This window comes from Notolepis coatsorum (assembly GCF_963971535.1).
Source record: "Notolepis coatsorum genome assembly, chromosome: 10".
Classification (NCBI taxonomy): domain Eukaryota; kingdom Metazoa; phylum Chordata; class Actinopteri; order Aulopiformes; family Paralepididae; genus Notolepis; species Notolepis coatsorum.
Window position 1 is genome coordinate 27,801,671 of NC_140174.1, and position 72,089 is coordinate 27,873,759.

Consider the following 72,089-nt stretch of genomic DNA (forward strand, 5'->3'; position numbering starts at 1 on the left):
AAATACAACAAGGTCATAGACAGATATTTCACAGACACCAAGCAATGCTGTTGCATTTCATGGCAATCACACAGACCATCTTTCACAGTTTCACACCCAACTTTGAGGGGAGGGGTATTTGAGCACACCTGACGACATAGCTGTTGTTATGCAAAGACAGCTGTGGTCGGTACTTAGCGCGTGCCTCGCCAGGTGAATCACCTGGCTACCTGTCTTTGCATGACACATGACAATGGCTCACGTCTTCAGACCTGAGCTCAGAGATGGAACAAGCAGCCGTGTTTCCATGTGGTCCAAGTGCCGCGTCGCGTCACCGTTTATTATCATGTAACATTGTTTTTGGACGGTAAAAACGTGGGGGGGGACAATAACTGCAATCTGAAACCATGCGGGCGACATTTTCCGATGTCCCGCCCTTAGTTACGCCCCTGCACATGTATGTTGAACATCTGAGGTATTGATGAAGTAACAAAGGAAAAAAGCCAAAAGCACTTACTCCTCAGACATTCTTTGACAATTTTACAGCCCAAAATACAAAAAGGATCCAGGCGGAATAGGTAACAAAGGGTTGAAGAAATATTGTCTGAACTGTCAGATGCAAACTGGCTGTGTGACATAACCGAGCATCTCGCTCAATTGAATAAGAAGCTGTAGGGACGCAAACAAGTCCCACCCAAAACTTGACCAATATAGTTGTGAACTGAGACAACCCTTATTTTGTTATTTTTGAGTACAGTTACAGTTGTGTGTTCATGCAGACACATAATAGCAATTTCATTACGAATTGAAAATGGGGGACCCTGATGTAAACAAGTCGAAAGTCTTTCTCTGGTCTGCATCCCCTTAACAATTGTGTGTATTGAGCTGTACTGTACTGTACCCATTCTGCAATCTGTTCATTAAAGTTAATCAAACTATCTTCCATTAGTTGGATGTATGGCCTCTGCAAGGTTGTGTGCAGCCATTTGTTTTTGTAACATCTGCTACATCTGTCCCACGTGTTCTTTGCAGCTCACAGTTGTTAGTTCTGCCCCTCTTGACTGTGACAAAAAGGTTTTGAACAAACTTAATGTCATAGCACACCTTAATGCTCTAGCAGGAGCACTCATTCAAGGGTACTACGACTATGCTTGCACCTCATGGTACCAAAGCACCTCAAAGGCGCTAAAAACAAAATTACAAACATCTCAAAACAAACTGGTCAGACTACTGCTTGACCTTACTCCTAGAACCCACCTCACCCCTGCCCACTTTGACAACCTAGGATGGCTTAGAGTAGACGACAGAGTACAGCAACTTGCAATGGGCCTGGTCTACAAGATACACTACACGACCAAGGTACCCATGTACATGACAAAATACTTCCCAAAGGTCAGTGAATACCACGATCACAACACCAGAGGGAGCTCCACAAATCATGTTAAACCCAGATTCGGCTCAAACAAGGGACTAAACACGTTTCGCAATTATGCCACATCAATGTGGAACGCCCTACCCAAAGCTGTAAAGGAATGTGAATCACTACCCACTTTCAAAAACACTCTTAAAAAACACCTAAGGGATACTGCAACTCGAAACTGGCCCCTGTAAATGTCCGAACACAACCCCCTCCAATGTACAGTAAATTACCAAGTATGGTCTTGTCAATAATCCAATGTACAGTGTTGTTTGTACAGTTGTACAGTGTCCCCCACCCACCCCTCCAACCCAACCCCCCCCCCCACTCCTACCCAACCCCCACCCCCCCCCACCCACCCAACCACCTCCAATGTACAGTCCCCCCCCACCCCCACCTACCCAATCCAATGTACAGTTTCTACGCCTAATGTAAATACTCTTTTCTTTCTGGACTCTTTTTGTATCACAAACAGTACTGTAATTGCAAATCTGGTATGTCATAAATGTATAGATGTAGCAGTACTGTCTATCTGTATGTCATGTATGTCATATATGTTACGATGAATTGAAAATGGGGGACCCTGATGTAAACAAGACGAAAGTCTTTCTCTGGTCTGCATCCCCTTAACAATTGTATGTATTGAGCTGTACTGTAATGTACCCATTCTGCAATCTGTTAATAAAGTTTTCATTCATTCATTCATTCATTCATTCATTCATTCATTCATTCATTCATTCATTCATTCATTCATTCATTCATTCATTCATTCATTCATTCATTCATTCATTCATTCATAGCTTGTATTTGATGATATTCTTCTTTGTTATTTACTTGAATGGTTTGATCATTGATTGATGGAGTAATATGGGGTTCTGATAAACTAAAATGATTTGTTAAAATAAGCTAACATATATTTTTACATCTATGCAAATGCATATGCAATATGTATAACGACAGGTTATGTATATAACCTAGTTATATGAGTACTGGCTAAGCGTCCCGCTCTTAAGCCATACCGAGATATACCTCATCTCATGTACCTACTGTACACCATCAACAAAAAAACAAATACACCCACCACCTGCCAGGCCCCGCCCCTATAGAGGCGTACTATAAAGTACTAGGCGTGGTCACCACTCACTCTTCCTCGGAAAAAAACGTTTCCAGGATAAGATTCCCCAAGGGAACTCAGGGCCGCTTAAGAGCTGGACGCTTAGCCAGTACTCATATAACTAGGTTATATACATAACCTGTCGTTATATATTCGTACTTGGCATCGCGTCCCGCTCTTAAGCCATACCGAGATATGGGGTAGAGCGGACGCGAGGCCCGACAGATGCACCCCCTGAGGACCCGTAAGCCCACATCAAGGGGAAAGGAGAGTCCCGTCACCCCATCCTTCCTAATGAAGGGGGGGGCGCAGTCAACTCCACCCGAGTGCGAGCAAGAGGGAACTAGAACCCCTTGAACACACAGCACAGGCGGAACCACGTGTGACCCAACACACTGTGGCCCATACCCACACACCCCTGCTACCCTACCAAAAGACGGGAAGCAGGAGAGGCCACAGACCCCAGAACCGCCTGGGAGACAGAACCCCCGGTCATGTCCATGTCTATAAGAGTGAAGATATTTAATGTGTTTTCCTATACAAAATCCCCAGAATTATGAAAAAGCATTGTTTCCAAATCTAAGTGTTGTAGTATAACACTATAATATAATAGGATACCACTGATGATGTGTGCAGTGATTTTGGTGACACTATACACTGTATGACAGTGAAGTTATTGAATCTTTTTGTAGTGTCTCTTTTCGGTGTTGTACTTTTTAGACGGTCCCTGGCTGCGCACTTGCCTCAAGGCCGACTGCACATATAGATCAATATTATTATTATTAATTGTACAGCTCCGAGGCCGGCTCGCCTCGTTTAGGTGAAAATAAGGTTGTAGCTCATTGTCTACCTTACTACGATAGGAAAGAGGTGTCCTTTGTGTTTTAAAAACATTTCGCTTAAGAATTATCGACCGCGGAAATTCGAATCTGTGAATATCTTTCTAACTTTACCTAAGTCTCCCGATTCCGATACAATAAAGCGAGTCTTCATCACAAATCATATTATCAAAATAATCTGACGGGCAGATATTATTGCTGGCGGACCTATTTCGGCCTGCGAGTCGCCTATTGCCGACCACTGAACTATGATATCTGTTGGGTAACGTGCGTTTAGACAACACTATTTGGGACAGACCATATTAGGCTATTACTTCACATAAAAGATCATGTCTAAATGAAATGCACAAAACAAAAAATGTATGTATCATAACGTTACCCTGGTATAGATCTGTATGCATGTATTTATGTATTTTATTCATAACGTTATACATATTCGTTAACGTTAGATCGTGCATGGCTTTTACATTGAAAAATGTACTTGTCACATGGTTCCGTTCTCCATTCTTCACATCAAAAATGAAAAACGAACTATCAAAACGTACACGGACCATTATTTACTCCTTTTTTCATTTGATTCTGACACCAAAATACGAAAAACAGCTTCGTATTTCAGTTTTTCCCAGTTTTTTTTCGATTTTGATTTTAAAACAGAAATAGGAAAACACCTCGTATTTCAGTTTTTTTCCCTTTTTTCGTTATTCCGTTTGAAACGAAAAAAGAACTATCAAACCGTACACGGACCCTCCTACTTGTAATGTTTTCATAGGCCAGATAAACATATATAGGCCTACGTGAACAAATCAGCATCATCAATACAAGTATGTGGACCCTCAGAGACTCAGCAGCCGCCATCACCCCAGTCATCACACACATAATAAACCTCTCCGGGGGAGCTCCAGTAGCTCACCGCGTACCTCGAACGCTATTTCGGCGTCGGGGACAACCGTGCGCATCACGGATCTGGGGTAGCGAGTTCGACTCCCGGACAAGCCATACTTTCTCAGAGTGTCTTTCCCCCGATCTATACCCCCATTCAACCTGTTTCTGTCGGTCATGCTTGACCAGAAAAAAGCGATAAACGCTAAAAGAACCAGCTGACTGGTCAAAGTTTAAAAAATAAAATAAACCTCTCCATAAAACAGGGACACGTCCCCAAGGACTTAAAAATTGCGAGAGTAACACCCCTGCACAAAAAAGGCAGTAAATTAGACCCTGGCAACTACCGCCCTGTTTCTATCCTTACCTCCATCTCGAAAGTCATGGACAAAATTGTATACGAACAGGTCGAAAAATACCTAGAAGAAAAAAATCTAATCTATGAATTCCAATCATGGCTTCAGAACATCCCACTCTACTGACACATGCCTTCTCTATGTAGCAGGGTGGATTATCCCTGCTTCGTGGGAACTGTGGTGCACGGTCACTAGGTAGCGAGACACAGTAGAACTCTGGCTAGCTGCATCTCCGTCTTTGGGGTCAGGAGCGTCAACTGGAGGCTGGCAGTGGGAGTGGATGGGGCCCAAGATTTACAAACCTAGTCCGGTACTCTGGTCTTCCTCTCTCTTCCAGGGTAGTCAGCAGTACTCCCCAACACGCCCTCACTCTCCCCAATTGTCCCCTTAGCACCCCCCCACACCTAGGGATTGGATGATAAATAAATAACCGCAAGCAGTACCCTCCCTCATTAACACCAGAAACCTTACAGTGGGAAAGGGAAGGTTAAATAGGAAGGGGTTAATAATATATATGTTACCCGCATCAAAGGGTTAAGATTAGGCTCAATAAAAGACACACACACCGTGCTCCCATTCAGTCTGATTATTATTGCAGCATTGTTCTAGTTACACAATAGCTACGGTCTGGTGATTATTGCACCATGGTTATCGTCACACAATAGTTACAGTCTGATAATTATTGCACCATGGTCATCATTACACGATAGTTACAGTCTAGTAATTATGTAATTACGACCCTAGGCACCAAGTGCTCTCGTTGTATCCAGACTAAGTGCTGCCCACGTCTGGGCTAGACATAGTATCAATACCTTCCCTAAGGGTTTACATATACTGCTCTAGTACTCCGTAATATGGGGAAAGAAGGGAGGACATAGGGGAGGAATAGAAGGGTTCACTGAATGGGAAAATATTATTACAACAACACGGTATCACACTCAAAAGAAATAAACAGAAAGCAAAAGAGTGGGCCCACAAAATACCAGTAAAAGTCCTATCTTAATGCCGGCATGTATTGTTTGGGGTACCCCTATGGAACGGTAGTAGCAACGTTACTTTCGCCCGCAGGCTGCACCACACTGTATACTGTATAATAGCTCGGGAGCATCAATGCCCATTTGTACTCATCCAAAATGGCCGCCTCGCCGCGCCACTGTTGTCCGGAAAGCAAGATGGCGTCGAACGCTCTCGGTGAGGATGCTAGCAGGCGTAGCTGGGGCAGAGAGGCAGCGCCGGCTGAGAGCGTGTGCTGAGTGATGACGACCCCTGCTGGACGGGACAAACTCCCGTAGGCTGCAGGCAGCCGGGTGCAGATCTGGTCGCAGGTACCCGGGGCAGACTGATTGCCGGCAGCCGGAGCAGACTGATTGAAGGCAGCCGGAGCAGACCGGTTGTAGGCCCACGCGCGTCTCGGGGCTCGCACTCTATACCGCACACAGTAACTACTATAACTCGATTGTTAAGGACTTTGATATGTTGTTAGCCGCACGTTACTTATACCGCACACAGTAACTATTATAACCCGATTGTTAGTGCCTGGCTCTGCACTGTTTGCTCACACACTATCGCTGGTACTGCTAGGATATCGTGTCCACTAGCAAGTACTTCCTATCACCCGTCGCTATCCCACGGGGCCCTCCAACATAACTTCTGCAACAGGGCTCTCCCGAGCCCCCGTCCGTTGCGACTGTTCGTGTTCAAGTTCACTGCCGAAGAGAGTCTCCTTCCGTCTTCCGCCCACTTTATATCACGTCCCATCTCTCTCCGACACTCTCTGCCAGACACCGCCCCCTGCTGGTCCCGCCTACTAGTCACACAGGGAAGGATGTTGAATATGGTCCAGCGATACTGTGTATGGTCCATACTCCAGCCGATAGAAGGAAGAGAAACTCATATCATTGCTCGTGGGAATATCAATGATGTCTTTGTGTACAAAGGGGATATAAAACACAAGTCAGCAGTTCTGAATAATAGACAATATTTTCAGGCTGCTACATTTCCCCCCACTTTGAACTTGCTAAGTACTCTGCAAGTTAACAACAACACCAACCAACGCATGCATGAAAACGGTTCTGAGACCAACAGTTTCACACATCGATCGACACTCACACCTTATGCTAACAGTTGCACACACTCCTTCATGAGTTGGACACACTGTTCAACAAACACACTCTTGAGCACATAGTCCTGGCGATACCGAGCGGGTAGCCGACCTCTAGTGCTCCTCGGGTCCCGGATCGGTCCGACTCCCCCCTCTTGGATCCCGTGTCCGTCTTCTTGCCCTCCCGGGTAGCAACACGAGAGGAGGTAAGAGGGGTGGAGTCCCCAAGGGGGGGACCATCAGACTCGGAGGATCTCTGTGCAGGTTCGTGCATCCTCCGGGGGATCCGCGCGTGCTCCCGCCCGCCTCGGGCGGTCTCGTAGGTGCATGTTCCGGGGCCCAAGCCTTCGGGACCACGTCTCGAGCCGGGGCACACCGTATACACTGTTGCCTCCAGCCCTTCACCTCGGCCGCCATCTCTGGCCAGTAATAGCCCCGCCCCATTAACCCTAGTGTCCCGCGTTCGCCCAAATGTCCCCCCAGGACATGTTGAATCTCGTATACGTGCCGCCGCAGCACCCCCGGCACCACCAACTGTAGTCTCTCCTCCCCATCTCGAGGGTCACTAACTCGCCTGAATAGCACCTTATTCTTCAGACGGAACCGTTCCCACTGCCCGTAGAGCTTACGCATGAGTGGGCTCACCTCTTGCAGTTGCACCCCGGTGGGGTGGATCCCCTTCATCACCGCCTCCCGTACGGGCCCCACCTCCGGGTCTTCCACTTGGACTTGCCGTATCTCGTCCCAGCTATATCCGCAGTCTCCCTTCTGGACCGCTGTCTGCTTTGCGCCGATCACTGGGACCCCCGGCGGATCGGTCCACTTCTCGGGGCTCCGGCGAGCACGGACGGGGCCCGGCCGACCCTGCGCAGCCCAGAGCAAGCAAGCCCGAACTTCTTCCGCTGAGATCGTTACATAACCTTCGCTGTTGACTTCCGGCGGCTCCCGTGGGCTCACCTTTTCGGTTGGCCTTGCGACCAGGGCGGAGGCCTGTGACGGCCCGGCCCGCGCTTCGAGCCGCCGGCGGGCACGAACGCCTTCCGCTGGGATCGCTAGAACGTCCCTTGCTGTGTCCACTACCTCCGGTCCTGGTCTCCTTGGAATGGGCGCCCGGGCACCAGCGCGTCTGTCGGACCGGCCGCCTTGGTGGCGTATCATCCGGCACGTCACCACACTTCTCTCTCCGGCCCCTCGTCTGGCGGTCGCCAGGTCGGGCGACCCGCCGGCTGTTGTGTGGGTGGCGCCCTGTACTGGTGGGAGAGGAACCTCACCGCCTGGTGCTTCCTTCGGGCGCGGTTCTCCCATCGCGCGGGGGCACTCGCGGCCGATATGGCCGGGCTGTTGACAGGTGTAGCAGATCAGCCTCTCATCCTCACTCCGGCGGGGTAGTCTGCGCGGGGTAGAGGGCACGTCTTCCCTCCGTCGGCTTCCGGCGAAGCCTCTCTGGGGCGCATCTCGCTCCTGTTGAAGCGCCTGGAATAGCTGCTCCATGCGCGCGCCCAACTGCTCCTGGCCGGCGAAGAGCTGTCGGATGGACTCCTGAAGTGCGGCTAGTTCCGGAGGTGGCTCGCATCTCTCCACGGCGACTCTGGTTACGACGGCGTCGACTGCCCTTCGTGGTCCGGGTCGGTACCCTGATGGGCCCGGAGCTTCGGGGTGGGGAGTAGAGTCGGGGCGTGGCTCGCCGGCCGAGCGGGGGCAGTCCCTGCTGATGTGGCCTGGCTGATTGCAGGCATAGCAGATCAGCCTGCCGTCTTCGTCTCGGCGGGGCTCTCGCGTGGCGGCGGTCGCGTCGTCTCGGCGTCGCCGTCCGGTGGCGCCTCTCCGGGGCGCGTCACGTTCCTGTTGGAAGGTCTGGACTAGTTGCTCCTGGCGCGCACCTAGCCGCTCCATTCCTGCCTGGAGCTGCCTAATAGTCTCCTGCAGCGGCCCGCGCTTCGAGCCGCCGGCGGGCACGAACGCCTTCCGCTGGGATCGCTAGAACGTCCCTTGCTGTGTCCACTACCTCCGGTCCTGGTCTCCTTGGAATGGGCGCCCGGGCACCAGCGCGTCTGTCGGACCGGCCGCCTTGGTGGCGTATCATCCGGCACGTCACCACACTTCTCTCTCCGGCCCCTCGTCTGGCGGTCGCCAGGTCGGGCGACCCGCCGGCTGTTGTGTGGGTGGCGCCCTGTACTGGTGGGAGAGGAACCTCACCGCCTGGTGCTTCCTTCGGGCGCGGTTCTCCCATCGCGCGGGGGCACTCGCGGCCGATATGGCCGGGCTGTTGACAGGTGTAGCAGATCAGCCTCTCATCCTCACTCCGGCGGGGTAGTCTGCGCGGGGTAGAGGGCACGTCTTCCCTCCGTCGGCTTCCGGCGAAGCCTCTCTGGGGCGCATCTCGCTCCTGTTGAAGCGCCTGGAATAGCTGCTCCATGCGCGCGCCCAACTGCTCCTGGCCGGCGAAGAGCTGTCGGATGGACTCCTGAAGTGCGGCTAGTTCCGGAGGTGGCTCGCATCTCTCCACGGCGACTCTGGTTACGACGGCGTCGACTGCCCTTCGTGGTCCGGGTCGGTACCCTGATGGGCCCGGAGCTTCGGGGTGGGGAGTAGAGTCGGGGCGTGGCTCGCCGGCCGAGCGGGGGCAGTCCCTGCTGATGTGGCCTGGCTGATTGCAGGCATAGCAGATCAGCCTGCCGTCTTCGTCTCGGCGGGGCTCTCGCGTGGCGGCGGTCGCGTCGTCTCGGCGTCACCGTCCGGTGGCGCCTCTCCGGGGCGCGTCACGTTCCTGTTGGAAGGTCTGGACTAGTTGCTCCTGGCGCGCACCTAGCCGCTCCATTCCTGCCTGGAGCTGCCTAATAGTCTCCTGCAGCGTGTCAACGCTCCGCGGGGTCTCTCGTCCCTCCCCGGCCACGGCGCGGACCAAGCCCCGGGGGGGGACCCATGTCGGCGGGGAGGATCAGCTCGTCCTCCGTCCAATCGATCGCCGCCTGCAGTACCTGGGGCAACGGCCGCGTCCCGTCATCCCTCATGTACTTCCGCATTTCTCTCCTCAGGGCCTCGTCCCTGAGGCCCACCACAAACCGCTCCTGCAGCAGGGCGGTGGCGTCGGCGACCAGCGTAGGCGCCCGACGTCGTAGGCAACGGATCCTCTCCTGCAGGTCATAGGCGAACTGGCGCACGGTCTCGCCGGCGGCCTGTCTTCGGTCAAAGAACTCCCCCAGGCGAACGCTGACCGGGACCTTGTCCCCATAGGTTTCTTCGAGGAGCGAGAACAAGGCTTCAGTGTCGGGGACAGTTCCCTCCGTCCGGAAATGTACCGTCTGCTTCGCCTCACCTTTGAGGTGAAGCTGTACGACCTCCGCTTGTTCCTCCGCGGGCACTCGACTGGCACGGAGATGGGTCCTCATTGCCTGGATCCAGTCTTCCACAGGCAGTTCCCCCCTCTCGTTTTCACCTCCAAATTCGCTGCACTTCCGCTCTCGTTGGACGTACACCACCGGGAGGGGCGCTGGAGGGAGCTGTTGGAACATGGCCTGTGCCACGGCGAGCGACTCTTGGCGCCTAGCCCGTTCCAGTTGTTCGGCCTGGTGGTCCAGGACGCCCGCCTGGTCCTGGAGTTGACCCTTTAGGAACTCCACTTCGGCGGCCAAAGCCTGCACCGTCTCGGCTTTCCCTCCTTCCTCTTTGAGAGGGGCCGGCGGGTCATCTCGTCGCTCCGCCCGGGACGACCCGGCTTTGACCTCCGGCTTCGGGGTGTCGCCCTCCGACATCTTAGGTCTCTTGGTCGTCACTTACGAGGGAGTGGAGTAGGATGTAGATCCTGTTCGTGACGCCAAATGTAGCAGGGTGGATTATCCCTGCTTCGTGGGAACTGTGGTGCACGGTCACTAGGTAGCGAGACACAGTAGAACTCTGGCTAGCTGCACCTCCGTCTTTGGGGTCAGGAGCGTCAACTGGAGGCTGGCAGTGGGAGTGGATGGGGCCCAGGATTTACAAACCTAGTCCGGTACTCTGGTCTTCCTCTCTCTTCCAGGGTAGTCAGCAGTACTCCCCAACACGCCCTCACTCTCCCCAATTGTCCCCTTAGCACCCCCCCACACCTAGGGACTGGATGGTAAATAAATAACTTGGTTCCCCCCGCAAGCAGTACCCTCCCTCATTAACACCAGAAACCTTACAGTGGGAAAGGGAAGGTTAAATAGGAAGGGGTTAATAATATATATGTTACCCGCATCAAAGGGTTAAGATTAGGCTCAATAAAAGACACACACACCGTGCTCCCATTCAGTCTGATTATTATTGCAGCATTGTTCTAGTTACACAATAGCTATGGTCTGGTGATTATTGCACCATGGTTATCGTCACACAATAGTTACAGTCTGATAATTATTGCACCATGGTCATCATTACACGATAGTTACAGTCTAGTAATTATGTAATTACGCCCTAGGCACCAAGTGCTCTCGTTGTATCCAGACTAAGTGCTGCCCACATCTGGGCTAGACACAGTATCAATACCTTCCCTAAGGGTTTACATATACTGCTCTAGTACTCCATAATATGGGGAAAGAAGGAAGGACATAGGGGAGGAATAGAAGGGTTCACTGAATGGGAAAATATTATTACAACAACACGGTATCACACTCAAAAGAAATAAACAGAAAGCAAAAGAGTGGGCCCACAAAATACCAGTAAAAGTCCTATCTTAATGCCGGCATGTATTGTTTGGGGTACCCCTATGGAACGGTAGTAGCAACGTTACTTTCGCCCGCAGGCTGCACCACACTGTATACTGTATAATAGCTCGGGAGCATCAATGCCCATTTGTACTCATCCAAAATGGCCGCCTCGCCGCGCCACTGTTGTCCGGAAAGCAAGATGGCGTCGAACGCTCTCGGTGAGGATGCTAGCAGGCGTAGCTGGGGCAGAGAGGCAGCGCCGACTGAGAGCGTGTGCTGAGTGATGACGACCCCTGCTGGACGGGACAAACTCCCGTAGGCTGCAGGCAGCCGGGTGCAGATCTGGTCGCAGGTACCCGGGGCAGACTGATTGCCGGCAGCCGGAGCAGACTGATTGAAGGCAGCCGGAGCAGACCAGTTGTAGGCCCACGCGCGTCTCGGGGCTCGCACTCTATACCGCACACAGTAACTACTATAACTCGATTGTTAAGGACTTTGATATGTTGTTAGCCGCACGTTACTTATACCGCACACAGTAACTATTATAACCCGATTGTTAGTGCCTGGCTCTGCACTGTTTGCTCACACACTATCACTGGTACTGCTAGGATATCGTGTCCACTAGCAAGTACTTCCTATCACCCGTCGCTATCCCACGGGGCCCTCCGACATAACTTCTGCAACAGGGCTCTCCCGAGCCCCCGTCCGTTGCGACTGTTCGTGTTCAAGTTCACTGCCGAAGAGAGTCTCCTTCCGTCTTCCGCCCACTTTATATCACGTCCCATCTCTCTCCGACACTCTCTGCCAGACACCGCCCCCTGCTGGTCCCGCCTACTAGTCACACAGGGAAGGATGTTGAATATGGTCCAGCGATACTGTGTATACATGGTCCATACTCCAGCCGATAGAAGGAAGAGAAACTCATATCATTGCTCGTGGGAATATCAATGATGTCTTTGTGTACAAAGGGGATATAAAACACAAGTCAGCAGTTCTGAATAATAGACAATATTTTCAGGCTGCTACAGTACATCTATTTAAACGACCACATCAAACAAGAGGTGGACGCGGGCAAATACTGCGGCATGGTCATGCTGGACCTACAAAAGGCCTTCGACACTGTCAATCACACCATTCTGATTGACAAGCTAAAAGCAATTGGTTTTGATAGTCTATCAGTGAGCTGGATGCAATCCTACCTGGAGGGGAGAGAGCAGATGGTGGAGGTAAACGGTACCCTATCCCCCCCCCCCTCACAGTGAGCTGTGGTGTTCCACAAGGAAGCATACTAGGTCCGCTACTGTTCCTAATTTATGCAAATGACATGTCGTCAGCTTGTGACTGCAACTTGTTCCTGTTTGCGGACGACTCAGCCCTGCTGGTCTCTGACAAGAACAAGTTACAGGTTGAAAAAACCCTCAGCTCAGAACTAGGCCAAATCTGCATATGGCTCGCTGATAACAAACTATCATTACACATGGGCAAAACAGAGTCCATTCTCTTCGGTTCAAATAACAAACTCAGCAAGACCGACGGCTTCTCAGTTACAGTGGGTGACAATATTGTCACAAGGAAAGAAGATATTACCTACCTGGGTTCCATCCTAGATGCAAATCTTTCCTGTGACAAAATGGCATCCAATGTAATAAAAAAAGTCAACCAACGAACTCGATTCTTGTACCGGATCTCCTCACTGGTAAACAAGAATACCCTGAAGACTCTGGCAGGAGCACTCATTCAAGGGTACTACGACTATGCTTGCACCTCATGGTACCAAAGCACCTCAAAGGCGCTAAAAACAAAATTACAAACATCTCAAAACAAACTGGTCAGACTACTGCTTGACCTTACTCCTAGAACCCACCTCACCCCTGCCCACTTTGACAACCTATGATGGCTTAGAGTAGACGACAGAGTACAGCAACTTGCAATGGGCCTGGTCTACAAGATACACTACACGACCAAGGTACCCATGTACATGTCAAAATACTTCCCAAAGGTCAGTGAATACCACGATCACAACACCAGAGGGAGCTCCACAAATCATGTTAAACCCAGATTCGGCTCAAACAAGGGACAAAACACGTTTCGCAATTATGCCACATCAATGTGGAACGCCCTACCCAAAGCTGTAAAGGAATGTGAATCACTACCCACTTTCAAAAACACTCTCAAAAAACACCTACGGGAGACTGCAATTCGAAACTGGCCCCTGTTAATGTCCTAACACAACCCCCCCAATGTACAGTAAATGACCAAGTATGGTCTTGTCAATATTCCAATGTACAGTTTTGCTTGTACAGTTGTACAGTGTCCCCCACCCACCCATCCTACCCAACCTCCCCCCCACCCACCCACCCAACCAACCACCTCCAATGTACAGTCCCCCCCACCTACCCAACCTCCTCCAATGTACAGTTTCTACATCAAATCCCCCCCCCCTCACAGTAAACTGTGGTGTTCCACAAGGAAGCATACTAGGTCCGCTACTGTTCCTAAGTTATGCAAATGACATGTCGTCAGCTTGTGACTGCAACTTGTTCCTGTTTGCGGACGACTCAGCCCTGCTGGTCTCTGACAAGAACAAGTTACAGGTTGAAAAAACCCTCAGCTCAGAACTAGGCAAAATCTGCATATGGCTCGCTGATAACAAACTATCATTACACATGGGCAAAACAGAGTCCATTCTCTTCGGTTCAAATAACAAACTCAGCAAGACCGACGGCTTCTCAGTTACAGTGGGTGACAATATTGTCACAAGGAAAGAAGATATTACCTACCTGGGTTCCATCCTAGAGGCAAATCTTTCCTGTGACAAAATGGCATCCAATGTAATAAAAAAAGTCAACCAACGAACTCGATTCTTGTACCGGATCTCCTCACTGGTAAACAAGAATACCCTGAAGACTCTAGCAGGAGCACTCATTCAAGGGTACTACGACTATGCTTGCACCTCATGGTACCAAAGCACCTCAAAGGCGCTAAAAACAAAATTACAAACATCTCAAAACAAACTGGTCAGACTACTGCTTGACCTTACTCCTAGAACCCACCTCACCCCTGCCCACTTTGACAACCTAGGATGGCTTAGAGTAGACGACAGAGTACAGCAACTTGCAATGGGCCTGGTCTACAAGATACACTACACGACCAAGGTACCCATGTACATGACAAAATACTTCCCAAAGGTCAGTGAATACCACGATCACAACACCAGAGGGAGCTCCACAAATCATGTTAAACCCAGATTCGGCTCAAACAAGGGACTAAACACGTTTCGCAATTATGCCACATCAATGTGGAACGCCCTACCCAAAGCTGTAAAGGAATGTGAATCACTACCCACTTTCAAAAACACTCTCAAAAAACACCTAAGGGAGACTGCAACCCGAAACTGGCCCCTGTAAATGTCCGAACACAACCCCCTCCAATGTACAGTAAATTACCAAGTATGGTCTTGTCAATAATCCAATGTACAGTGTTGTTTGTACAGTTGTACAGTGTCCCCCACCCCCCCCTCCTACCCAACCCCCCCCCCCCCACTCCTAACGAACCCCCCCCCCCCCACTCCTAACCAACCCCCCCCCCCCCCCCCCCACCCAACCACCTCCAATGTACAGTCCCCCCCCACCCCCACCTACCCAATCCAATGTACAGTTTCCACGCCTAATGTATATACTCTTTTCTTTCTGGACTCTTTTTGTATCACAAACAGTACTGTAATTGCAAATCTGGTATGTCATAAATGTATAGATGGAGCAGTACTGTCTATCTGTATGTCATGTATGTCATATATGTTACGATGAATTGAAAATGGGGGACCCTGATGTAAACAAGACGAAAGTCTTTCTCTGGTCTGCATCCCCTTAACAATTGTATGTATTGAGCTGTACTGTACTGTACCCATTCTGCAATCTGTTAATAAAGTTTTCATTCATTCATCATTCATTCAAATGTATATACTCTCTTTTCTGGACTCTTTTCGTATCACAAACAGTACTGTATTTGCAAATCTGGTATGTCATAAATGTATAGATGTAGCAGTACTGTCTATATGTATGTCATGTGTGTCATATATATGTTATGATGAATTGAAAATGGGGGACCCTGATGTAAACAAGACGAAAGTCTTTCTCTGGTCTGCATCCCCTTAACAATTGTATGTATTGAGCTGTACTGTACTGTACCCATTCTGCAATCTGTTCATAAAGTTTTCAATCAATCAATCAAAACCACTAGTGGCGATCCTCTTGTGTGCGTCGATACGTCATGAGGTGGAGAAGTGCGCGATCTCGTTTCCATACACTATCTTTGCTGCAGCAGACTGTACAGCTTGTCCTGGTGTGTGTATACTCTCCTCCTGTGTTTTGCAGTACAGTAGTAGCTTACTAGTTCGAGGAAGACACCGCACCCTTGTTTGATTAGTCCTCGGTGCACCACAAAGCAGCTTGTTGTCATACTGCTGCTGTACTGTGCTTGACACGACACACGATTGATTGATTGAATCAAGAGCCGTGTGGTTCCTGGATAGTTGTCGGGCATTCAATGCACAGTGAGATCTAAATGAGTCCCAATGCAGTGGTCAAAAGGAGGGCATGTCACATTTGACCTGCTCAGCAACTGCTAGCTCGTTAGCTTTAACCTGGCCGTGTTATATAATACGAGTACGGGCCAGATCATAACACCAAATGACAAAAGTCAGCGATGAAACATGAACTATTTGGGGCTGTGTGAAATGACAACATACGGTAACATTCCTTTCAGAGGCTCGGAAAACAACACAAGTCGAGCGCCGCAGCGGCTGTTTATCCGACCTGTCAATGCGGACTTTGACCGTCGTATTTTTTTTTAAAGAGGATTATTCTTCCAAGAGTCAACGATGTCGTTCTTCCCCCGAGCTATGCGCCTGCTGCTGGGGAAGGGGAGGACGTCGCTCTGTGGCCGCCGGGCTCAGTGGGTTTCCGCATTAAACATGTCGTCTTCCCCTTCGGGTCAGAGACTGCGGGTTCTGGTGGACATGGACGGGGTCCTGGCGGACTTCGAGGGGGGGTTCCTGAAGAAGTACCGGGCCAGGTATCCCGACGAGCCCTACATCCCACTGGACGACAGGAGGGGCTTCTGGGTGTCATCCCAGTACGGGGGACTGAGGAGCGACTTGTGTGTAAGTGGAAATAATACACAATAATAATAACGAGTTGGCTATTAATACTAGCCAGTAGCCACTCAAATTGACAACAGGAAATCTAAGGAAGACAATCTTGTTTCTTGTTTCCTTTACATTCCTTTACATTCCAATGTACAGTTTCTATGTCAAATGTATACTCTCTTTTCTGGACTATTTTTGTACCACAAACTACTGTATTTGCAAATCTGGTATGTCATAGTACGTCATGTATGTCATATATGTCCTGATGCATTGAAAATGGGGGACCCTGATGTAAACAAGACGAAAGTCTTTCTCTGGTCTGCATCCCCTTAACAATTGTGTGTATTGAGCTGTACTGTATTGTACCCATTCTGCAATCTGTTAATAAAGTTTTCAATCAATCAATCCATTTGGCTCACCATAATCCCAAGATTCTATTTATGTGTGACTGACAAGACACACCCAGTAACTTCCTGACCATACAACTTGCAGTGAGCCAACTCTGTCACATGTCTTCTGCGGTCATACAGTCTGACAGAAGGTCTTTCATTAGACTAAATAAAGTCACGTCAGTTATTTCCAGTGAAAGATGATACTTTTGATAACATTATGTGTGACAAGTGATAATTAGGTGCAGATTGTTGAGATTTTATTTCTTCTCCTTAACGCAGAGCAGTTAACGGCAGACTTTGAACAGGTGGTTCACGTAATGCAAAGCATGCACTGTAGCCTGCGTGGTCGACAATTGACATGCTATAAACTACCACCTACACGACACCGTGACCCCACCTCCCCCCTCTTACTCTCTCTCTCACACACACACACACACACACACACACACACTTACAGACTCGCACGCATGTACATTGTGTGCCGTTGACGATAAGCGGGTGTGTTTGTTTGTTATAGGAGAAGGCCATCAGCATCTGGGAGTCCAAGGACTTCTTCATAGACCTGGAGCCCCTGCCCGGAGGAGTGGAGGCCATCAAGGAGATGTCCAAGATGGACAAGTAAGGCTTGAGGACGGCGTCCTCACACTCAGTACAGTAGAGGAGTCCTAATCACACAAGATCAGTCATATAGTACAAGTTCCACTCACTACGAGGCCTCGTACACAGAGTTTTACTAGTTTTAGGGTAGCGGTTTTGGAAACTTCAGAATGGCTCATTATGAGAATGTTCACACTGTTGTGGTCACCAAGGCTGGCATGAACATAACAAAAGTCCTAAACTACTAACCTTCATACTGTCTTTTACTATTATGCACTTTGCTACTAAGGAACCTTGCCTATATTACTACCTACTATGCTGATATGTCTATACTCACTGTATCTGTGGGGTATTAAAAAGTCTTATATAGTATTCAATTCATAATTCTCAATTTATCACCTTAAAAAGGTGTTAAAAAGTCTTAAATTTAATTTGCACAAGTATAAAACATTTTGGGGGGCAGCCCGGCTTTTGGGATATTAAATATATGAAATGTTTTTGTATTCAAGTCGCTGTTTCTTTGCGGGGCTACCAGGAGCTTGGTGCGTCTGGCAAGAGCTTGTATGAAATGTGCAGGAATTTCTAAGTGCAGCCGCCAGTTCAGTGTTGCTATGTTTTTTCTTTTGCTAGTGTGGTCGTGAAATTTGTATAACATTTTGCTCTAAGTGGTATTGAAAAGGTCTTAAAAAGTCTTACATTTAACTTGTTGAAACTTGCAGATACCCTGTTCACACACAATTGGTCATCTAGATCCACTCACAATGAGGCCTCATACACAGATTTGTACTAGTTTTAGTGAAGAGGTTTTCGAAACTTCAGAATGACTCATTATGAGATTGTTTACACTGTTGCCATCGGCAACGCAGCCACACCAATGTGGTCACCAAGGATGGCATGAACTAACATAGTAAGAGTCATATTGTGCACGATGGGTCTCACGATAAACTACTAACCTTCGTATTGTCTTTTACTATTATGCACTTTGCTACTAAGTAATCTACCTTGCCTATATTACTACCTACTATGCTAATATGTCTATACTACTATGCACTCAAGACTGTAGCACTCAAGTTCGACACTGTTTGACAAGCAATCTTACTTACCCTTAGCTGCCAGAGTTGTACCCTTCCTGCTGACTTGTTGTACAGAACTTGTAAGACGCTTTGGATAAAAGCATCAGCTAAATGACTAAATGCAAATGTATTATATAAGATTAGTTAGGCCTATATAGTGAGATGTGAGATTAAGTATGACCTTGCCGTGGTCATATTATTATAACAGTCATATAGTAAAAGATTGGTCATTAGACCATTAGACACATAATGGTAGAGATAGGGATAGGTCTCCCATCTAGTTTTATTTTTAGTTATATCTTGTACCTATAAATGATCAGTGATTCTGTGCTTTGCTCACAACAAGGAAAGGTATGCATAGGTGGCCTTAAGGTTCAGGGGGGGGGGGGGCTTCAATAGAGTAACTTATAATCGACCAGCGACAGTGTGCCTGATACCAATGGCTGTATTCATATAACATAATAAACTGGTCGATCCATGGTACAATTATTATTATTATTACAAACGTTCAAGCAAAGGACAGCCAATGAGCAGGAGGAGTGTCAGGCATTTGACCTTGTGTTTAAGTAAACAGTGTGGAAAGGACAGGCTTGTGGAACGACTTACAGAGCATGTGCAGTGACCTCTCCTTCTCTACAGCGTGTCAACATTTTGTAACAGCGCCATTGCAGGGCATACATGTAAACACCTATATCTTGGCTGTTTGCGTTGATTGCAGAGAGAGACTGCGAGAGAGTCATAAAGGTTGCTAGAGGCTTTGGGTTGGTGGTGGTGGTGGTGGTGTATGTATGTGTGTGTGTGTGGGAGGGGGTCATTGTCAACATTCTAATCCTCTACCGTTCTCTCCCCAGTACAGATGTCTTCATTTGCACCAGCCCCATCAAACATTACCAACACTGTCCTTATGAGAAGGTAAGCTCACCTCTGACCCAGCAACATGCTCTGTTCTTGTCACATTCATAAAACATTACTAACACTGTCCTTATGAGAAAGTCAGCTCACCTCTGACCCAGCAACATATTATATTCTCGTCACATTAATAAAACATTACTAACACTGTCTGTAACTGAGGGGTACAATTCCCTGACTGTATTGTTAGATATGATACTTACTACCACTACCTCTTGTACTTTAGACTCTGGCCACCCAGTACTAGGTATAAATAATTATGATAAACACTCCCACCTGATGAAACGGATCCAACACAAATGTACCAAGTCGAAAGTCTGCGTTTAATAATAATACATAGCAAAAGGTATGTACAACGATCACTTAATTACATTTATGATTTGAAATAGTATGCACTTTTATGGCAAATGAGTATTCGTAGGTAGATCAATATCGAATGTCCAATCTCTGATTGCGCAGGAAGCAAATATACAACCTGGAATATTTAGGGAACAATAGCAATGATACTTGAATGATTATATAGCTGGATACACTAGGGGAAGGTTCCGACTGCTTGTAGGACAGCTGGAGGGGGGGGGGTAGAGTCTGGCTGTATCCCGTCTGGCCGAGGGTATCCTGGGAGAGCCCACAGTCGTGCGACCCGGTGCCCAGCGATCCTCGATCCACAGATGAAAGCAGTTGGACTCTCTGTGGCCGGCGTCCTCCGGTCCACGATGGAGAGACGTGAGGCGACCTCGTCGTGTAGAGCGTCTTCTCACCTGTCGTCCTCTCCGGGGGGGGTATTTCCAACACACCGCAGTGTTGGCCTTTATCCATAGAATAATCAAAGTACTCAAAGCATAATCCAAGCCGGGGAAGGCTAGCCGTCGTCGGTAGAATAATCCAATATACAGGTCCACTCGCTCTTTGGCCTGGAGCTCCTCGGGTGCAGCTTCACGTGGGGTCAACCACCCTGGATAAGCGTCCAGCTGATGCCCGAAACGATGGGGGTGCTGATTACTATAGAACTCTTACCGCACGAGGCACTACATATGAATAGACTATTATTAGCTTAATAGAATACGTCCAACTCGACGATATAGTGCCAAATATGACTATTCAAATATTAATATACACGATGTCTCAATGCCGATACTGGGCCGAATTGGCCTTACTGCCCACACGTGGTTCGCGGGGAGGCTTTTGCGTCTGTCACTCTGTTGGAGGGTAAGGAACTGGACTAAAAGAAAGCTCTACTTTAATAGCGCAGTATATATACGCACTATGAACAAATAGTACCATTAGTGGTGCGGTAGACATATTCCTACGCGGAACTAGGACTTGTCCATACATGTTGAGCGGTACGATTGAACCTGGTCTGAGGGGTATGGCGACCTGGCACCAAGGTCTCGTCCAATGGTAGAATGGAGACTATTATGGGATGTTCAGTAGACTAGAAGGGATATTCAATGCATATTGTACAAGGAATATACAAGGGATATCAGGGGATATACAAATACAATTAAATATATATATATATAAATAAATATATATATTCGGTTTAATCTGATCCTTCAGAACAGCCGCCCCCTAATTGGTCCCAACCCAATTAGATAAGCAGAGACAGATTAACCGCACTGTCTACCACTCAAGGGTTCGCTGTAAGGGTCAGTCAACTCACAAAGTCATAGGGTCATGGTCATCATCGATTGTGTCTGGGAGTCGGGGCAGTTCTATGAGCCTCGCCACAGGACGGGTGTAAATGTGCCCCTGGACGAGTACTTCAGCTGCTCGGACCTTGCCATCGGCACCGGTGATCACTTTGCTTACGCGGCCAGCCGGCCACATAGCTCTGGGTAGTGACTGGTCAATAATCATGACGACTGTTCCTTCCGTCAAATTGTCTCTCTCTTTTACCCACTTCTGGCGGGTCTGTAGAGACGGTAGGTAGTGCAGTAGGAAACTGCTCCAAAACTTGTCGGCTAATACTTGGCTGTACCTCCACATTCGTCGGCCGTTCGCTTCTTCAGGCCGGTACATTGTCTGGGGTAACGCGGGATCTAGCCGCCCCATCAGGAGGGTGTTGGGGGTGACTGGGTCGACATCTGCTGCATCACTGGAGACGTAACCGAGGGGCTTTGAGTTCAATACTCCCTCAATCTCCGTGAGGACTGTCATTAGGACTTCTTCCGCCACAGTCTGGGCCCCAAGTACTGCGTACAGGGCTGTCTTTATAGAACGTACTTCTCGTTCCCAAGTTCCACCGAAGTGGGGTGCGTTTGGGGGGTTGAATTGGAAGTCAATCTGGGCTGGAGCGAGGTGGGTCTTAAGTTCTGGGCCCATAGCTTGGAAGCTCTCCCTCAGCTCTCTTTCTCCGCCTTTGAAGTTTGTCCCGTGATCGGACAATAATGTAGACGGTTTTCCTTTCCGTGATGTGAATCTTCGGAAGGCCATAAGGAATGAGTCTGCGCTCATGGTCGGAAGGAGCTCGATATGTATCGCTCTGGTGGTCATGCATTTGAATACAATACCCCACCGCTTCTCGGTGCCTCTTCCTTTCTTTATGTGCAGCGGGCCAAAACAGTCCATGCCTGTTGAGTGGAATGGCTTGTCGCCGAGTCGGAGGCGACATGGAGGTAGGTCAGCCATCCGTGGTATGCTGGGCTGCGCGCGCCACTTTCGGCAGTCTAGACAGGTTCGCTGGAAGCGTCGCACCGCCTCTCTTCCTTGAAGTATCCAGTAACGACGTCTGATTTCCGCGAAGACTCTCTCTGCTCCTGCGTGGTGTACATCCTCGTCGTATTTCTTTATAATCAGCTCTGTGACCTTGTGTCGGCTGTTCAATACGATCGGGTACTTAATGTCATCCGGTAAATTGGGGGCTCTCCGCAGGCGACCACCCACTCTGATGAGGGTATGTGTGTCACTCTCGGGGGCCAGATGAATCAATCTGCTGTCTGATGGGACGGGCTTTCCTCCCTGTAGACAGTCTAGTTCATCGGGGAACGAGTCTCTCTGGGCTCGTTGCAGTAGAAGCAGTTCTGCTTCCTCGTAGTCAGCTGCTGACATATCAGCGGGGGACTTAATCTCTGGGTGGTGCCGCAGGAATGTCCGTTGCTGCGCACTCTCTATGGTAATGCAATCGTCTATGTGGGGGTCTGCGGAGACAACAGTGCTCAATCCACAGAACATGGGTTTCTTATTCTCAGCCTCCTGGTCACTTGCTTCCCTCGGGGTGGGCGTGGGCCAATCTCCTTCCGGGAGCTTGAGGAATGCTGGTCCGTCACTGTAGATGTTATGACGGGTTAAGTCATCTAGGGACATTCCCCGGGTGATGACGTCAGCTGGGTTGTGTTTTGTATCAACATAGCGCCAGTTTGCTTCTCCGGTTAACTCTCCGGTTAACTCTTGAATCTCAGTGACTCTGACTCCCACGAAGACTTTGTATTTGCATGAATCCGATTTGACAGGCGAGTACTGTCGTGGAATCTGACCACAGGATTGTTCTATGCACCGGAATGGTGAGCTCACGTTGGATGAGCGTGGCTAGATGCGCTCCTGCGAGGGCTGCGCAGAGCTCTAGACGTGGGATAGACTGTTGCTTGCGTGGGGCTATTCTCGAGCGGGCGAGGATGAATGCTGTGTAGATCTCTCCCCCCTCTTCTTGGGCCCGCAAGTAGGCTACTGATCCGTAGGCGACCTCGGAGGCGTCACTGAAGACGTGTAGATCCATTTTACATGTCTCTGGCCTCACCGTGGGTGGGAAGTAGCTTCGGCGTATATTAACGCCTGGGAGTGAGTGGAGTTCCATCTCCCACTCTCTCCAGGTGGATGTAAGGTGTGTGCGGGAATGGGGTCGTCCCAGCCCTGGTCCTTGTCCCACAATGCTCGTACAATCATCTTTGCCCTGGTGGTGTACGGTAGTATACATCCTAACGGGTCATATTGTCGGGCGAGTGTTCTGTACACACTCCGTCTGGTGGTCGGTATTGCCGTCGACCTTCCCTGCTCCGTGGTCAGGGGTTTGTGTCTATAGTGGAGCGAATCTGTTTTGAAGCGCCACACTAGTCCTAGTGTCATCTCTTGGGCTTCTCCTGGGATTGTGGCCATCCAGGTCTCGCTGCTCGCTGCCTTGTCCTCGGAGGAGAGGCTGCGCAGTACGTGCGGATCGCTGCTGGCCCACTGCCTGAGATCAAAGCCGCCTTTGATCAGAGAGGCGCGGAGTTTATGTAGGAGAGCCTCGGCTTCTTTCTGGGTCGAAACGCTTTGTAGACAGTTATCTACGTAGAAGCTGTTCTTCACACTGTGTCGGACCTCTTCGTCCGCTGCTGGGTCCTCTGCGACATGTCTCTGTAGTGCAAATGTAGCACAGCATGGGCTGCATGTAGTTCCGAAAGGGAGGACTTCCCATTGGTAGATGGCTGGGTGCTCATCTCCTGGCCTCTCTCTCCATAGGAACCGCAACAGGGGCTTGTCCTCCTCTACTAATCTCACCTGCAGGAACATCACTTTGATATCCCCGCTGATAGCCACCTTGTCCTGGCGGAAGCGGAGTAGTACGCCTAGTAGGGAGGGGCCGAGTGTAGGACCGGGCAATAGCTCTTTATTCAGATTTTGGGATCCGATCTGGTAGCTGCAGTTAAACACGATGCGGTCTTTGCCGTTGTGATGAACCTTGTGGTGGGGCACGTACCACGATTCAGTCGTCTGGTCGGCCTCTTTAATGTCAATCTTTGTGACGTGTCCCGCTGTGATGAGCTTCTCAATCTCAGCGCGGTATACACTTTCTTGGGCGGGGTCCTTGGCTAAGCGCCGCTCTGTGTTTAGTAGGTACCGCTCTGTGGCGTCTTTCTTTGCGTGAAAGGTAGGCATCCCTTCCCGCCGCAGGAGTGGCGTGGCGTATCTCAACACGCCGCTGACTGGGACTCTCTTTGTTCCCGTCTCGAGGAGGTTAATGGCGTAGATGTCGTCTTTAGAGCGAATGTCTTTCTTTTCGTTCTTAAAGGGCATTTGTTCTAAGGTCCATAGCCTCTCTACATGCTGCAGGAGTGCGGTGTCTCCCTCTGTGACTCGGGAGTGGAGACAGCTAGTGGCTGTGGTTCGGTTGAGAGATTTGGCGAGTGGGCCTTGGAGAGTCCATCCTAGGCGGGACAGCCTCTGGGTCCGGTATGAACCCGGTCTATCGGGACAATGAGGTCTGCATGGTCGGAGCCTATCAACAGTGTCGGGGTAGCACCGTCTATGAGTGGGATCGGTAGCTTGCGTAGATGTACATATTTCTCCATCAGCTTGGCTACGGGGTATGTGTACCGCGAGAGTCCTATTTCTTGGCTGGTGAAAGCGTCTGTAATCCTGTACCGTCGCTCGGGCTGGCCGCTTGCTGCGATAGAGAATGAGACATTCTCGCCCTTTATCGTTTTCAAATCTCTTCTTATTGTCCGAATTGTCATTTGGTTTTCGCTCCCCCGCAGCCCTAGCTGGGCCGCAGCGGACGCGAGCAGAAGGGTCTTCTCTGACCCGTCATCAAGGACGGCGTAAGTGTCCATGACTTTATTCTGGTAGCTCAATGTCACACGGACTACCTTTAAGAGCACTCTGGCTCCGCTGCTGCTGGCGGGGTCGATGTACATGACGCTTGCTTTGCTGCTTGATGGTGCGGGTGGAGGCCGCCGTCTGTTACTGTCGTGGAGTATGTCCAGATGGGCTCCATCGCACCGACTGCACTTTTTCTTTAAGCGGCATTCGGCTGCCATGTGTGATCGCGCACAGCGAAAACAGCGTCTGTTGGACTTTATCCATTGACTCGCTTCCTCCGCATTCATCTTGGGGAATGAGTCACATTGTGACAGCCAGTGTTCTTTCTCACAGTAGGGGCACACTATCTTCCACTTCTCCTTTCTTGAGGGGGTACTGTGGCTCCTACTGCTTGGCACTGACTCCGATTGGTGCATGACAGTCACCGATCTTCTTCCATCATTTAGTCTCCTGGTTCCTTCTCTGGAGCCAGGGGTGCTCCGTCCGAATGTATCTAGCCGTAAGCTGCTGACTTCTCTCGCCAGGAAGTCGGCTAGATCGAGGAGGTTCAGTTCGGGGCCATTAGGGTCTCGGTGGTCTCTCTGCCGCCTAAAGCGCTCCTGTCGGGCGGGCGGTAGCTTCTCCAAGATCCTCTCTACATTTGAGTTGGCGTATAGTTCATGCCTACCCTTTTCCCTCTGCGCTCCCAGCATCCCTACCAGGGACTGCACTCTGATGGACAGGTCGTCCAGTGCTCGATTGTCTGTTGCTGGGGGTAGGCGGTCGATGTGCCTGATCTCCTGGATCACGTAATCCCATATACGTCCATATCTCTGGTCCAACGCTACCAGCGCTGCGGTGTATGGGGTCGTGGAAGTGGCGTAGGCGAGCGCTATGTTGTGCGCGCGGGGTACCTTTAAATGCTTCAGTAGTATCGCGTATTTATGGCGTTCATCAATGACATCCACCAACATTGTCTCCAGACACATGTGGAGCTCCGTATACTGGGCCCGGTTCTCCTGGGTGAAGTCTGGTACCATAGGTGTGCCAATGTATGACGCGGATTGTTGATACATCGGCGAGCGTTGGGGGAGAGGCCTCCTAGGCGAGTCTCCTCCTGCTCCTTGGCGTGGGCTGGTACCGGCTGTGTACCATGGCCCGCTGGTCCAGGTGCTGTTCCTCGGTGCGGGTCGTGCGTCGTGCTCACCCGTGAATAGCGTCGGGGGTCTGTAGCGCAGCTCCGCGGGGGTATAGCCTGGGCTGTACTGGACCTCCTGGTCCGGTAGAGTACTGTGCTGTCGTCGGGCGTGGTTCTCCTCCTCTTCCTCTTCGTCTTCCGTTAGGTCATCCAGGGCTTGTAGTCTCTGATTTAGCCTCTCCGCAGTGTATGCTGCTCCTTCCCGGTGGCTGGGTCTCGCTTGGACCGGTTGGGGAAGGGGGTCTGCGGGGGGTATAAACATCGTCTGTTGGTCAAGTTCAGGGTCGCTTACTCGGCTAGGGGATGCCGCCCTGGAGTGATGTCTAGACGAGTTCCTGGAGCCTCTGGTGGAGGGAGGGGGTGTTGTCCTTCTGATCAGCTGTTCTATTAGTTGCGCTTGTGCTCTGTCGCGCTCGGCTTCGCGCTTGGTGAGATCCGATTCTCTCTGGGCACCGGTGGCGGCGCGCTGGGCGTCGGCCCGGTCTCTTGCCATATTCTCTTCCATCTGAATGCGTCTTATTTCCAGGCGTATGTGCTCTTCTTCGCTCCGTTGCTGTATCTGCAATCGATCGCGTTCACCCTGGAGTCTATCGCGTTCAGTAGAGGCTTTCAGGCTGACGAGGAATGCCTGCTGTAGTGTCCTCTCTGCCTCGCTGGGAGAAGACGGTTGTATAGGGGAGCCGTCCCTTGGGGTACTCCGTGCGGAGTCTTGGAGCTCTATCTCCACGGTGCTCTCCTCATCTTCTTCCGTGCCGAGTTCTCTCTCGGTAGTGTTGTCTTCCTCCCGGGACTCGTCGGGGACTACTTCTTCGGTATTGGCGGGGTGTAAAGTCATGTCTGGTTCCCCCTGGTCCCCACCGTGAGCTGGGTCAGTTACGTTAGAACCCATAGGGGCCTCTATGGTCGGGGTAGCCTGGTCGTTAGGGTTAGACATAATTTTACTTTCTAGTTTTACCGCGTTTACTGTTGGTAGAAGACTAGGTTGTTGACTGACAGCGTAAGCCTCTAGGTACTGAGGGAGCTGTCGTTTGCGCCGCGGGCGTTGTTGGTTAGGAGGATCGTTTCGTGGAGTGTTCATCATAGGCCATTTTAATATTAATAACACTATATTAATATTACACTGATTACCCTCCGGCTCGAAGGACCAATTGTAACTGAGGGGTACAATTCCCTGACTGTATTGTTAGATATGATACTTACTACCACTACCTCTTGTACTTTAGACTCTGGCCACCCAGTACTAGGTATAAATAATTATGATAAACACTCCCACCTGATGAAACGGATCCAACACAAATGTACCAAGTCGAAAGTCTGCGTTTAATAATAATACATAGCAAAAGGTATGTACAACGATCACTTAATTACATTTATGATTTGAAATAGTATGCACTTTTATGGCAAATGAGTATTCGTAGGTAGATCAATATCGAATGTCCAATCTCTGATTGCGCAGGAAGCAAATATACAACCTGGAATATTTAGGGAACAATAGCAATGATACTTGAATGATTATATAGCTGGATACACTAGGGGAAGGTTCCGACTGCTTGTAGGACAGCTGGAGGGGGGGGGGGTAGAGTCTGGCTGTATCCCGTCTGGCCGAGGGTATCCTGGGAGAGCCCACAGTCGTGCGACCCGGTGCCCAGCGATCCTCGATCCACAGATGAAAGCAGTTGGACTCTCTGTGGCCGGCGTCCTCCGGTCCACGATGGAGAGACGTGAGGCGACCTCGTCGTGTAGAGCGTCTTCTCACCTGTCGTCCTCTCCGGGGGGGGTATTTCCAACACACCGCAGTGTTGGCCTTTATCCATAGAATAATCAAAGTACTCAAAGCATAATCCAAGCCGGGGAAGGCTAGCCGTCGTCGGTAGAATAATCCAATATACAGGTCCACTCGCTCTTTGGCCTGGAGCTCCTCGGGTGCAGCTTCACGTGGGGTCAACCACCCTGGATAAGCGTCCAGCTGATGCCCGAAACGATGGGGGTGCTGATTACTATAGAACTCTTACCGCACGAGGCACTACATATGAATAGACTATTATTAGCTTAATAGAATACGTCCAACTCGACGATATAGTGCCAAATATGACTATTCAAATATTAATATACACGATGTCTCAATGCCGATACTGGGCCGAATTGGCCTTACTGCCCACACGTGGTTCGCGTGGAGGCTTTTGCGTCTGTCACTCTGTTGGAGGGTAAGGAACTGGACTAAAAGAAAGCTCTACTTTAATAGCGCAGTATATATACGCACTATGAACAAATAGTACCATTAGTGGTGCGGTAGACATATTCCTACGCGGAACTAGGACTTGTCCATACATGTTGAGCGGTACGATTGAACCTGGTCTGAGGGGTATGGCGACCTGGCACCAAGGTCTCGTCCAATGGTAGAATGGAGACTATTATGGGATGTTCAGTAGACTAGAAGGGATATTCAATGCATATTGTACAAGGAATATACAAGGGATATCATGGGATATACAAATACAATTAAATATATATATATATAAATAAATATATATATTCGGTTTAATCTGATCCTTCAGAACACTGTCCTTATGAGAAGGTCAGCTCACCTCTGACAGATGTTCTGTTCTATTCACATTCAAAACATAATACAATATGCACAATCATTCCAGACTGTTAACGGTCTTTGATTCTGCCAGTGACTGAAAAGGAACGGGCTGAAGCATAATGCTTATATGCCAGCACAATATTCTTATCAAATTAAGCCTCCAAAATAAAAATTACTCACACTTGTAACCCTCAAAAATAGCTATACACCATTTATCTGAAAACCAGAAGCGATTATTATTATTCTTAAATGTATATCAGCATTTTTTCGTCATGTTCTCCTTTTAATCCCTTTCTTCACTTATTGAAAGTAAACTTACAAATATCTCAAATCATATTTGCTCTCCTTTATTGAAAAAAACCCCACTGCACACAGTCTGACAGTAACTGTGTTTTAACTATGTAGAAGATACAAACAAATACAAATACAAAATGGGGGACCCTGATGGAAACAAGACAAACGTCTTTCTCAGGTCTGCATCCCCTTAACAATTGTATGTATTGAGCCGTACTGTATTGTACCCATTCTGCAATCTGTTAAATAAAGTTTTCATTAATTCATTAATTCAACATACATGACAAAATGGCGCCACACTGTGGGCTCCGTCAAGATTGTGCTAAAACTCTCAGGGGCTCATACAGAAACAAGCATTTCATTGTAAACTATTCTGTATTTTATTGTGACAAATAATATTTGAAACTTGAAACTTGATAGAAGCCTTTGTTTAGGAAGTGGCTACTGTGGTTCCTCATTCTGAATCATCTGCTCTCTCTCTCTCTCTCTCTCTCTCTCTCTCTCTCTCTCTCTCTCTCTCTCTCTCTCTGTTTGTTTGTTTGTTTGCATTTGTGTTTGTACCAGTACGCATGGGTAGAAAAGTATTTAGGACATGACTTTCTAGAGCAGATAATTCTGACCAGAGACAAGACAGTGGTGACTGGAGATGTCCTCATCGACGACAAACCAGACATCCTCGGTGAGTTATGTGTGTGTGTCAATTGGCTTTCAATTCGGTTAATTCAGGAAGTGGATTTTTCTCAAAAACTGGAAAGTTACATGTATAAGATAAGATATTACTTGATTGATCCCCTTGGGGAGATTTGGGCGTCATAGCAGCATGGGAGGGGAGGTAACAGGTATGGGCAGGGTAATAGTAGAAATACATAAATATAGGCAATAACATTTTATCTGAATATGAATGCATGACTAAATATGTACAAAAAATAACATACACAAATTAATTCACATAAAGCCTCAGGTAGACGATTCCACAACTTCACCCCACAGACAGATAGCACATGCTTTTCACAGTGGTGTGTACAGTCAAGTTTCAAGTTCAAGTATCTTTAATAGTTGTCATACAGAAGTACAGAATACTTTCATACAAAATGCTTCTTACTGTTACGCTCCAGAGACTGTGCTAGACAAGATAGTATCAAATAACATAGTATAGCATGTAATTTTAGAAGAAGAAAATGAGGTCACAGTGTTCGGTATAGACATATGTACAATGTTCTGAGTTACCATATAATATACAATACTATGCAGTGTACTAATGTCGGCTGTTTTAAGTTAAATCTCCCCCTTCTCTATCTATGAAACAATGTTGGATGTTGCAGTAGATTATGTCTTGCTTTATACACAATTTGTGCAGTTTTGAATGAACAAAATCTCTAAATTTCAATGTCTGTAACTTTAGAAATAGTCCATTGGTGTGTTCATAATATCCTACATTATTCACTATTCTGGTTGCTCTTTTTTGCATGGTGCCTATTGCCTGTAGGGTGCTCTTGTAGGTATTACCCCACACCTCCACACAGTAATTGAGATATGGCATAATGAGCGTGCAGTACAGTGTATATAGTGATTCATGGTTCAGACTTCAGAACGTGCCTCATTTTACCCAGTATTCCAACACTCCTTGCTAACTTGGACCTGACATGATTGACATGGGGTTTCCAGCTGAAATTGTGGTTGATTAAAACTCCTAAAAATGTGTTCTCATATACTCTTTCCAAGCCAACGCTATACATTTTTTTATTCCACCGGAGTATTCAAATGTGGGTTCCGAAAGGCGGCTGGGTGGAGCAGCGGACATTGCGCTCGTCACCAATGCAAGAGACACCGGGTTCAAATCCGGCTGTCGGCGTTGCCTTCGGCTTGGGCCGGCCGCCATACTGGCTCAATTGGCAGAGTCAGCGGGTGGAAGTCGATGGGTGGTAATCTGGACGTTGTGGACAGCGACTCCTACAGGTCGGTTGGGGGACGCCTGCACAGCAGAGACTGGAAATAGCGGGGGTAGTGTGAGCCTCCCACACGTTACACTTCGCCAATGAGAGTCCGCGCTGGCAGGTGAAAAGATGTGACAGGCTGCCTCCTCGTGTACCGGAGGGGACACGTGATGCAAGGTTTCTATCCTCCCTATGACCGACCTGTGGGGGGCATATGCGAGCAACGTTCAAGACAGGGGAGGGGAGAATTGGAAACAGCGAAATTGGGATGGGAGAAAAATAAGGAGAAAAAGTGGATAAAAAAAATATGTAGGTTCCGTTTCCCAAAAACCATGAATTTCTTTATTCTTTTATATTCAAAGATAATTTATTAACATCAAACCACAACTTCAGCTTGCCCAGTTCTGCTGAGACAACCTCCAAAAGATTCTGAGGGTTCTCCCCTGCACAGAAGACATTTGTATTGTCAGCGAATATAACGCATTTTAATATATTAGAAACATTACATATATCATTAATGTATAGTAAAAACGATTTTGGTCCTAAAATGTACCCTTGCAGGAGTTGCGGCACACCATATATGTCTGAAAGTGAAGACCTATATTCCCCTATCTGCACAAATTGTTGTCTATGTTCTATATAACCTTTTAACCAGAGTAGCCCTACCCCTCTAATCCCAAACCTTTCCAGTTTCTTTTAACAGAATCTCATGATCAATTGTATCGAATGATCTTCAGATCTATAAATATGCCTAATGCAAACATCTTATTATCAATTGTACTAGTTAGTTCTTCTACAAGATCCATTAGCGCCATTGAAGTTGATCGATTTGTTCTAAAACTTTTTGGATACAAAAAAAGAATTGACTATCTGTGAGCAACTCATATTTTTCAAAGAAACGTCCAAACGTACAACAAAGAGTTCTTGAAAACTGGGAAAGCAGGGAAACTGGCCTGTAGTTAGTAAAGAGATTTTTTTCACCAGCTTTGAATATCGGAATCACTTTAGCGGTTTTCATTCTACTGGGAAAGGAGCTTGAATGATAGATTATAGATGTGTGCTATTGGGTCAGCGATGCATTCAATTACTTGTTTAATTAAAGTCATATAAATCCCATTCCAACCCATATACAAATATGAGAAAAATAAACAGTGTGAACAAAGGTGCAGATGAGGGTCTGTATGCCCCATCAGTTATACATTTACATTTTGTTATTTTATATGTTACAATAAATATAGCCAATAAATAATAAATATGACGTATATCATGCCAGTTAGGGTACAGACCCTCACCTGCACCTTGTATATACTGTTTATAATATATTCAGATCAAATTTCATTGCATTTTAGTGCTGTCAATAGATAAAAAAAATCAACTAATTAATCTCACAATTTTCTGTAATTAACCCTTTGATCGCCGGGGTTAAATTCATAATTTACCATCCCTCGCCAGCCCTATTTAACATGGAGAAGTTCCCCTTCTTTGCAGGGCTATTGATTGATTGATTGATTGAAAAGTTTATTAACAGATTGCAGAATGGGTACAGTACAGTACAGATCAATACATACAATTGTTAAGGGGATGCAGACCAGAGAAAGACTTTCGTCTTGTTTACATCAGGGTCCCCCATTTTCAATTCATCATAACATATGACATACATAACATGACATACAGATAGATCTATACATTTATGACATACAGATACATCTATACATTTATGACATATCAGATTTGCAAATACAGTACTGTTTGTGATACAAAAAGTGTCCAGAAAAAGAGTGTATATACATTTGACGTAGAAACTGTACATTGGAGGAGGTTGGGTGGGTGGGGTGGGGTTGGTGGGTGGGGGCTGTACATTGGAGGGGGGGGGGGGGTTGGGGTGGGGGACACTGTACACTGTACATTGGAATACTGACAAAGCCATACTTGGTAATTTACTGTACAACTGGGTTAAGACATTTGTAGGGGCCAGTTTCGAATTGCAGTCTCCCGTAGGTGTTCTTTGAGAGTGTTTTTGAAAGTGGGTAGTGATTCACATTCCTTTACAGCTTTGGGTAGGGCGTTCCACATTGATGTGGCATAATTGCGAAACGTGTTTAGTCCCTTGTTTGAGCCGAATCTGGGTTTAACATGATTTGTGGAGCTCCCTCTGGTGTTGTGATCGTGGTATTCACTGACCTTTGGGAAGTATTTGGACATGTACATGGGCATGGCCGCCTAGTTATAGTTGAAAGTGGGGGTGCAATTATAATTTTTTTTTTTATTATAATTTTTTTATAATTTTTTATTATTATTTTTTTTGACAGGCAAGGGGTGGTTTGGAGGGCGTCTGGCACGACCCCCTCCACGGCAGATATGTTTTTCATTTAATGAACCTGTACGTGCAATTTCCTGCAATATAGAGCCTTCAATCTTGACTAATAAAGCTGCTCTTTTCACTATAAAACTCAGTTTATATTGCAGTATGATAGCCAATTACTATAATAATAATCTCCTTTCAAATAGGCCAAGTTTTTAATAAGAAAGAGAGAAAAAATACCAACAAGGAACAATAACAGGGTCTGCTGTAAATATAGCCTATTTTGTGTCTTAATTTGTTATGTTATCCTACACTTTAAGCTGTCTGATATTTCCATTACCTGTAACTCTTGGGTCTCTTTCTCTCCTTCTCTGCCTCCTCCCTGAGTCTGCACACCATATCATTCTACATTAAGGAGAGCAATACACTTATGAATACACTGAACCGGTTTGAATACACAATCTTTATGCTACTCTGTAAAGAAAGGGAGAGAGGGGGGGATATATAATCCAAGTATTTGTGTCTTAATTTGTTATGTTATCCTACACTTTAAGCTGACTGTCTGATATTTCCATTACCTGTAACTCTTGGGTCTCTTTCTCTCCTTCCTGAGTCTGTACAGTCACCATATCATTCTACATTAAGGAGAGCAATACACTTATGAATACACTGAACATCATTATGAAACATTTCTATTGCACCCTTACTTACAATTCATTATGAATTGAAAATGGGGAACCCTGATGTAAACAAGACGAAAGTCTTTCTCTGGTCTGCATCCCCTTAACAATTGTGTGTATTGAGCCGTACTGTACTGTACCCATTCTGCAATCTGTTATTGATTGATTAAAAATGTTATTAACATATTGCAGAATGGGTACAATATAGTACGGCTCAATACACACAATTGTTAAGGGAATGCAGACCAGAGAAAGACTTTTGTTTTGTTTACATCAGGGTCCCCCATTTACAATTCATAATGAATTGTAAGTAAGGGTGCAATTAACACCGTGCAATCCATTATTTGTGGAGCCCGCCCTTTAAGTCTTTGAGCTATTAGGCTACTAGGGTTCTTACTTTGCGTTTTGGTGTACTGAAAAATGCTCCGATGTCTGTATTCTTCCTTTTTTCTGCCATGTTACCTGGTTGGCTGGACACACACACACACACATTTTCATTTCAGGTATTGTACCTTAAGATAATTGAACATCTTGATTTACCGTAAATCCTCAAATATAGGACGGGTCTTCTATTTACCTCAGCTGCAAAGAGCACCAGGCCTTTATTAGAGAGGCTTATATAAGAGGCAGGCCTTCATTTAAAAAAATGACACTCATGGACATAATCCCTTCATTTTCAGACTTTTATTGCATTATTATTATTATTATTATTATTATTATTATTATTATTATTATTATTATTATTATTATTATTATTATTATTATTATTATTATTATTATTATTATTATATTAAAAAAAAAAAAAAAAAAAGTAAATCTTTTTTTTGGGGGAGCCCTCGTCACTAAAGGCCCACGGGCCGCAGCCGTCGTTAATCCGGCCCTGCTCGTCTGCCATAGCGAACGTTAAAATTTGCAAACGAAGTCAACGTTATCCAGCTGACGACACCACATATCTAGATATATGACAATGTTAGCTAGCGGCTAGCACTAAAGCTAACGCCAACCAGAGGGAAACTTTGTTATTATTATTGGTATGACCAGATGGCATTTCGGACCGTGAAACAATTTTATTGTATTGCGTGGTAGAAGTTATACCACTCAATAGTAAAGATGATGTCTAACATAATAGTTTGTTCGAACAACTGAACTTACTTAGTGGAAGATCCTGCTGTTGTGACAAAGTGTTCACGCTGCCTGCCTGCGTACCAGTTTACACCTGGAGGCTGCCTGCAGCGCTGTGAGACTGGAGTGCGCCGGCCGGGCTCCGCTTTGTCTGCTCAGTTCTGCTGGGGGCTGGATCAAACCATATCGGGCAGGGGGGTGTCGCAATCTTTGGAAACTTAAAAACTTGCTATTAAGTGTCATTGCGTATTATTAATTTGATTGAAATTACGTAGTTATGGTTAGATAAGATTTATATATTGGGGGGGGGGGATATATCATATGATCAAAAAGTGAGGGAGCAAAGGGACAAGTTTGCTCCCCCAAGTTCAATACTGGTGGAGCACCCGCTTTGCCTGCTCCATTACGTAGGCGCCTATGTACATGGGTACCTTGGTCGCGTAGTGTATCTTGTAGACCAGGCCCATTGCAAGTTGCTGTACTCTGTCGTCTACTCTAAGCCATCCTAGGTTGTCAAAGTGGGCCGGGGTGAGGTGGGTTCTAGGAGTCAGGTCAAGCAGTAGTCTGACTAGCTTGTTTTGAGATGTTTGTAATTTGTTTTTTAGTGCCTTTGAGGTGCTTTGGTACCATGAGGTGCAAGCATAGTCGTAGTACCCTTGAAAGAGTGCTCCTGCCAGAGTCTTCAGGGTATTCTTATTTACCAGAGAGGAGATCCGGTACAAGAATCGAGTTCGTTGGTTGACTTTTTTTATTACATTGGATGCCATTTTGTCACAGGAAAGATTAGCCTCTAGGATGGAACCTAGGTAGGTAATTTCATCTTTCCTTGTGATAATATTGTCCCCCACTGTAACCGATATGTATAACTTTTTAAATTCTATTGCTAAATTGACATTACCATGGCCCATTCAAAGTCCTATATCTATTGTTCAGGGTGTAGCAACGTTATACTTTTTCATTCACATATTCATACTAAAATACGGTCTAAAGTATAAGTATTTCTCCAGAACGTGATTTATAGCTCCAAATGCATTATATTGATGATGAAATACAGTTTGATAGCAATCGCTCACCTACGCGGCCGTCCCGGGTTCGCTTCCCGGTGACATTTGTCGCATGTCTTCCCTGCCTCTTCTCCCGTTCATCCTCTCCTCATCTGTCGGTCATGTCTGACCATGAAAAGCAATAAATGCTAAAAAAGAAATCTTTAAAAAAAAACGTTGTCGGGGGAGCTCCAGTAGCTCACCGCGTATCTCGGCGCTATTTCGGCGTCGGGGACAACCGTGCGCGTCACAGATCTGGGGTACACAAGTTCGACTCCCGGACTCGCCGTATTTTCTCAGAGTGTCTTCCCCTGATCTATATCCCATTCAACCTGTTTCTGTCGGTCATGCTTGACCAGAAAAAGCGATAAACGCTAAAAAGAACCAGCTGTCTGGTCAAAGTTTAAAAAAAAATTAAAAAAAACGTTGTCATTTCTCGCCTGTACACGCTACTATTTTGAAATCACATCTATATTATCGGTATTATGTTTCATCATGAATGCATGAAAGGGGGGGGGGTAGTTTTTTATGCTTTGATCGTCACCAACGGAATACGTTACACAGTACATTACACACATACGCTCTCGCAATGAAGGAATTATTGGATCAACGCAAGATTGATACCATATAGCCCTTACCTTGACTAGGATGTACCCCAAAAAGAATATTCCAATTATCTGATCGCCATTCCAAGTATTGATGTCAATCGTGTCGCCATCATAATCCACCAAAGAATGAATGAAGAATGAATCGGGATTGTTTGATTCATATCAATCCATGCGTTATAACCGCTCGTTATGCCCAACTAGGAAAAGTCCGCCCGGACCTAATATAATCGACGCACACCCAAATACACAGTCTCAAAGGATGTGCAATACCGGCCGCAACCTACAGTACCAGGCGGCAGTATTGGACTTTTGCGATCTCAGACCCATTCCCAATGATAACACCAGGCTCCCTGGATGGATAATAAATGGAAATATCGAATAAAGAAATAACGACCAAAACCCCGACTATACTCGGGTCTGGCGCTGAACGTTCGGCGAGTTAACCCGACTATCATCGGGTCTGGCACGGAAAGTGTTAATCAAGGTCACACAATGTATCTGTGAAGTGAACACAACAGGTTACCAGGTATCACCCTAATGTTTGTGTTACGTCTCCACCTCTGCAGGCGTGGAGCCCGATCCTACGTGGGAGCACATCCTGTTCACAGCCTGCCACAACAAGCACCACCCCCCCGGGCCTCCCCACAGGCGCCTGGTCTCCTGGGCCGATGACTGGAGGGCCATCCTGGACAGCAGGAGGAAGTGACGGAATATATTATTTACGTCTCTCCCACCAGGCGGTGCCTTCACTTCCTGGTGTTGCGGTGTCATCGTCGCCGTGACAACCCGGTAGTGAGCGAAGCGCGGAGCGAACGGCATGTTTTTAATTTTTTTTAACGGGTTTGATGGCGAGGATTAGTAAGTCATAGTTGTTATCACATTTCTCCAATCCTGTTGGGAGAGGACAATTCTTCAGTTTGACCACAAGGGGTCACTCATAGACTGTACTATAAACTAGTGAGGAAAGCATGAGAACAAAATGAATTCATGGTTCATAACGAACACTGAACTTCCCGGTATGGGGTGAGTTAAAAAAAAACATTGTTGATCGGTCGTATTAAGGTTTCTTTGGTCGCTGGTCACTTCTTTGCGTTTGTGTTTGAATAGGGAAATCTGTCTCCTTTTAAAACTTAACCTAATAGCCATTTAAGTAGGTTCCTTGGCCCGGGTCCTCAGGAAACAGTTTACAACACTGTAGGTGTAGGGCATGAGAGACTCAGCAGAGAATCTCATTTAGTTTCAATAACACTGCACTCCAACACACACACACAGACACCTAACATAGCACATAGTCTTACCACTAACAGTACTTAATGAATATGCCCTGCAGAAGCTAACCGCAGTAACTACAATTGTTTTCAAAATTGAGTTATAAGTGAAATTGAACTTCTCTATCTGTTTTATCTTGTGACAACGCTTCAGAGTTCAATCGTGCTCTGTTTTAGAGAAGAAGGGTATAAAGAATTGCAGTAACTACAAAATCACTGGGCAGACAAAGAACAAAGAACTTTAAAGCAATTTTTCTCAGCTTCACCGTTTCCGTAGTTACTGCGGTTATAGTGCTGCAGGACAGTATAGACTAGAGAAGCGATGACCGAAACCTTTATACATCAGTGTGACCGCCGTACACTCCTGTTCCGCCTGCTACTGTTTGAGAATCACTGTCTCGTAATGGTTCAGTATCGATTACCACCTTTGTGCCATATGTAGGTATTAAAATAAGGATAGGGAAAAAATATATATATATACGTACGCATTTTAAGTTTTTAAAGAGTTAATATGGCTATATCTAAGTTTTTTATTTTTGTCGTGTACTCTCCGTCGTCTCCTGGACTCCTATGCATCCTAACTCACTCACTGAGTAAATAAATAATGCCATTTAAAGCCTAGCGGTTGCACACGCACACGCAATGCCAAAACCTGCATTTCAAAACGAGTACCGACTGAAATGGCGATGAATTTATCATCGCCGATAAATTGCAGATTAATACTTTTATTTTTAATGGATAAAAAGAAATGTAGTCCAATCTAACAATAGTTTTCTTAAAGATGACTTTATTTTGGGTTGATTTAGAGATATATTCAGATGCATAACTAAGGATACAAATGATCCTAAGGTATATTTAGATTGAGCTAAGATAAGTGAAAGAGAGGCTATATTTTATTAATGATGTGAGAAGAATCTGTTTAGTTCATTAAGTATTTAAATTTATTTGCATAAGCTTGTGGCATAAACAAGCATTTATCTCCCACTGTAAACAAATCTGCATTTGTCTTAAAGGTCCCCTCCACTCAAAATTGTTTTCTCTATGGTTAACTCCCCTTGGGAGCATGACTTTGACTATACAGATTATTATTTGTGCAGAGCTTGTCACCAGATCACCATTTTCAGATTCTCCCCCCTGGAAATCTGAGTTGCATGTGTGATGTCACTAATAGATGGACCTTAGCTAACTTGACACATTTATCTCCAGCATACACAGAAATATGAGTAGGTGTTGACACTGTCTTGAAAGAATATAAACTGACTTGGAATTACAGGTAAATATTAGGGATGGGCACAAGTAATCTTGTCTTCCCAGATCAAGTACGCGCAGGAATTACTTGAGTAGTGCTCCAGTCATTGTTTAGGGAAATCTATTCTCAGAAGGCATCTTAAAGAGCATTGCAGCAGCAATAACGAGTTGTTACGTAGAGTCACACACAAACACTCACACGCTACCGATTGTTATGACTCGCTCCGTGGACATAACAATGCATATTGGCAGTCCAAAAGAGTCAGGTGAGGAAAGCATGAGAACAGGAACAGCTCAAGGAACAGCGTACGTATCAATAGTCTATGAACGCAAAGCGGGCGACATGTTGTTGGCAATTTGGAAATACCCAAACACGAACCGCTGTCTTTTAGATGACGCTAAGCAAGCTGTGCAAAAAATCGTTCACAGTAATGCTAGCAAAAACCACTCGAGTTCAGTTGAAACGGTGAGTAATGGATTACTCACACCCATCCCTAGTAAATATCATTGAGTGCTTGCTGCTGATTTGCATATTCATAGATTTTTGCATCCTTAACGGAGGTAAAGGTGTAGAGATGCTGCTAAGCCATTTTCAGTCGTTTATTGAACAATGTGGTGGGAAATAAATCATATTCATACAAATTGTCATTCAATACAGAACAGTGTTTAAAATTCATTCAGGGGATCTTTATTGTCACATGTTGTGCGAGACTTTGGCTGTAGAACGCCTTTTCCGCATGTTATGCCACAAACAACAAAAGCTGTGGACAGATGTTTTCACTGAGCACCTCAAAACACCTCACCTCAACCCTCTCTACGGTCTACCTTCGCAAGCGAGCCTTGCCTCCAAAAAGCGACTTTCGGTCTTGCCAAGATCTAAAACTCGGCATTCTAAAAGAACAACCTCGATGCCGCTAGCAGGCAGTGACATTTTGGTCCAGTCCGACGAAAACAGTCCCTGTGTGACTGATAACGTACTATCTGGGAAGGACACGACAGAGGCTTCACCGCCGTCACGGAGGACGTACAGTATTTGGACTTGAGAGATGTGTGTCAGACAGACCCGTGCCTAGTTTTATCTACAAAGACAAAACGGGTTGGTGCTAAATCTCTTCTGTCCACGGTGTCCCTTATCCGTCACTGTGGTACACGTAGCCTCTGACCGCGCTGCATGCGATGTCGTGTCTCATCACGCTTAAAATACTTTCAATAGTACCGTGGACTGTGTACTTTTCAAATACACTCATTTCCTTCCTCGAGGCGCTTCCTAGTAGTACCGTCAAGGGGTTAACGACTGAACGGCCCCTCCTGAGGGACGCAAAGGAAAGGAGGCGAAGAATATATTGGGCCGCATGTCCCGAGTGTTTTGTTCTATATGATCGCGCTCCTAATGGCCATGTTTTTTTGGAGTGGAGTCACACGACCACAACAGTCCAGTCCACCACTACATGACGAGCAGGACATGTGTCAGACATTGTGTCAATGAATGTTTCTTTGGTGCTTGGGGGCGGGGGGGCATATTTGTCAAAAAAACATCCGTCTTCTTGGGAGATCATTAACCATGTGAACCCCACACACACAGGAATGGCACATTAAATAAAGAATGCCACACTTTGAAAATGTTTATTTTTTATAACCGACATTTGTTGATTGATATGGAATTTTCTTATTTATTATTTATTTCTTTATTGTATTCCAGAACTAAACAATTGTATTCATTATCATAATGGTATATATACAGTTACAGTTGACAGACTGTAGGGGGCACTCTTACACTGTGGTTCAAGCATACGGCATTTGAGTTATTCCTCCTCTTGCTCAGGTACAATGAAACACCTCAATAGTATTCTCATGGTACCCTATTCCACTGAAATTAACGTGAAAAGGGAGTTGTTTCAAAGGTGATAGGTCAAAAACCTTTGGCTTCTCAGCCTCTGTGATGCCGGAGGGAACGTGTCCTTGCTCACAGATAAGAAACACCCATAGACACGACATCACTATCATGAATGTGACAACAATAAGCCTGGAACAACTCATCGCTCATCATCCCCGAGTGAAGCTCACATTGTTCAGCCACCGCTCCTCCACAGTCCACACTGTAGAAGTTAAGTTGAGCCTTTATTAATCCCCTTGGATTCGTCCGTCCTTTGCATTTGACCGATCCTAACTGTTTAGGAGGAGTGAGGCGGCCACACAGTGCGGCGCCCGGGGACCAACTCCAGTTGTAATGCCAGTACCTTGGTCAAGGGACCAACTCCAGTTGTAATGCCAGTACCTTGGTCAAGGGACCAACTCCAGTTGTAATGCCAGTACCTTGGTCAAGGGACCAACTCCAGTTGTAATGCCAGTACCTTGGTCAAGGGACCAACTCCAGTTGTAATGCCAGTACCTTGGTCAAGGGACCAACTCCGGTTGTAATGCCAGTACCTTGGTCAGTACCTTGATTTACAAATTATACGAACAGCTCTTTTCATATTGGTACAAACGAAGGGAACCAAGTCGTATCTAGGGACATCTATGGACCCAGTGTCAGAAATATTGTGTCTGTTACTATGCTTGAGTAAATTGTAATGGAGAATATCAATTATTATAAAAGTGAATAACACCATGCTAACATTGACCAGATGTGAATAATTGCCACTGAGCTCATTCAGCACATTCTTGAGATCTAGTGTACAAAACATGCAAATGAATAAAGGGCATATGATTTACAGGGGTTTTTGTAGATACAGTACTGAATTGTGCCACCTGTTTTTGACTATTTGAAATATGATTATAGAATATCAGGCCTATAAATCACCTTATTATGGCCAAGTCATACATGGATTGGGCCAAATCTGGATTTAGTACCACCAGGTGCCTGTAACAGGGCAGCAAAGACAGCGAATGAAATCTACTGTAAGTACAGTTACTTTTTTATAATTATAATTTTATAATGTAAATAGCTCCACCATTTTTCTAGACGTTCACAGACGGGTAAAAAAACAAACTACGTTATATTTTATGGCAATAACGTTCAGGAAATAATGTCAGAATTCTTCGCTAATAATATTTTTAAACAGCTTTGACAGTGGCTGGTGTGAGCTGGGTAGTGTAGTTTTATGAAATTTCGATGTCCATCGAAAGCCCTGGGTCTCCTCTCCCTTAGGACTACAACTGGCATGATGCGTTATTTCCTTGCGTCTAATTCATCCGGTTTCCGCAGGGATGCGCCGATATATTTATGAACTCATATTTCGCTAATAACACTTAAAATTAGGGATGCTTGATATTGGCTTTTTTACCGATACCGATATTGTCCAACTCTTAATTTCCGATACCGATATCAACCGATACCGATATATGCAGGGTTTCCCCCCCCAAAAAATGGAATCATTTCAGGTAATTAACATTACATATCTTTTGTTGTGGAATTAACACAACATTATGCATACTTTTGACAATAAATAAAATCAGAATTTGTTCTTACTTGCTTGCCTGGGTAAATAAAGGTTATAGAAATGTAAAAAAAAATATATATATTTTTTTGAAAACCGATACCGATATTTTCCGATATCACATTTTAATGCCGATAGCGGTAGGCCGATAATATCGGACATCATTGGTAAACAAACATAGTGCTGAAAATATACACATTGACTGCTGTTTTGATAGGGATAGGGTCTTTACTCTTGGCTACATTTGAAAAAGAAACGCAACATTAATTAACAACATTAATGATGTGATATTATCTAAGTTTGAATCTGATCCAAATCTTATCCCATCATTATCCTAGTGATTATTCCACGGATAAACCAAAGATTTGTAACCAAGTAAGCCTGCATAAAAAAAAAAAGAGCCCCGTGATTCCCATCACTACAAAAAAGGGGTTTGGTTGCTACGCGGCTGTTTGTGTAGACAAACACTTGACACAGTGCTGTCCAAGTGGCTTGTGATGCAGAAGAATCAGTTGTGTAATTTATCAGTTGTGACAACACTTAGCTCTGTGGGAGCCTCATCATGATGTGTGTGTGTATTTGTCTGAGAATCAACCGGTCCTGAGGTTACAGTCACTTCACTGACGGGGCTAGTCTCTCATTTCCCGGACCTTTCCTCACACACCGTGATTTAGTGCTGCACTAGTGCAGAAGAAATGTCTGGCATCAAAGGAGTTCCACAGTTGCACACCCCGTTTGGTTCTGGAATGGTTTTCCATATGGCCTTAGGCTTCGGTCGAAAACCACGATTAGCTACAGACAGTAATTCCACCGTGCAATTCCGAGTTGCAGAGGTTTCTTTCGCGCTTGTCGAAACTAGGAAACTGGCGATATAAAAAGAGGTTTAACCTCCCTACAACCAATCGTCTCAATGTCAATTTCATGTAAAATCCATACAACTGTTTTACGCCTTCAGATAACTGGGCTTCTGTGTCGCACAGTAGAATCGTTGTAGCTAATCTTAATGATCACATAATTAAGCCCTAGATGAGATTATTCTGGAATGAACCGACGGTACTCTATCCCCCCCCCTCACAGTGAGCTGTGGTGTTCCACAAGGAAGCATACTATAGGACCGCTACTGTTCCTAATTTATGCAAATGACATGTCGTCAGCTTGTGACTGCAACTTGTTCTTGTTCGCGGACGACTCAGCCCTGCTGGTCTCTGACAAGAACAAGTTACAGATTGAAAAAACCCTCAGCTCAGAACTCGGCAGAATCTGCACCTGGCTCGTTGATAACAAACTATCATTACACCTGGGTAAAACAGAGTCCATTCTCTTCGGATCAAATAACAAACTCAGCAAGACCGACGGCTTCTCAGTTACAGTGGGTGACAATATTGTCACAAAGAAAGATGAAATTACATACTGGGTTCCATCCTAGAGGCAAATCTTTCCTGTGACAAAATGGCATCCAAGGTAATAAAAAAAGTCAACCAACAAACTAGATTCTTGTACCGGATCTCCTCTCTGATAAACAAGAAGACTCTGCCAGGAGCACTCATTCAAGGGTACTACGACTATGCTTGCACCTCATGGTACCAAAGCACCTCAAAGGCGCTAAAAACAAGATTATAAAAATCACAAAACAAACTGGTCAGACTACTACTTGACCTTACTCCTAGAACCCACCTCACCCCTGCCCACTTTGACTACCTAGGATGGCTTAGAGTAGACGACAGAGTACAGCAACTTGCAATGGGCCTAGTCTACAAGATACACTATACGACTAAGGTACCCATGTACATGTCAAAATACTTCCCAAAGGTCAGTGAATACCACGACCACAACATCAGAGGAAGCTCAACAAATCATGTTAAACCCAGATTCGGCTCAAACAAGGGACTAAACACGTTTCGCAATTATGCCACATCAATGTGGAACGCCCTACCCAAAGTTGTAAAGGAATGTGAATCCCTACCCACATTCAAAACCGCTCTAAAAGAGCACCTACGGGAGGCTGCAATTCGAAACTGGCCACGTAAATGTCCAAACCCCCCCACCCCCTCCTAATAGACAGTCTCCTCCCCTCCGTATGTATATATTCTCTCCCCACCGTATGTATATTTCTCTCCCACCCACCCACCCCCCACAGTCTCCTCCCCATCATATGTATATACTCTCTGTCAGGATCTATGGGTAACAGTACTGTATATTTGCATATCATATATGTCACAAATGTAACAGTACTATATACCTGTATGTCATGTATGTCCCTATGCCATAAATGTCATGATGTCATGTATGTTGTGTATGTCATAAATGTCACTATGAATTGAAAATGGGGGACCCTGATGTAAACAAGATGTAGCAGGGTGGATTATCCCTGCTTCGTGGGAACTGTGGTGTGCGGTCACTAGGTAGCGAGACACAGTAGCACTCTGGCCAGCTGCACCTCCGTCTTTGGGGTCCGGAGCGTCAACTGGAGGCTGGCAGTGGGGATGTATGAGGCCCAGGGTTTACAAACCTGGTCCGGTACTCTGGTCTTCCTCCCTCTCTCTGGAGCAGTCAGCAGTACTCCCCAACACACCCTCACCCTTCACAATTGTCTCTTTTGCCCTCCCACACCTAATGACCAGATGGTAAAGAAATAACTTGGTTCCCCCCGCAAGCAGTACCCTCCCTTAGTGACACCAGAAACCTTACAATAGAAATGGAAGGTAGAATAGGAAGGGGTTAATGTTAAATATATTACCCGCATCAAAGGGTTAAGATTAGGATTAGGAATAATAAAAGACACGCACACAGTGCTCCCGTTCTGGATGAATGTATTGTAACTCAGCCTAGTTACAACAATACTACGTCTGGTGATTACTGCACCATGGGTATCCACACAATAATTACACTAGCATGAATCAATTATCGTATTACACCCAGGCACCAAGTGCTCTCAGGTACCCAGACTAAATGCTGCCCACGTCTGGGCGGAACACAGTATTTACCTTCTCTAAGGAATTACACTCATACTGTTCCTGGTTGATAATATGGGGAAGGAAGGGGGAGCATAGGGAAAGAGAATAAAAGGGATTCACTGAACGGGAAATATTATGAAATACACGCCTTATCACGCTCAAAGAAAAGGAATGAAATAAAAGAGTGAGCCCACAAAATACATGTAAAGTCCTATCTTAATGCCGGCATATATTGTTCGGGGTACCCCTATGAACTGGTAGTAGCAACGTTACTTTCGCCCGCGGGCTGCACCACACTGTGAATTGTATAAGGAATCGGGAGCATCAATGCTCATTTGTACTCATCCGAAATGGCCGCCTCGCCACTCCACTGTTGTCCGGGAGGCAAGATGGCGTCGAACGCTCTCGCGAGGATGTCAGCAGGTGGAGCTAGGCAGAGAGGCAGCGCCGGCTGAGAGCATGTACTGAGTGATGACGACCCCTGCTGGATGGGCGGAACTCCCGTCGGCCGCAGGCAGCCTGGTGCAGATCTGAGTGAAGTCCTCCGGGGCAGGCTGAACGCAGGCAGCCGGTCGCAGGTCTGGTCGAAGTCAGCCGGAGCAGACTGGTTGTTGGCCCACGTTCGTCCTGGTGCGCACACTCTATACCGCACACTGTAACTACTATAACTCGGTAGTTAAAGACTTGGATAATTGTTTAACCGCACGTTACCTATACCACACACTGTAACTACTATAACTCGATTGCTAGTGCCTGGCTCTGCACTCATTGTTCATATAATACCGCTGGTACTGCTAGGATATCGTGTCCACTAGCCAGTACTCGTTATCACCCGTTGTCCTCTTACGGGGCCCCCTGGCATAACGTCAGCAACAGGGCTATCCAGAGCCCCGTTAGCTGCGACTACTCGTTGTCAAGTTCACTGCCGAAGAGAGCGACTTCCGCTGGACTCCTCCCTTTATCATCTCCCAACTCTCTCCGCCACTCTCTGCCTGCTACCGCCCCCTGCTGGTCCCGCCTGCCAGTCACAAGGGGAGATGCATTGTAGAATATGATTCAGTACTGTCATTTATAATCCATGTTCCAGTGCTCTTCGGATTGGGACGCTTGTGTCATTGTTCGTGTGAATATCAAGGACACTAGTTAGAATGTCTTTGTGTACAAGAGGGATATAAAACACAGTCAGCAGTTCTGAATAATATACCATATTTTCCAGACTGCTACAAAGACAAACGTCTTTCTCTGGTTTGCATCCCCTTAACAATTTTATGTATTGAGCCGTACTGTATTGCACCCATTCTGCAATCTGTTAAATAAAGTTTTCATTCATTCATTCATTCACGTTCATACATTCAGTGTTTTCGGTAGTTCTTAACCAATCACAATCCTCCAGGGGCGGAGGACAGTGCCCATTGCAAAACAGCAGTGAAGAGGAGAATCTCGACTCAGAGAGTCGACCAGTAGGAGATTTATACCCTCTTCCAATGTACTGTTGGCATGGAGACTGTTTATCTTTTGACACCGACCCATCCTTTGAGCCTGCTCGGCTGTTTGCTCAAACGATCTGCCTAAGCAGTGTGAAATTCCCTGAGGAGACGTCTTGTAGTATGATCTTGTTTTGTGTTTTGGCTTGTTTGCGTTGCTGGGATGAGTATGACGTCTCAACAGGCTAGAAGCCAGGGAAGATGAAGCGAAACTGGACAGTATATATATGTTTTTATTTATTATTTATGTTCTTCAGTGTGGGAAGGCTGAGGGGGAGACACAGGAGAGAGGGTTCTGGTCAGATTCTATCCTAAGCCCTAAAGGGAGGGACATGTGGTTCCAGAAGCCTTGACCACTACACCTTCTCTGGACAGTTGAGTCGCGTAGGGCAGTGACACCCAGGCACTGTGTTCAGAATGAGATTTCAAACCTTTATTTATTCTTGAAAAGACACCCTCATTTTCAATGTCGTCGAGACTTTACAGACATTTCAATGCATACATTTTTACAATATAATATTAATAACTATCTATATAGCACTTTTCACACATGGACCGCAGTCCAGAGTGCCCCACGGCAATTAGTATAAAATGAACATAGGCATAAAATCAGCACACAATTGACAGAATAAAAAACAATGCATAAATTGCACACAAGAATAGGTATAAAAGACAATAAAAGTAGTGCAACGTAAATGCTGATAGTGTAGTGTGTGTGTGTGTGTGGTTGGGTAATCCTCAGGTAATGTTCTCTTTCTCTATGATTCTCTCTGAGAATACACCATCTATTTTTCATGTCTAGCCACGTAAGCAAACAAGGACCCTGGTGTTTATGGGCACAAAGGAGCATTGATATTCCCCTGTGTGGGTGTGTGTGGTTGGGTAATCCTCAGGTAATCATTCATAATGTTCTCTTTTTACTTGTTTGAGAATACGCCATCTCTTTCTTCATGTCCACGTAAGCAAACAATGACCCTGGTGTTTTTGGGCACAAAGGAGATATTGATTTTCCTGTTTGTTTGTGTGTGTGTGTCTCTGTCTGTGTCTCTGTCTCTGTCTCTGTCTCTGCGCATGACGCGAGTGTGTGTGTGCCCAGATATCATGTTTGTCAGTGATCAGGAAGAGGTGCTTATCCTTGACACAGATTGTCCATTGAACCTGCAAATGGAACAGACCATCTTGGACAAACTGTATCAGTCCTTGGCAGCACAAGTCGGAGGCCTTGGCTGTAACCGTACGACTCACGAGAGATATAACACACGTCTCACAGCAGTCTTTTTTTTTTATCCACTTTTTCTCCCATTTTCTATATTTTTCTACCATCCCAATTTCGTATCATCCAATTCAACCCTCCCCTGTCACGAACGCTGTTTCTTGCCTCCCACAAGCCGGCTGCAATGTGGACTAAGTCATACATAGCACAAGTCCCCTCCGGTACTTGAGGTAACAGCAGTCGCATCTTTTCACCTGCGCAGCTCGATCTCTCAGTGGCGAGGAGTAACGCGTGGTAGGCTCACGCTGCCCCCGACACTTCCTGATTCTATGCGCAGGCGCACCAACCGACCTGTAGGAGTCGCTGTCCACAACGCCCGATCCCCACCCATCAGTTTCCCACCCCCTAATACGGCCAATGTGTATTAGTACGGACGGCCAGCTAAACTGAAAGCAATGTGGAGCGCTGGGCTCGAACAGGCAAGCCCAGCGTCTCCGTCATTCGTGGCGAGCGCCTTGCCCACTACGCCATGTAGCCGCCCGTCTCACAGCAGTCTTAAAGCATACCGCTGCTGTCGGGACAAAACCTCATAACTCCAAAAACCCAACTTTTCAGCAGATGAAAAAAACTAACACAGATTTGAGGGTGAATAGAGTTAAGAGATTTAGACAGATGATCGGTTTAATGCTTTCCCATTGTTTAAACTTTGTAAAACCCACACACACATATGGAGGATGATCTACGGAGTTGATTTATATAATAAAAAAAAAATTCAAAAAATGGAGTTATGAGGTTTTGTCCCGACAGCAGCGATACAGTATATGGTATGTAGATACATTGAGCTTTCTTACGACACGTTTCATGATATTTGAAACAATGTTCGCGCCACAGGTCTGACCTGTCTGATTTATTTGTTTATTTGTTTGTTTATTTGTCAGGGACAATGCAAAAGAAAACATAGTAGCGAGTTACAATAACAAGAGATGCGTTGCATGTAGGATTTCTATCCAAGCCTAATTTGCAACCCCTGTCCCTGGTTGCGTGTATGCTTTCCGCAACGCAGTTCGGTTTCCGGGTTCCTCTGATTGGCCGCGACCCCCACGTGACCCGCGCTAGCACGCCCCCTCATCCACCGCTGCCGCTACAGCTCGCCTGTGTGTTGACCCTTCCTGAGACTTACGCTTTGCTGCTGTTTAATAATATTGTCAATGTATGCCTTTCAAATGTTAAATGTTAAATGATAAATGATTAAATGATACACACTGAAATCTACGCTCTCTCATCCTGCTTTCCACAACTCCTATACTTCCTGAGTAACACGCCCAACACTGCTTAATGGTTGTTTAAATATTTTACATGTTTTGATGTGAAAAGGGATGCTGCACTTAGCGCTGACTGAGAAAGTAAACATTACAGTTCTACTTTATAAAATGCTAATTGTAAATATGTTTAAGTCCACTCCACATTACAGTTGATGCGTGATGCTGCTGAGGCGGTCGTTTCTTGACTGGCGTTGTATAAGATTTACATTTAGTCAGCTAGCTGATAACTGCATAAGCAGCATATTAAGATGACTGCGTTTCTTGACTCAGAGTGGCGGCGCGACAATAGCGTTTCTTGACTCAGGCGTCTATGCCAAATACAGCTGATAACTGCATAAGCAGCATAATAAAGATGACTGCGTAAGCAGCATATTAAGATGACTGCATTTCTTGACTCAGAGTGGCGGCGCGACAATAGCGTTTCTTGACTCAGGCGTCTATGCTAAATACAGCTGATAGCTGCATAAGCAGCATATTAAGATGACGCGACAATATTATTAAACAAGAGAGCTCTGTCATTGAAGTGGGTGGTGTTACCAACAGCGCGTTTCTTGACTCAGAGGCGCGTTTCTTGACTCAGGAAGCGAGCGCCAAAGCCGCTCTGCGCTGCAACACAGCGGCGAGCTGTAGGGGCAGCGGCAGCGGTGGATAAGGGGCCGTGCTAGCGCGGGTCACGTGGGGGTCGACCCGCGCTAGCACGCCCCCTTATCAACCGCTGCCGCTGCCGCCAGAGCGGCAGAGGTCCCTGCCTTCCTCAATTTATACGCATGGAAGTATTGGTATTGACTACGCCGTAACAAATCATTAAAAAAATATACCTTTACTGGAATATGTTGTGCCTTTACACATATGTTGGATTATGTAATTGGTTTGTCATGACAAACAAATAAAAAAATCGCGATTTACCCGCTGGCTACAACAACACACAGTGACTGCATGTAGTTGTTGTAGCCACCTCCTCAGAGGCAGGAATACTAAGCTCCCCCTTAAGCTCCAGGAGAGAGGAGAGAGGCTGAAAACCCGCAGTTTTTGCCCGACTGATGGGAGCCGAATCCCCGGATCCGATTTGTCTGATGAATACCCCCAAAACATGGAGGTCCCGAATGCATGGAAGTATTGATTGCGCCGTAACGAATCATTAAAAAAAGATACCGTTAACTGGAATATGTTGTGCCTTTACACATATGTTGGATTATGTAATTGGTTTGTCATGACAAACAAATAAAATATCGCATCGCCGGCTGTCTCTGGCTTGCTCCAGCGGACACCAGAGCTCAGCCAGCGGCGAGAATATGCTGCCGCGAGCCGCATCGCTGAGCTCTGGTGTCCGCTGGAGCAAGCCGGCGACACGATATTTAATTGATTTGTCATGAGAAACCATATTGTGCCATATGTGTAAAGGCACAACATATTCCAGTTAACGATATATTTTTTTTAATGATTCGTTACGGCGTAGTCAATACTTCCATGCGTATAAATTGAGGAAGGCAGGGACCTCTGCCGCTCTGGCGGCAGCGGTGGATAAGGGGGCGTGCTAGCGCGGGTCACGTGGGGGTCGCGGCCAATCAGAGGAACCCGGAAACCGAGCTCCGTTGCGGAAAGTATAGACGCTCCCTGGTTAGGCTTTTCTACTAGTGGTCATTACATATAATCATTACCAAAAGTACATTAGTTAATGTATGAGTGACATTCTTTACATGATCATACAATCATTACATCACATTACAGTAATTTTGCATGTGTTGCGTACAGTATGTGTGCATGTGTGTGTGTTCCCTGATTCATTTCAATATATGTGTATGTGCTTGTGTTTTTCAGGTGTGTGTGTCCGTGTGCATGCATGCACGTACTGTAGTCTTATGTGTGTGTGTGTGTGTGTGTGTGTGTGTGTGTGTGTGTGTGTGTGTGTGTGTGTGTGTGTGTGTGTGTGTGTGTGTGTGTGTGTGTGTGTGTGTGTGTGTGTGTGTGTGTGTGTGTGTGTGTGTGTGTGTGTGTGTGTGTGTGTGTGTGTATGTATGCATGCATGTATGTATGTTTGTCTATGTGTGTCTGTTCCTATGTCTGCAATGCTGACCCTGGTAATTTCCTGTTCAGAGTGAGACGTTACTGTGAAAGTCAATGAAAGTAATAATAATAATAATAAACTTAATTTTTATAGCACCTTTCATACAAGAATTGCAGCCCAAAGTACTTCACAGCAGTGATGTAGACACAAAATAGACATAGACATAACATTTCCAGAGAATTGATATGAATTAAAACCTCCCTGAAAATATGTAATAGATGTCTGTCATTATAATCTATGAAAAAACTATAAAAAAATCAAGACATACATTTGCATAAAATAGTGCAGTGCAAAAGGATTGTTCTCATCTACAGTACAACAAATTAGTCCAGAAGGAACTACTAGTTTGATTTATTTTGGTCTCAACAACGCTGTAAGAGGTTAAATACATTCTTCTTCTAACTCTGTTTAAAATGCCACAGGATTTTCACCGTCCCTGATGAGCGATCTGCTGCACCTCATGTTCTTCCTGGCCAAGGTCACAGCTACGACAATTAGAGAAACCTGATCTGGGAGAGAACCTCCAGGGCTCGTTCCTGCTTCCGGAGAGAGAAAGTCTGATGACACAGCTACGAAAGACAAGGTGTTTGACTAAGGGAGTTCCTTTTGTGTTTCTGTATTTCCTGAGAGACCCGAGTGTGCAGTCCTGCGGGTGTAGCAGGTATATATATAAAATATACTAATATGTTGTATTCCACAAAGAATCCCTCCCTAACGTTTTACTTTAATTTATTATTATTATTTTTATTCTCAAAGTCTTTTATTTTGAAATCGTCACTTCCTGCCGAAGTGACGTATTTACTTTGTCGCGCCCCTCTTCCCGTTCAGTCTGACTTGAATGAGGAAGAGGTAAGAGATGTTCCGTGTCCCTAAAACATATCTTTGGTTTGAAAGAACGTATTGATGGTTTACTATTGTAAATAAGTTGCCGGGCAATGAACCGGAGTTGTATATAGTGGTAACTGTGTTAATGTGAACAGTTCTGCACTTTTTGTGATGTGGTTTGGCTGTGGTGGTGAACTCTTGTATGACACATGCTGACTGAGTTTGTGGTAATGGCTGAACAATGCGTTGTGGGCCTCGTTCTGACAGCGTGACATGTTTTCCCCCATTGTAGCCTATGCGAGTTGTTGACGCCATCTGCTGGCCAAGTGTTGATATGTGCCTGTCTGGGATGTTTCAACAGGTAATTGGAGATGTCTTATTGTTTAATTTGTATTATTTCATTGTGTATTTTATTTTAATGTGATATTTCAATGTATCATTCCCGTGCAGTCTGGCCTGAACGAGGAATAGCCTATGCAAGTTGTTGACGCCATCTGCTGGCCAAGTGTTGATATGTGCCTGTCTGGGATGTTTCAACAGGAGAAATAAAACAATGAATGGCCACAACTGTCTCATCACTTCCCATGCACGACGACGACTTTAAAGAGGGTGGACTTAGACCAGTTACACGGGCAAACCAGCAGGATATCCGTATATAGGCTAAACCCCCCGAGGAGGCAGGTATCTGCTAAATAAAGGTTTGGCAGGTGGAAAAAGCTAGAGGTGGCTTGAGGGGAAGAGCTTTCTGTTTGTTTTCTGTCTTGTGGGCCTAATTCAGTGTTGTGTGATGGGTGGTAACCTAGATTATATTCAAATGTATTGTCATCATAACAGCACAAGTACAGTACAACGGAAATAAGTTTGGCATTCAAACAAGAGTGCGCATGTTTGGTAAAATAGATATAGGGGGTCCTTACCTTAGCCAGAAGGTAATCCAAAAATAATAATTCCAATGATCCCATCGTCGATCGCAATTACTCGTTTATATGTAATTACACGTGTTTACGGGACACTAGGTTTTGAGGCAAGCAGATCTGCTAGCGATTGCTTTGGAAGAGCCCCCCCCCCCCCCCTCAGAGCGAGCCTTGATAGTCCGGTTCATTCATTGCCTCTCCTGACCCATTTCTTTCTGAGTTCAAAAGGTAGGCAACACTGCCACCTGGTGATATTCGATCGGCATTGCAATTCCAACGTAGGTAAACCAGGGACACATAGAATTATCCGGATGATGTTTTAGAACGATATCAGAGGAAAAAGATCAAATGATCAAAACCCGAGAAATCTCGGGTATGGTGCTCAACCGCTGGCGAGATAACCAGAGAAATGTCGGGTCTGGCGCTGAATGAGTTAAAGCTTGAGATTCTCCCCTCTGTTGCAGAGTTTAAAACCTTGATCTCAAACCTTTGTCAATCAAGTTGTATGTGTTTTAATTAATTTGTTATTCTTGCTCTTTGCCTTGTCTTGTTGTCATGATTTTATATGCTGTATGATTTCATATGCTTAGTTATTTCTGTATGTACACTTGACGTGACTGTAAATGAAGAAAACCTCATTTGCCTTTCGAGTTTAAGGTTTGAAATTACTTAGGCGGCTGGGTGGCGCAGCGGACATTGCACTCGTCACCAACGCAAGAGACACCGGGTTCGACTCTGACTCTGGCAGAGTTAGCGGGTGAATGAATGAATGAATGAATGAATGAATGAATGAATGAATGAATGAAAACTTTATTTAACAGATTGCAGAATGGGTACAATACAGTACGGCTCAATACACACAATTGTTAAAGCCCAACCTCCAGGTTAAACCCTACTGATCAATTATGGGTAGTTTACATCATTGGTATATAATTTCATTATTTATTTTTTTTCATTTGACACCGGAAATGCCACTCTGAAAGAGTTAAAAAGGTCCATGCACGAATAACATGCACGCGCGAATCAAAAAAGCGTATCAAACGCCGACGTCACAACAGGTGTGGCTTGCATATTAATGAGCCAGCCCCTGGCTTGCACATCGCAGTCAAGGAAGGGGTTACGTTACACGTCGGGTAACTTCCGCCTTCCTCTGAACCACTACAAGGAGTTTGACTAGCGCGGAAAAGCCATTTCCTTGATCCAAATGGACGCCTTACAAGATGAAGATGGGTTTAATCGTCGGAGAGACTTTGACGGACCAGCCCCATACAATTTCGAGCCGGTAAGGCAAGAGACACCCGCAGCAGACGCCTCTGTCAGACCTCGATATCGCCAGGAGATGGAGGCATGGGACAACAACAACAGGTGGAGGATCGCTCAGACGTCGTGGTAAGCGTCATTATCGACAGTATAGAATGAATGAATGAATGAAAACTTTATTTAACAGATTGCAGAATGGGTACAATACAGTACGGCTCAATACACACAATTGTTAATGGGATGCAGACCAGAGAAAGATGTTTGTCTTGTTTACATCAGGGTCCCCCATTTTCATTTGAAGTATCTTAAGCTTCATTTACCTATCTCTAAGTTCAGTGATCGTATAGTATTCTATTACCCTTCTCCTGCATTTGTTTGGTATTTCAGATGTTCGGTTCAAGTAAGGAAAGAAGCTGACGAAATGGTCAAATCAACAAACTGCGGTGTTTATTAATAAACCACAGCTTAGGAATCAAAACAAGTACATCGTCTCTTTGGTATATCTAATTGTCTCTTTGATGTGGCTGTTTGGTCCATGCTCCGATCAGCTAGGGCCGATCAGAGTTTTCTTCTCCGGTGCTGGGGTGGTATGGTTGTTGTCTTGGGTTTCCATGCCAACACGCGGTTTCTCTCGTGGTTGGTGGTGTGGTTGTCAAGGCAACCTGGGTCTCCGTGTATCAGCGCTCAAACAGAGAGAGCGCTCGTTTTCGTCTCTCCTCGGTGGTAGGTTTTCCTGCTGCGAGGCGATCGTTCTGTCATCGGGTCTCAGTGGCTCTGAGTCTCCAGTCTCCCTCTGTCGGTGGAGGTTTCAGCGCTCCAGGTCTGTCTCTCAGTCCCCAGGTTCCCTCTCCGTCTCCGGGTCTGTCCCCGGGTGTGTCCAGGTCCCTTCTGGTGTGAGTCTCTCTGCGCTTTGACCCTTTTAACCTCCTTCCAGTTAAGAGTACCCTCCTCCTGTTCGGATGCACTGCTTGCCCTACTTAGATGCACCTCTCCCCGCCAGGATCAGGAGATGCCACGTGTGGGGAAACCGGCTTTTCAGGGCCGCATTGCCGCCTACACTGGAACCCCTCTCACCCAACCAAGGATACAGGCCTCCACTTCCAGGCTAAGGTCTCCTCTCATGAACAGAAGAAGCCCCCTATTTTACCTTCAGGTGCAGTTTAAGGCTGGGTCCCTTTCCAATCTTAGGAGAGACAATCCAGATTCCTCTGAATTGACACCCCTCACCCTTCTGCTTCCCAGTGGTTCTTTTCAAACCTGCTGATCACAGAAGCACAACTCGCCTACTAACGCATTCGGTTTCGGCTTATTGTGGCCTGACTGTACATTGAGCCCGACGCATTTATGCCCATACTGTCCAGTCACTCACAGTCCCACTTCCTGCGTTTCTGTGACTATAAGGTCATAATGCTCATCGGACCGACCGGTGACGCAGTCGATAGAGATCTCATAGTCCATCATCAAGTCAGGACCCCAAGCAGCTGAGGTCCGTAGTACCTCTCAGCCACTCAGTTTTGAAACCTACGGTCTGCTCCCCATCCCACTTGCTTTGGGTATGGAAACTTTGACCGTTTTCACCAGCCTGGCCTGTTCACAGCAGGTGCTGTGCCCCTTCCGGTGCACTGCCCCACTTCTAGGTTTGGACCGTCGTCCACCTACCACCCAGTGCCCACATATACATTACATGCGACGTTATCTGGGCCGACTAGACGGTAACACAGTAAGATGTTGGTCATCTTTCCAGACACGAGGGCCATTCAGTATCTCCCCAGCACTATATGATGGATTTAACGTGCCCAGGGAACCTTCCGATTCCACCGCCGCCTGTTGACGGATAGAGGTTCGGAGTGCCCACCTCCTCCCTATCCGTCTCGTCAGCCCTATTTAAAAAGGGAAGAGAGAAGACCTTCCCTGCCTGTCTAGTCACGTCACTCCCACAATCTGGCTTCCCTATTTGGCCAAATTCCTTGTAGCCGGAACTTGTCTGTCGCGACACGTCCTCCTAGGTCTTGCGACAACATGTTACACAATTGGTCTGCTGACACTACACAGTTTCACAATTAGAATCTGCCGGCTGTTTAATCATTACTTGATGAGAGGATTCGTTCAATGAGTGCCACATCCTCATGCTTCTTGTGACAAAATGTTTACATAGTCTAGATAAGAAACAGACTACTTTGTTTCTTGATTAACCACTGACCAATACTTGTACAGCTTTTTTATCTTTTAGCATTAAGAGTTTTTATTCCTTATGGTGACTTCTGTTATTCTAATAGTTTTAAGTTATGTCCACTTTGTGGTCTATTTTTCATGCTTGCTAAACCTTGATCAAATGTGTTTTTGTATGACAGATAACTTTTTAGTACTGTTTTAACTGGTGACAGTTCTGTGATGTGAAAGGGAGATTCCAACCGTTTTGGTGTCACCTTTCTGACCTCTGTACCCTAGTCAGCAGCTGCAGTTCTAACCTGTAATTACTTTAGCTTAGTGTAAATATGACCTTTTGATCTCAACTGTTATTCAAAGATAATTATATCCTTCCTCGTCTGTTTGAGATTGCCATTTCCTAAACCACAGCTGCTAACCAACCAGTGGAATGTGCACTAACGTCATAACTGTCTTTTGCCCTATCAGCGAACCATCATCTGTGAAACCCTGATGGCAGATTGTCCTCCAGTTGGCTGAGTGCGGGGTGATCTCCCTCTCAAGCCTAGGGTCACAGAAATAACTTACATGGGGATATCTAATGGCCCTTCTATCAATCAGCATTTTGTCTTTATCATGTTGTACACTTTTAGTTGCTTTATTCATGTTTTCATTTAGAAATATACGACCATCCACCCTTAGGGGGTTTAATAACCCACTATACAGCACCAATATTTTCTAAATTAAACATTAAAATCATAAATATCATTTTTGCTAATATTTTCTAAAATTTCAAAAAAAATCCAAAATTGACACAAATCGAACTACCAAACCCCTTTCCATCTGTACAGTTACAAAATCATCATTTCACCTACCTTTTCCTCCTTCCACAGTTATACACATTATCAGTTATAAATACGACATCCAGTCTAGGTCCGTGTCTTTATACAAAAAGAATCATCGTACCATTCTCAGCTTATTTCAATTATGACTATCCATTATCCGTGTAATTAGCTTCAATGTCTATTTTGTGTAATGGACTCTGCAAGAAAAGCTTAATACATCACACCACTAAAAGATTAACACTCTAAACATTTGAGGGAAATTCAAACAAGCAACATAAATCATTTCTTCTCCTTGAAAAGACCACTGAGGCCTCAATTACATCCCTGTCAGTTATCCCTATTTCAACCTCCTGAGGTCTTTACTGCTAACTTGTTTTGACCGTTTTGTTTCTTCTTGTTGTATTTTTGTGCTAACCACCGCCTCTTCTTTGTTGTATGCAGGTCTCGGTACTGCTCCGATTTTCTACAGAAGGAAACGATTTTCCCTCTGTCCTTTTTGCATTTTGGGTTGTTATTTACAAACACACAATAGATTGGAAACTTTAATTTTCGCAGATACATCTCTACTGTTCTGCATTCTGACAATACATTTTTCTCCAAATTAATTATCTATGTATTTCACAGCTTCTTACGTTAGCATTCAATCAAATCACCTTTGTCTCATTTCTTTTTGTGCTGTACTGTTTTACTAGATCAAATATCTCAAGTTCAACACAACTCCTACTTCCACCCTTGAAAGTGGAATAACCATTATTTCACTATCAATACCTTGTTTCCAGACAGCTCCTCGGTCCGGACAGCCAGCTCTAGACGAGGCCAATCACCAACAGAACCTATGTGCATGGTCAACAAACCACAGTCCCTTTAAACACACATCACACACACTCCGCCAGCCTTCAACAAGCCGGTGCAGAATCTCCCATAAGTCAATCATCAAATTCACATGTCTGCACTCTACATGAACACTATTCCGGCCAATTGCGACCAAAAACCTACAGAGCTTACTTATAGACAGAGAAACACGTTTCCCCAACACTTACCATATCCCAAAATGTGACACAACCTCCCAGATTCTACATCTGGACTCTTAATGAGCGGAAAACAAACCATGAACCAGCTCCCGTCCATTCTCAGTTTCCAGCTCATTACATCAGACTCCCTACCAGTCTCGCTGTGTCACCACCACCTGCTATCCCTGACCGGCGAGAGATCCCTCCCAGCCAGCCAGTTCCTATAAAAAAATAGAGTATCAAACAAAAACAAACAAAATTGCAAACCAACAAAAAATCGTGAGTGCCTACATGCTACACACCCATCCAACAGAATTAAACTATCATCTAGAGGCATAAATACCCCCGCAAAAACTAAGACAGCAAAATTAAAAACCCAAAAAGAAATAAAATAAGTAATGAAATAATAATGTGCGTCTTTTTTTTTTTTTTTTTAAAGTCTACCTGACCACCATTGGATCAAGTATGTAATCACCATTATAAATAGTCCTTTGTTTTTAACTCTGTCCAATATTAAATGTTCCATTGTTCCTGTTTAAAACCCATCATTTTTGTTAGTACGATTAGCCCATGCGATTCCCAGTCACTTCATCCCATCTACAGCCCCAACTTACCCTGGTTAGTCTTCCAAACCATTTTAGTAACTCGCACACCTAATCAAACCTTATCTATGTATCTTCGTCTCTATCCTTATTCTAATCAGTCTCATTCTCCACTTTAATTTATCAATAACTCTATTTACTCGAGCACTTTTAGCTTTGTTTTCGTGCATTCCCGCTTCGCTCTTAATCAACCTATGACCTATGCAGACACCCCCTATTTACACCCCCTCTGAAAATGTCCCAACTCTCCACATTTCCAGCAACTCTGTTCTCTGATGGACTCTCACTTTCTACCGGACTTTTGCTGAGCCCACCACCCCAGTCGGAGTAGGCCCCCATGTGTCTGAGTCTGTTACCCTTTCCTGTGGGGTCCCCCAGGGCTCGGTACTTGGTCCGATTTTATTTTCACTATATTTGCTCCCATTAGGACACATTATTAACACTTTTAAAGGCATCTCCTACCACCTTTATGCGGATGATATCCAGCTGTATTGCTCTTTTAACCCTGATTGCCCTGATGATTTTAATTCTAATTTTATTGTTTTAAATGAATGTCTGTCGGCCATTAAGGCCTGGTTAGCTAGCAACTTCCTCCAGCTAAATGAGGCCAAAACCGAGGTGCTCATCGTGGCCTCTGATGGCGTTGCATCTAGGGTGGCTGGTTGCCTTGGGCCCCTAGAAACTAATGTGAGCCCCAACCTCCGGAACCTTGGGGTAAACTTTGATCATACTATGCACCTCGACACCCATATCAAGTCGGTGACCCGCACCTGTTTTTTCCATCTCAGGAATATTGCTAAACTCAGGTCGATGGTTTCCCACTCTGACCTAGAGTTGATCATCCATGCCTTTGTTTCTTCTCGTCTAGACTACTGCAATTCGGTTCTCACCTGCCTCAATAAATCATCCATAGACCGCCTCCAGTTCATACAAAATACTGCTGCAAGACTGCTGACCAGATCAAGCAGAAGGTGTCACATTACTCCAGTTCTGGCCTCCTTGCACTGGCTTCCTATACATTTTAGAATTAATTTCAAAGTCCTGGTGCTCACTTTCAGAGCTCTGCACGGCCAGGCACCAGAATATTTAACTGACCTGCTGGAACCATATGTGCCCAGCAGGACCTTGAGGACAGCTGACCAGGATCTGTTGGTCATTCCGCGCACCAGGCTGATCACCAAAGGTGACAGAGCCTTTCAGTCTGTAGCGCCTAGACTCTGGAATGCCCTTCCTCGTGGCCTAAGAGCTGTATCGTCTGTTGACATTTTTAAAAATCAGCTAAAAACATTACTGTTTAAACAGGCGTTTGGGTAATGTTTGAGCTTCTCCTTCAGGTATAGAATATGTCTTTTGTTTTGTTTTGTTTATCTGTGATGCATTGTGTTTTGTTCTATCTTATCTCTTGAATGGTTTCTTGCTTTTTATTTTAATTAAATTTTATTTCTGCTGTATGTAAAGCACTTTGTGAGCTGTCTCTGTGAAAAGTGCTATATAAATAAACTTTACTTACTTACTTACTTACTTACTTACTTTGTCACATGACCGAGCGAGATGGCCGATCTCCTCACAATGCCAGCACACAGCCGACGCCGGCCACCCAGGCGGTCCCAGTTTACCACGACTCCCGCAGTCTCTCGGCTGGCATCCCACAGTCCTTGCCAGGTCCACCCCTCTCCTATCCCCTGGTCGCATGTCCTGTTGCCTGGAGGAGAGAGGGGCATACCTGTCCTTTTCTGCTGCCTCTCCTCGGGCCTTCTCTTGTTGGGAGGGGCCTGGAAACTCACCCCTCCTGCGGTTCTGCTCACCCTGTGGCGGCCCAGTTCCCTGTCCGGGCAACGGAGAACAGGGCACTCTTTGATCACGGCGGCCTAGGTCAGACGCCCGAAGCATGACCTCAATAGCTGTCGCTTCTAGTAGCGCAGCCTTTCTTGCCAGTTCTTGTTCCAATCTCTGAGTCTCGTGTGCGGCTTGACCAAACGCCCGCTCTGTCTTCCTCAAGTCTCGATGAACCGCCTCATGTCGTTCGAACGCTTCTACAAACGCTCTCTGTCTTTCTGGAGAGAGGCACGTCATCCTCTCCTCTTCCTCCACCCTGGCCCCCGCTGGCTGGCCCCTCGTCACCGGCCCACGCCTCTCATCCCCGCTTTGGTCTCGAGGGACGACTGGACATGGGAAACTGGTGGGCTGTAGAAACTGTTCGTGTATTGTTCCATACCTGCTGTCGGTCTCAGTTCCAGCCATCCGGCCAGAGTGGACTTCGTGGGACTGCTGTAACAACGCCGCTCTTTCGCCTGCAATGGACACTCCAGCATGGATCGGTTCTGGTTGGAGTAATACCGTTGTCACTGGTTCACTCCCCTGTATTGGAACCAAAGTCAACATTTCAAGTTCTTCTATCGCACTGGTCACATGAGAGAAGTCCATCCTATTCCAATCAATCAGATTATCATCACTGGTAAAGTCTATCTGGGAAATGCCTGCAGAGGCTCTCGGCCTTCTCCCCCCAATGGCCTGATCACTAAGGGCCTTTTCCATATTTTTTTTTTTTTTTTTTTTTTAATCCTACGGGTTTACTGAAACAGACTGATTGTTTACTCTCGTTTTTGTTATTCTATTGTTATTGCATCTAACGCTTCAGTTGTTCCTATCAATGTTCCACTAAGGTGAACTTCCTATGTTACAGTCATTCATTCCACTTTCAACCACTCCTGCAATCACCGTTTGAAAAAACAAGTTTCTCCGTCTCTAACACTATTTTTACTTACTTGAGTTAAAACACTCACACTGTCAAACTTTTACTGTGCAGACAAGGATTGATAACTGGCTTATCATTCATACTTATACCAAGGCTTATTACAGCCGTTTCCCCAGTTGGTTATGGAAATCGTTAGAGCTCCTGTCCGGCCGAGCACCTGTGCAGAAAGAAAGCAAAAACATCCATTAACACAATGGCATTTCCCTGTTATTTCCACTATTCGTTATGCATTGGAAATGTCGGGCAACACTATTCTAAAATATTTAGAGAGATTTTGTGTGATCTGTTTGAAAATAACGATACAGCTTATCTTGTTCTTTTCTGTTCCTCCAACAGGAACAACTGGAGGTTTCCAATCCCCTGTGTGTTCTCTTCACCTGATTCTCTGGGAAAAATAATCATTAGTCCCACGCCTATCATTTGCCTAATAACCTTTGTAAACCTGGTTAGCCATCTGTTCCAATTTCTTTTTGCTTTGATGAATCTGTTCATCCTGATCTTATTTCTTACTTTAAATGCCCGATTAGCGTATCGACTAAATGTATTATTCGCTTTTGCTTCACACTCCTCATACAACATCAATTTCAATCATCCCCACACACACACTTACATCCTTACACACAACCACTACCCCCTCACAACACTAATAAAAATCCATTAGTGTTGTTACTGCTTCCAACTACCAATCAGGGAAAACAATAAACTTTTAGTAATTTAGACCACTAAAACCCTGACCGTCACATAGCACCGCTGGCCATGTTAATAAATTCATGGACACCCGTACTATACCACCGCAATATCCTTCAGATCCTTGAATTCACAAGGAACCTTCCATTCTCAGCCCAAAGCGCTTTCCTCCAGTCGCGAATCCGAACGAAAACACCCCAAGCTCCCTACCAAGGAATATCACAACTCATTCCACCATCACCTGCACCCAGACAGGCCAGTGCCCATCCGGTACCTACTTCACATACACAATAACCACACAGTTCAAATAAACCTACAACCCAATAACCCACAACATGCCACAAAGCTAGGGATGGAGAATCACAGTGAGAAATACAAGGAGAGACAGAGGGGGGCGGAGGGAAGAGAAAAAGGAGGGAGGGATACAGGGATCCAGGGACTGAGGGGAGGAAGGGGGGGGGGGGCTCACAATTCAACATTAACTAAACCCAAAACAGCCTATACTCAATTAGTAGACTACCCCGTAATGCCTGGTCCAGCTAACCCACAGGACTTCAAACACTATCCCCATCATCTGCTGCCAACTTTAACTTAAATCAAACCTTAACTTTAATCAGACTAAAAGAATCCGCATGGAGCTCCTAATATCTAACACCATACTTTAAACCCTACTGCCGGGGCACTACAACCTGAATAAAACACCATGCAACCCTGACAGCCCAACAGTACCAAGCAGGGAACTAGAGATAAAGGAGTCAAGTCAAGTCAAGTCAAGAGTTTTAATTGTCACGGCATACAGGTATACAATGAAATGCGGCTGGTCTTGCCCGCGACGATGTGCAATACAGTGGTACAACATATAATAGAATCCAATAAAATACAGTGGTACAACATATTAATAGAATCCAATAAAACAGTGCAATAAACAGGTACATGGTGTGCCATCTCGGTATCTGTACATTAGTATTTACAGAGCATATAGGACATGCTAGGTAGCTTTAGTAGTGCAATACACTGTTCCTGATGCTATACTACTTTAAGTGGCCTTTCCTCTGGCCATAAGTGTGCGTGTGTGCGGCATGAGTGTTAAAGTGGCTGCTAGTGTGTGAGCGTGCTCAGCGTGCGTGTCGTGTATGTGCTTGTGTGTGGATAGTTCAGTTTCTGTGTCTCTCAATGTTCATTGTTCAAGGCTCTGATGGCCTGGGGGAAGAAGCTTAGCCTAAGCCTCTCCGTCCTAGTAGCTGGAGTTCGCAGGCGTCTGCCTGACCTCAGCAGCTGGAACAGGCTGTTATTGGGGTGGTGGGGGTCTTTCATTATCCTGCAGGCTCTGGATTTGCACCTCTTGTTGTATAGAGCCTGCAGGGGAGGTAGCGCAATCCCCGTGGTACGCTCGGCTGAGCGCACCACACTCTGTAGGGCCTTCTTGTCCTGTGCCGTGCTGTTCCCATACCAGGCAGTGATGTTTCCGGTCAAGATGCTCTCTACAGCTCCTGAGTAGAAGGACTGGAGTATCTTCCCCGATACTCTGAACTTCCTTAACTGTCTCAGGTGGTAGAGGCGCTGCTTCGCTTTCTTTACTACTGTGTTTATGTGTGTTGACCATGTCAGGTCCTCTGAGATGTGGACCCCCAGGTACTTGAAGCTGCTCACCCTGTCCACGGTAGCCCCGTTAATCGTCAGTGGTGTGTGTGTCTCCTGCTGTCCTCTCCTATAATCCACGATCAGCTCCTTGGTTTTACCAATGTTCAGGAGCAGGCTGTTGTCCTGGCACCAACGTTCCAGTACCTCAACCTCCTCTCGGTAGGCCTTCTCGTCGTTGTCCGAGATCAGCCCCACCACCACCGTGTCGTCGGCGAACTTCACAATGGAGTTGGAGCTGAACTTGGCCGCACAGTCGTGTGTGTAGAGTGAGTACAGCAGGGGGCTTAGAACACAGCCCTGGGGGGACCCGATGCTCAGGGTGATGGTGTTGGAGGTCTGACCCCCCAGGAGAGAGAGATAGAGGGAGAGAAAGGGAGGGAGGAGAGACATAGAGGGAGGGGGGGGGAGGGCTCCAAAATGACCATGAATATTCTATTTATCCCTAAGTAATCCTAAATTAGAAAGTAAACACTACATTAATATAACCAACACTCCAAGCCCACCATAAAGGCAACCTATCCCGAACAAAACCTCCTCTGTGCACCTGTCATCTCACAAAGTCAAGCTGGGAGATAGGGATGGAGCGGAGGGGGGCGGGGGGGGGGAGGGAGGGAGGGAGGGAGGCAGGGAGGGAGGGGTTGGAGGGAGGGAGGGAGGGAGGGAGGGAGGGGGGCAGGGAAGGAGGGAGGGAGGGAGGGAGGGAGGGAGAGAGGGAGGAAGGGGAGAGTTTGAAAGAGGGAGGAAAAGGCACGGAGGAAAAAGGGGGGGGGGGGGGGTTCACGCAAATCCCGCAGCACACACGTCTCACTCCAACTAGTCTTGTCCAACATCGCCCCCTATAGCCCTTCCCTGTCCACTGCCTTCAACAAAAGCCCACAGTCCATCCTCCTCGCGCCGACCGACCGTGGCGCGCATGCGCAGACTGACACATACCGTTCACATGTCCCAACACTCATTCACATCAGCAGCCTATAATTCGAATAACATCTAGAAAAGCCACAAAACAAACCCACACATCTACCTCATCTCTATCCCACAAGCGCCATCATACTGGGCCCACAACAAATATAGATTGATAACAAAACAAGTATATACATTCGTCATTAATAACTGAAAAACCCAGATAAAAAGAATTACAAATTCCCAAAGATGGTCGCCACCTAAAACCTATAATAACCACAAACCGTTCGCCATTGCTCCCCTTTCACATGTGTGGAGTGGTGCAACAATCAAAGAGGCAACACTGCCCTCCGCTGGAACGCTTGTCCATCACCACCATTGCACTACAGTATCCACATCGTCCTGCAGGAGGCGCCCACACCCACCCCCGCAAGTGCGTCATCACGCCGTACCACTTGACTCGACGTCAACTCGACGTCTCACCTCAACCACAAAACCACAACTCCCAGAACCCCCTACACCGGAAGTCCCCTGTCCACGCCTCTCCAAGGTCCCGTCTCAGCCACCAAGAGTAGCATCACGCGATATTCCCCGAGAGTTCAATCATGCTATTTTGTTAGCACAGGTAGCTTAGCATCTTAGCTTCGTTAGCTCAGTACTGCTAGCTCCATTAGCTTAGCTTAGCATCCAACATCACTTCTCCTAAACGGCCCATTATCCTGTTGATCCGAGCGGCACAACACATCGCGACGATTACACAACCCCTGTTATACCCCGCAACATAACTTTAATCCTATTTAGCCCCCGTTCACAGAACATATATCATTATCTTTATCCTAGTATGCTCGCCCGTTTGGCCCCGCCTGACCGAAATACACAGTATTTTAAATCCAACGCTCCCCAAGCTTAGACGCTCCCAGTGACGTCATCAGCTCCATCACACTTGCCATTCATTCAATTCACTCGACAACGCAACACAGCGTCCACACGTTAGTCCCGTTGCCCTCAGCTAACGCCGGCAGCTAAATAAACGCCTCCTCCCACGGCCAGTGTTGCGGTTTCTCCGCTGCCGCCTTGGCCACCAGTGTTATACAATAATACAAAAAATACATTGGCATTCACTCAGAGCTCCTAAACATTCATCCATTCAAACACATATACCTAGAAAAACAATGTCCCATTCATAAACATACTATTCAATTGTGCACATTCATTCTAAACGCATTTCCTACCTCGCCCATTTCACACAATATTCTCCTAAATTCTAATCTCATGTGCAGTATCTACTCTCAAAGTGCTTCATATATCTACTGAGTCCGACTTGCTATACCCTGAGAAAACCCCCTCCATTCATGTATATTAGCTCGTGGAGAGTTTTAGTAGCGCCCCTTGTCGGCTTGTATCGGAGTTTTATATGGCCAAATCGTGTGTTCGACCGTACTTTCCGCTACCCGTAGAGCCCCTTGTCGGCTTGAATCGGAGTTTTATGTGGCTGTTATTACCACAATCTCCATTTTTTTTCCTACATTCCCTCATTCCTCCACTAGCTTGATGTTCTTCAGATTTGGACCATAGCCAATCTGAGCCTAAATGACGTCGGATTTGACTCGGTAATTCGCTTATGGAACGTCTTCCAAAGTCCATTACTCAGTCGTACCGATTATAAGAGGGTCCCTATCTCGCTAAGCAATCTGGCCCGAACCCTATCCTCTTCTCATCACTCTGTTCTCTGTTTCTATGCTATCTGTACCCTGTAGCCTACTCTGTTCTCAGTACTCTATACTCCGTTTTCTGCACTCTGTCCTCCGTACTTTGTTCTCACCGTGGAACCAGGATCTCCTGTACTACAATCACGGTTCTCTCATTAAACTCTTTACCTTACCCTATAATCTTCTCTTTAAGATCTGACCACTCCGCATTACCCATTAATGAACCACTTAGCCACCTCACAGTCTCACGTCCCGCATATCTGTGACTATTCCCCGTTCTAACGCTCCACGCCGGTCCCTTCAAATATTTTACCTATCCCTAGCCTATCCCCCTAAGCTAATATAACTAAATACAGACATCTATTTCCTCTCCTCACTTGGCATTGTACCAACCATAGGCATCCTAACCAAACATCCCCTATCCCCTAACCTCTCTAAGCGCAGCGTCGGTGTGTGGCTGAGACCAGCGCCAGGTTGTGAACCCTGGACCCCGGTCTCCACCAACACCAACATAATCCTGGTCCATTTACACCTCATTTCTACCTAAAGCAATAGCAACCCCAAAAGCGAGACTGCTTCGACCACTACCAATTCAAACGCACCATTACTACTCACCTAGTCCCGCTGCTGGCCTCGGCCGAAGTGGTGACGATCATTCAGTCGTAGAGAGCTTCGATGAGGGACTGGTCCATTTTCCAGAAGTAGCTTTCCGTCGTCTCCAACCGGTTTTGGTCGAATGCAGCACGGGTCACGGACCAATTGAAGTATCTTGAGCTTCATTTACCTATCTCTAAGTTCAGTGATCGTATAGTATTCTATTACCCTTCTCCTGCATTTGTTTGGTATTTCAGATGTTCGGTTCAAGTAAGGAAAGAAGCTGACGAAATGGTCAAATCAACAAACTGCGGTGTTTATTAATAAACCACAGCTTAGGAATCAAAACAAGTACATCGTCTCTTTGGTATATCTAATTGTCTCTTTGATGTGGCTGTTTGGTCCATGCTCCAATCAGCTAGGGCCGATCAGAGTTTTCTTCTCCGGTGCTGGGGTGGTATGGTTGTTGTCTTGGGTTTCCATGCCAACACGCGGTTTCTCTCGTGGTTGGTGGTGTGGTTGTCAAGGCAACCTGGGTCTCCGTGTATCAGCGCTCAAACAGAGAGAGCGCTCGTTTTCGTCTCTCCTCGGTGGTAGGTTTTCCTGCTGCGAGGCGATCGTTCTGTCATCGGGTCTCAGTGGCTCTGAGTCTACAGTCTCCCTCTGTCGGTGGAGGTTTCAGCGCTCCAGGTCTGTCTCTCAGTCCCCAGGTTCCCTCTCCGTCTCCGGGTCTGTCCCCGGGTGTGTCCAGGTCCCTTCTGGTGTGAGTCTCTCTGCGCTTTGACCCTTTTAACCTCCTTCCAGTTAAGAGTACCCTCCTCCTGTTCGGATGCACTGCTTGCCCTACTTAGATGCACCTCTCCCCGCCAGGATCAGGAGATGCCACGTGTGGGGAAACCGGCTTTTCAGGGCCGCATTGCCGCCTACACTGGAACCCCTCTCACCCAACCAAGGATACAGGCCTCCACTTCCAGGCTAAGGTCTCCTCTCATGAACAGAAGAAGCCCCCTATTTTACCTTCAGGTGCAGTTTAAGGCTGGGTCCCTTTCCAATCTTAGGAGAGACAATCCAGATTCCTCTGAATTGACACCCCTCACCCTTCTGCTTCCCAGTGGTTCTTTTCAAACCTGCTGATCACAGAAGCACAACTCGCCTACTAACGCATTCGGTTTCGGCTTATTGTGGCCTGACTGTACATTGAGCCCGACGCATTTATGCCCATACTGTCCAGTCACTCACAGTCCCACTTCCTGCGTTTCTGTGACTATAAGCAGGGTCATAATGCTCATCGGACCGACCGGTGACGCAGTCGATAGAGATCTCATAGTCCATCATCAAGTCAGGACCCCAAGCAGCTGAGGTCCGTAGTACCTCTCAGCCACTCAGTTTTGAAACCTACGGTCTGCTCCCCATCCCACTTGCTTTGGGTATGGAAACTTTGACCGTTTTCACCAGCCTGGCCTGTTCACAGCAGGTGCTGTGCCCCTTCCGGTGCACTGCCCCACTTCCAGGTTTGGACCGTCGTCCACCTACCACCCAGTGCCCACATATACATTACATGCAACGTTATCTGGGCCGACTAGACGGTAACACAGTAAGATGTTGGTCATCTTTCCAGACACGAGGGCCATTCAGTATCTCCCCAGCACTATATGATGGATTTAACGTGCCCAGGGAACCTTCCGATTCCACCGCCGCCTGTTGACGGATAGAGGTTCGGAGTGCCCACCTCCTCCCTATCCGTCTCGTCAGCCCTATTTAAAAAGGGAAGAGAGAAGACCTTCCCTGCCTGTCTAGTCACGTCACTCCCACAATCTGGCTTCCCTATTTGGCCAAATTCCTTGTAGCCGGAACTTGTCTGTCGCGACACGTCCTCCTAGGTCTTGCGACAACATGTTACACAATTGGTCTGCTGACACTACACAGTTTCACAATTAGAATCTGCCGGCTGTTTAATCATTACTTGATGAGAGGATTCGTTCAATGAGTGCCACATCCTCATGCTTCTTGTGACAAAATGTTTACATAGTCTAGATAAGAAACAGACTACTTTGTTTCTTGATTAACCACTGACCAATACTTGTACAGCTTTTTTATCTTTTAGCATTAAGAGTTTTTATTCCTTATGGTGACTTCTGTTATTCTAATAGTTTTAAGTTATGTCCACTTTGTGGTCTATTTTTCATGCTTGCTAAACCTTGATCAAATGTGTTTTTGTATGACTGTGCTGAAGGGTCTGCAATTAGGTAAAATTAGACCTAAAATAATCCCCCTTTAAGTTAATATGTGGGAGTTAAGTTATTATTTACCACATAATGTTACACTGCTGCCTATTGATTGCATCTCAGGTTATATGACGGTGCTGCCATCTAGTGGGCCAGAGGTGGTTTAGTGTCCCCTCGTATCTGCGTCACTTCCTCTCTATGAGCTTATTGACGTTGAACTTGACCGGACCAACGGAAGAGAGCGGACGTACACACGGCGTTGCTCTCGTTAACGTTATAGTTTGACGGTGACCAAGTATGTAAAGTGGCTTACCAAGCGGACATTATACCACCAAGAGAGAGTGAGTTTTAGTACCCAGCTAATTTGATGTTTAGTAAACGTCTGGGATTAGCATATTACAGCAGACTATAGTATTCCCCATCTATCGTTACCAGTTAGCCGAAGCTAGCTAGCTCGGCTCTAATACCTAAAGTAGCTTCGGCTCATGCTTCGATAGCTGCTCTGTACTGGACATATCAGTCGATATATAACACAGACCAGAGAACATTTAGATAAGGTCTGTGTCGCTGTAAAGGGACACAACTAGTCCTACGAAGTAGCCATAGCAGTAACCTGTGGTACAGAGGGGACCAGCGTGTCTGCAGCAGCTGTCGGCGTGCGCCGTGCAGCACCACGGAGCGGAGCGAGACACTCGGACCACCACAGCGGAGCATCTGGTCTGCAGGAGCAGACTAGTGGCGCCTATTGGACCGGGCAGCGTCTTCCCGCCCTCATCAACACGCAGCGGTCTACTACTCCTCATCACCTCCATCTCTCTCATCCTGCAGAGGGAATTGTTCCTCTGTCACAGTGGTAACCGCGGCAACGTTTGGCCAGAACACTTTATTATAACTATTTGGGCGCCCATCTAAATTTAGTAATAGTATTTAATCAGGCTTTGTGTAATGTGATAACAATATTTTGTATGTATCTTTTTCCCCTTTTTTGCTTATATAAAAGCATTATGTTTCAAACAGTTTCCTCGCTCTTTCTAGTTTAGGTGACTCCATTTTAAGTTATTCACTCAGTTGTGTATTTGGTACAATTAGTTTAAGAGTTAAGGCATCCTACCACACCCCCTAAGGTGATAAATATATACAGTCCTCTAAGCTCCCGCACAATTTGGTCACTTCGAGCCGGAGTTAAACCAGATAGGATGTCACAAAAGAGCGAGGTAGGTTCAAAGGGCCCCCCCCCCCCCCTTCCCTGAAGGGAAGACACGTGCTCCTAGGGAGCGTAGATTACCCTCCCGACTAGATGACTGTGTCCTGGGTACACCCAGTAGCCCTAGTTCGGAGAGCAATCAGCATATGCTAAACACATCAGCTGACCGGACAGTAGGGGACTTTACAACCCAGACGGCAGGCACACCCCAGTTAGTAGAGGGTGCTGCTGCCACACCACAGTTAGATCAGACGGCAGGCACACCCCAGCTAGTAGAGGGTGCTGCTGCCACACCGCAGTTAGATCAGACTCTGAGAACAGAGTCAGACCCGACTGACACCCCCCAGCGGCCTGAAGAGAAGAAGAGACAACAGGTGGCAGTCTCGGGTAGTAAAGACATAACTACCTTCTCGCCACTGGATACCGCCAACCAAGATGAGTATGATGAGCAAGATGAGTCTGAAGAAGAAGAGGAGAGTGACTCAGCTGAAAACGACTCGCAACCTGGAGAGGATATCAATCCCCCAGACAGAGTGGAGCTACGCGGCAGGCAGGACTTCAATCACTTCCAACCGGGAGAGTTCTTCCTAGACACTCGCAGAACTAGTAGGCCCCCCAGCAGAGCACAAAGCAGAGGGAGCGTTACAAGCCAAACAGAATTCATGTTCCAATGCATGCAACAACAACGCGAAGATGCGCTCGCAAGAGAGGCTCAACGACGCCAAGATGCGCTCGACAGAGAGAGAAGAGCCGCGGAAGCACTGGAGCGGGAGCGCGATAGAGCGGCAGCCCAGGCCTTGGAGTACACCCGGCTCGCTACCGCCCAACTGCAATCGGCCTCTGCCTCCAGGCAATCATCAAGAGCATCCACTAGGAATAACTCACCCCAGCGCCGCCAGCCTGAAAGGGAGGAGCACCCGGCTACGTATCCCCGACCCCGAAGAAGGGACAAGGCCGACTCCGAAGACCTGGAAAGGCGACTGGCTCGTCTGCAGGAGGAATATACGGCACCAGGAGAGGTGCCACCCCGCTCTCAATGTGAGCGGCTACCCGCCACACAC

The 72,089-nt window shown here is 46.4% G+C and overlaps 1 protein-coding gene across 1 annotated transcript; it reads left to right on the forward strand.

Moving 5' to 3' along the window:
* The first annotated feature begins 15,721 nt into the window (after positions 1 to 15,721).
* On the forward strand, positions 15,722 to 41,090 carry nt5m (5',3'-nucleotidase, mitochondrial). Its single transcript, XM_084323245.1, has 5 exons — positions 15,722 to 16,507; positions 17,402 to 17,502; positions 19,406 to 19,466; positions 29,597 to 29,711; positions 37,288 to 41,090. The coding sequence occupies exons 1-5, from the start codon at positions 16,226 to 16,228 to the stop codon at positions 37,425 to 37,427; spliced, it is 699 nt and encodes a 232-aa protein (XP_084179371.1). The 5' UTR covers positions 15,722 to 16,225; the 3' UTR covers positions 37,428 to 41,090.
* Positions 41,091 to 72,089: the final 30,999 nt, after the last annotated feature.

Coding starts and splice junctions, on each gene's coding strand:
- nt5m (XM_084323245.1), top strand. CDS start 16,226: ATGTCGTTCTTCCCCCGAGCTATGCGCCTGCTGCTGGGGAAGGGGAGG. Junction 19,467..29,596: donor AACACTGTCCTTATGAGAAG/GTAAGCTCACCT, acceptor TGTTTGTACCAG/TACGCATGGGTAGAAAAGTA. Junction 29,712..37,287: donor CGACAAACCAGACATCCTCG/GTGAGTTATGTG, acceptor CCACCTCTGCAG/GCGTGGAGCCCGATCCTACG.